This window comes from Daucus carota, chromosome 7 (genome assembly GCF_001625215.2).
Source record: "Daucus carota subsp. sativus chromosome 7, DH1 v3.0, whole genome shotgun sequence".
In the NCBI taxonomy this organism is placed as follows: Eukaryota; Viridiplantae; Streptophyta; class Magnoliopsida; order Apiales; family Apiaceae; genus Daucus; species Daucus carota.
The window spans coordinates 27,437,814-27,508,069 of NC_030387.2; the positions used below are offsets into that span (position 1 = coordinate 27,437,814).

General features: G+C 36.1%; 6 protein-coding genes across 6 annotated transcripts; 1 reads left to right on the plus strand and 5 right to left on the minus strand.

The window, feature by feature from the left end:
* Nucleotides 1-1,943: 1,943 nt before the first annotated feature.
* LOC108193460 (serine/threonine-protein kinase D6PK) lies at nucleotides 1,944-7,398 on the plus strand. Its single transcript, XM_017360121.2, has 3 exons — nucleotides 1,944-2,383; nucleotides 3,874-5,147; nucleotides 6,353-7,398. The coding sequence occupies exons 2-3, from the start codon at nucleotides 3,922-3,924 to the stop codon at nucleotides 7,224-7,226; spliced, it is 2,100 nt and encodes a 699-aa protein (XP_017215610.1). The 5' UTR covers nucleotides 1,944-2,383; nucleotides 3,874-3,921; the 3' UTR covers nucleotides 7,227-7,398.
* A 935-nt stretch (nucleotides 7,399-8,333) lies between these two features.
* On the minus strand, nucleotides 8,334-8,804 carry LOC108195241 (ethylene-responsive transcription factor 2). Its single transcript, XM_017362196.2, has one exon. It carries the CDS (start codon nucleotides 8,802-8,804, stop codon nucleotides 8,334-8,336), a length of 471 nt encoding a protein of 156 aa, XP_017217685.2.
* Nucleotides 8,805-20,080: 11,276 nt separating this feature from the next.
* On the minus strand, nucleotides 20,081-20,680 carry LOC108194145 (ethylene-responsive transcription factor 2). The gene has a single exon (XM_017361052.2). It carries the CDS (start codon nucleotides 20,678-20,680, stop codon nucleotides 20,081-20,083), a length of 600 nt encoding a protein of 199 aa, XP_017216541.1.
* Nucleotides 20,681-27,554: 6,874 nt separating this feature from the next.
* On the minus strand, nucleotides 27,555-34,066 carry LOC108193406 (uncharacterized). Its single transcript, XM_017360039.2, has 6 exons — nucleotides 33,927-34,066; nucleotides 32,990-33,429; nucleotides 30,839-31,149; nucleotides 30,661-30,714; nucleotides 28,520-28,944; nucleotides 27,555-28,012 (listed from the first exon to the last, which is right to left on the minus strand). Exons 2-6 carry the CDS (start codon nucleotides 33,370-33,372, stop codon nucleotides 27,764-27,766), a joined length of 1,422 nt encoding a protein of 473 aa, XP_017215528.1. The 5' UTR covers nucleotides 33,373-33,429; nucleotides 33,927-34,066; the 3' UTR covers nucleotides 27,555-27,763.
* Nucleotides 34,067-37,872: 3,806 nt separating this feature from the next.
* LOC108195484 (protein ARABIDILLO 1-like) lies at nucleotides 37,873-42,364 on the minus strand. The gene is made up of 5 exons (XM_017362449.2): nucleotides 42,261-42,364; nucleotides 40,472-40,647; nucleotides 39,461-39,679; nucleotides 38,402-38,486; nucleotides 37,873-38,286 (listed from the first exon to the last, which is right to left on the minus strand). The coding sequence occupies exons 1-5, from the start codon at nucleotides 42,267-42,269 to the stop codon at nucleotides 38,101-38,103; spliced, it is 675 nt and encodes a 224-aa protein (XP_017217938.1). The 5' UTR covers nucleotides 42,270-42,364; the 3' UTR covers nucleotides 37,873-38,100.
* A 4,796-nt stretch (nucleotides 42,365-47,160) lies between these two features.
* Nucleotides 47,161-52,271, minus strand: LOC108194828 (protein ARABIDILLO 1-like). The gene is made up of 8 exons (XM_017361764.1): nucleotides 51,012-52,271; nucleotides 50,638-50,796; nucleotides 50,471-50,545; nucleotides 50,212-50,343; nucleotides 49,880-50,007; nucleotides 48,728-48,815; nucleotides 47,445-47,548; nucleotides 47,161-47,179 (listed from the first exon to the last, which is right to left on the minus strand). Exons 1-8 carry the CDS (start codon nucleotides 52,269-52,271, stop codon nucleotides 47,161-47,163), a joined length of 1,965 nt encoding a protein of 654 aa, XP_017217253.1.
* Nucleotides 52,272-70,256: the final 17,985 nt, after the last annotated feature.

Here is a 70,256-nt window from a genome sequence, read left to right on the forward strand (position 1 = left end):
ATCAAAATCCCATACAATCCATTAAAATCCATAGACTAAAAACAATGCATTAAAATCCCAATCGAATACACCCCGTAGGTTTATACTTAAAAAATTAATAGGTTTCTAAAATTGCGAGAAAGATCCAGACATAACTGAGTTAGAATTATACAGATGAGATGAGAAATCAACTAAGCTATATATTGAAGAATATTTGAGCAATATTTTTCGACAAGATTAAAAAGACCAACACAGGAATGACCAAGAATCTTCCTTTACAAAAGGAACAAGCAATAAAATTATACCAGTAACGACTAACAAGCAGTATTAGTGTAAACTGAAGAATGATGTTTTTCGAGAGGATTAAAAAAGAGCCAGCACAGGAATGACCAGAGTGTCTTCCTTGCGAAAAAGTGATAAGCAATATTAGTCCTGGCGTTGGAACTAACAAAAGGAACAGAAGTTTTAGCAGTTGAAGATTAGTTGGCCTTCTTTAATGATTCTCTTCTCACTTGATTTTGGACCACCAGAAACTTTACGACTTTCATTGGCCTTCTTTTAGAACAAGCTTGAGAGCCCTAGCTTTTGAATATATACAGGGAACACTTGACCATTTTCCACAAAAGTAAGTTAACAATTTAGATGCAATTTAGGTATCAATGTTATACTTCTGTCGCGTCACTGTTAAGATGACAGATCCAATGCTGTTCGACCAAAAAGAAGTACTCCCTCCGTCTCAATTTATAGGTCCAGTTTGAAATTTTTTTTTATAGATATGGATTTTAATATTTCTGTAAAATATAGTTGTGTATTTTTAAGATTGTTTAATCTGAATAAAAGTTTAGAGCATTAAAATGCGTGTCGAGCAGTTGAAAAAAACTTAAATGAGACGGAGGGAATATACTTCCTTCATTCCAAAATAATAGTCGCTTTGACTTTATGCACGTATTTGTGGTGTAAAAAAAACATACTTCAACACATTATTTTTGAAATTTTCTATTTCTGAATAAAAGTTTAACATTTCTATTTTTATTCAGAAAAAGAAAATTTCAAAAATAACATATAGAGATATGGTTTTTTTACATCTCAAAATACGTGCACAAAATATTATTATTTTGGAATGGAAGGAGTACTAAGGAGCATCGATTCATCCAGACCGGACACCATCGGGTGCAACTTCACCGGGAAGCCCAAAAAGGATAATTCACAAATCGATACAGATAGAAGTAGTCAAGTAGAGGTTCCTCAAAGTACCGCTCCCTCCGTCCCCTTTTACTTGTCCCTTTTGAAAAAATAACGCATCTTAAGAAAATGTTAGTTGTATATCTTGTTTTTATACATATCCCTAATAAATGTAATGAATTAGATAGAGTTGTGTATATATATATGCTAGTCAAACATTGGAAGTTGTTATTTTTTGAAAAAACATACAAAAAGTTGCTTTGAAAAGAGAAGTGGACAAGTAATTTGGGACAATTTTTTTTTTTCAAAGTGGACATGTAAAAGAGGACGGAGGGAGTATAATACTTCTGTGTCTCAAATAATAGTCATTTTCATTTTTATACATAATTTAACTTTTAAAAAATATGTACTCAATCCACAAAAAAATTAATTATAAATAATAATTTTTATTATCCGATCACCCACCAAAAAATACATATTCAAATCAAAAGTGTCAAAAGAAACAATATTTTTGATATCCAAAACACTACATAATATAACCATGAATATTATTATAATTATAGTCCATCACAAATTCAATTCCGTTCAACTGTAATCCCAAAACACACATCTTGTCTCATCCGAAACAACTGATTTTACAGCAGCGCCAAAAATTAACCAAACCGTAAAAAACAATCGCACATGCATAAACCAAACAATCCCCAGTTTCTGTCCGTTGAAATCCTGAATCTTTGTCAACAAAAACTGGTAAGCAGAGATCCAGCGGCATGAGTAATTGTGTAAGAGTGACAGATCCTCTGTCTGGTACCTCAAAAGAAGTGTAGCTCAATAAAGCAACGTTAACGGGTCCCAAGCCCCCTCTCTTTACCCTTTTCTCCACACATTCACACATTACATATAAACATTCTGAATAAAGTGAGCTCAAACTCATAAGCCCAGCTTAAAAGATGAAATTAACGAGAACTAAATCAAACATAAACCATATCTAAGCAAACAGATATTCAAAAAGCAAAAGTGGATACTAGTACTACTTCTTCAATCAATCACATCTTGCTTCACTTTATTTTTTTTAGAAGTAGTAGCTACATATACTCACTGTTATTCTCTCTTTTTATCTTATTCTTTCCCACATTTCAAAATCTTTATTTTGGTATTTTCATTATATATTTTTCTGGCTCTTGTTCAAGCTCTGTCTGTATCTGCATTTGCTTCTTGGCTTCTGGTATGTATTTTGAATTTTTGATGTTCATTCTGGGTTTTTTGTTTTGAGGTTTGATGAAATTGGCTTGTGTGGAATTTGATTAAATTTGCAGTTATGCATGTTTGAATATAATTGTGGGTTTTTTAAGTTGTTTTTCTTGGAAATTTGATGTGCATTGAAATGGGCCAGTGTCAAATTTGAGTTGATTTTTTATTAAGGGTTTGTTGAAACTTGAAATTGTGATTGTGATATGTATTGTGTATTTGGCTTCTTCTGTTTGGGATATATGAGACAAAAATCTTAGTTTTGCTTCTTTTGTTTATTTATGTTGTTTTTTTTGAGTAATATGTTTTTTGGAGTTAATTGTAACTTTGATTCTAAGCTTTAACTATACTAGCCTTTAACCCCGTGCAAAGCACGGGCGGGTATATGATTCGTAATTTATTAATTATAATTTAATTCTTAACACCATTTTATTAGTATTTTAGTATTAATGAATTGGATTTTAGTTAAATTATATTAACCAATTCGTTATATCTTCTAACGGAAATTTAGCTTTCACAATTTATTATCTGTAAATATTTTTCTATATTAATATGTGACAGTTTATTATTCAATTTAAATCAAAATTTTCATATTTCATATATCTTCATATTACGTAATGGCTCGTGTTTGTAATGAAATAGAATATGTAAGTGTTAAATTTCGAGTAGAATATAATTAAAAAGTAGCGTCTTTAATTATTTATATGTATTTTAGACAAAAGATATTCAAAATTGTATATTTATAATTAGTTATACGTTTATCTATAAGTAATTTTTAATATTAATACATGTTATTAACAGTAGTTTCACCTTTTTTAACTAATTATAAATTATATTTAAAAAGATATTAATATACATAAGGAGTGTTTTTAGTATATGAAACTGTTTAATAGATATCTACTTGTAGACTTTTAGTTTTAGAGGAGAGTACCAAACCAAAATTTTGTACGACTACAAATTACACCTATGTTGGCTTTTTATAGTATAGTATAGATATGTTTGCAGGGTAATTTACTTTTTGATTTCCTGATCTGTAATTGGCCATGATGATTTTACTAGTGTTTCTATGACTGACAAATTTGTGGAGATACTGTAATGAACTAGAATTGTTATTCTTTACATTTAGTTCGAGATGGTTCAAGTAAGATGTCGATAAGACTACTTACGGTGTAATGTTAGGAGAAGCGGGGAGGTAACAAAGTGTTCCTTGACTAAATGTGGGTTTGATTCCTGTATCATCCCCGTCGTAGTGTAAATTAGAGGTTATCAATTAGTCAAGGCATTACAACTTTAATTATCTTGAATACTTTGAACGAATGAAGTGTTAATGTGTGTAGGCGGCCTATTTGATTAAGTCAATTGGAGAAATTAATGTAATGTATTTTCGAATTAGTGATTTTGGTTTAAACTGTAGACGTATTGACAAAATTAATACTATAGTAAAATCAGTTTTTCATAATTCTGCAGAGATCTTCGTTGCTAGGTTTCATGTGATGATATATACGATAAGCAAATATGCAAAGAGTTTTTGAATCAAAAGCTATTCCTGGGAAATTGCCTGCAACTGCCAAAATATCTAATGCACAATTGGCTATAGTAAGGGAAGATGTAGGTGAATATGAGCAAGATCCTAAAGATTTAAAATCTCAAAACTCTGCAAGAGCTTGGAAAGGAAAAGAACCTGTGCAGGAAAGTGATGAACTGACTTTTGATGTTTTCACACTTAAAGGAAGCAGGGACTCGTTTAGTGATAGTGGCGCTGATTCTTTCCGTGGAGCTAGTCATCCTCCGGAGCCTGTTGATATGGATCTGATGAGGCCAGTCTATGTGCCCATCGGGCAAACCAAATCTGATGGCAAATGCTTGATTAAAAGTTTGTCCACGAAAGGCCCGTTTATAGAAGATCTCTCAATTCGGGCTTCTGGGATCAAGAAAACTCCACCTTTTCTCGAAGAGGTTAATGAAGCAGGGGTGGTGATTACACCAGTTTCAGCTCCTCGTTCATCACATAATACTGAGAATTCTCCACACCCCTTAGACTCTGAGGAAAAAGAATGTGTTTGGGATGCCTCTTTGCCTCCTAGTGGGAATGCAAGTCCTCACAGTAGCATAGATAGTATAGGTGTTGGTAGTGCTATGAGCCTTGTGTATAGTTGTACCAGCACATATCGAAGTGACGGGATCATGAGTGATGGAATGTTTAGTGTTGATAGGAATTATGAAAGTACTAAAGGAAGCAATCGAGGTGATTTTTCTCTTGAGAGTGGGAAAACCAGCATGAGCCGAGCAAGTGATAGTAGTGGCCTTAGTGATGATAGTAGTTGGAGTAATTTTACTGGGATTGCTAATAAGCCACACAAAGGAAATGATCCAAGGTGGAAGGCTATTCTTGCCATTCGATCACGGGATGGAAATCTGGGAATGAGTCACTTTAAATTGCTGAAGCGACTTGGCTGCGGTGATATCGGTAGTGTGTATCTCTCAGAGTTGAGTGGGACTCGATGTCACTTTGCCATGAAAGTGATGGACAAGGCCTCCCTCGCAAGCAGGAAAAAGTTGACTAGAGCTCAGACTGAGAGGGAGATATTGCAGTTGTTAGATCATCCATTCTTGCCTACTTTGTATACGCACTTTGAGACTGATAGATTTACGTGCCTGGTCATGGAAAATTGTCCGGGTGGTGATTTGCACACCTTGAGGCAAAGGCAGCCTGGTAAACACTTCTCAGAGTATGCAGCACGGTATGTTATTGGTCGTAATGTTGATTGTGCTTAGTTTTTTTGTTGCTCTCATGATAATATTCTTCCACAATTCATAATATTAAATTAAAATATAAATTGTTTTTTTTGCTAACAATTTTATATTACGGTTTCCATAAGTAAAACTCTGTTGTTACAGTCTACTTTGAGTTGACGTAGTGATGCATTTTGTGATAGAATTACGAGCCTTTGCTGCAGTCAAATATATGAGTAAATTGCTGGTTACATAAATAATATCTACACCACAGTTAGTGCAGTCGACAGGGTTCAGAAGTATACACAAATACACAAGAACTCGCACCCAGATATACACATGTTAGTGTGTGCTTCTAAAAGCAAAGACTGTGGTCTAGTGTAATGGAAAGCAGAGTGCATTGTGCCATTTTTCCGAAATTTACTGTATAGGCATTGCAAAATGTCCTAATATAATGATGTCTATACCCATATGTTTTCCAGCATATATATTTTAACTAAGCTGGCCAAGTATTAACAACTTACTTTCGCATCATGCTTTGCCATATCATACTTTACAATGCCATTTTCGTTTGTAATACATTTGCTTTTATAAATTAATGCGGAAAAATATGAAATCATAGAAAGTACAGTGGCGTCTCCCAGTGACCAGTGATATGGAACTTGGTCTTGCAAATCGAGGACTGTATGTTGCTGGGTGTCTTTCATCTTCTAGTTCATGTCATAAATTCATATATATGCTGAGTTGACATCGTTTCCTATTTCCTAATCATGTCATACATCTTTATGAGTACAAAAAGAATCTCCAAGAGATTAGCTATATGATTCCCTAAATTATAATTTTAAGGAATATACAATAAAAAATCACTTCAGCAGAGTTCTGGTCATGGTCATTCCCTAAACATTTAGGATCCATTTTATTTTGCTAATAGATTTTGAATTTAATACTATAATAATAATAGAGAACACAAATAGGGATTATTGTTGGAGTTGTCATTGAATGTAATCCTCAATTTTTAGAAATTGAATAGTGTATAATATATTTAGGAAACCTCACTGAGATACTCTCGGAGATGCTCTGAGATTGGTAATCCATTAGACCTGTCACTTGTATGTTTAGCTATAATTTTGTTTTGTCTAATGCAATTTTGATTTTACTTTTCCCAATGGATTACTAAAAATGTACGCAATCTCTGCTCATTCATGGCATTCAGGTTTTATGCTGCAGAGGTTCTTTTGGCACTTGAGTATCTCCATATGCTAGGAGTTGTTTACAGAGACCTAAAACCGGAAAATGTGCTAGTACGTGACGATGGCCATATTATGTTGTCTGACTTTGATCTTTCCTTAAGATGTGCTGTGTCACCCACACTCATGAGAAACTCAGCATTTGATTCTGATCCTTCAAGACGAGCTGCATTTTGTGTTCAGCCTGCCTGTATGGAGCCTTCAGCAGCATGCATACAGCCAGCCTGCTTCCTTCCCCGATTTTTCCCTCAGAAAAACAAGAAAGGCAATCGAAAACCCCGAGTGGAGCCAGGTTTTCATGTAAACAGACTCCCTGAGCTCGTTGCAGAGCCTACAGCAGCCCGGTCCATGTCTTTTGTCGGCACTCACGAATACTTAGCCCCAGAGATAATCAAGGGAGAAGGCCATGGCAGTGCAGTTGATTGGTGGACATTCGGCATTTTCTTGCATGAACTACTCTACGGAAAGACCCCTTTTAAGGGAACAGGAAACCGTGCAACACTTTTCAACGTGGTTGGTCAGCAGTTAAAGTTTCCAGATTCTCCCCCAACAAGCTATGCCAGCCGGGACCTGATTCAAGCCTTGCTTGTGAAGGAGCCACAAAATCGATTCGGAGTGAAGCGTGGTGCAGCTGAGATCAAACAGCATGCCTTCTTCGAAGGGGTGAACTGGGCTCTGATACGCTGCAGCACGCCACCTGAGGTGCCGATGCCAATGGAACCTGAAGTCCCTGTAAAGTCTGCACCTATTGATCCAGTGGGGTTTGGAAGCAATAGTAAAAGAATGGTAGGGGCTGATATTAAGCCTGGTGGTAAATTTTTGGACTTTGAGTTCTTTTAATCGTTGGTAGAGTATTCTTAGGTTTGGGTCTCATACTGGTTTTAGTCATTAGTGGTCAGTTGATGCCACAAAATATTAACTAAGCCATGAATTTTTTTCCCTTGTTAATTTATACTCCTCTTACTGAACTGTGACAAAGGAAGTCTGGAATCTACTGCCAAGTCTTTACCTATGTGCTTCTAGACTTCAACCAATAGTTTAAGAAGAAATAAAAATGAAAAGATGTTAAGATTTTCAGTTATCGAAATTTGGATTTGCTCTCTTATACCCTGCTCCAGAATTTTTTTTTTTTATTATTATTATTATTTATTTTTGTTGAAAAGAAGAAGAGAAATGAAGAGAGTGCTAGAGAGTAGAGACAACAAAACAGTAAGAGGAAAGAAGACAATGTGAGAGAACAGAACAAATTTAATTAAACGCTTAGTGTGTTTGGAGTTTAATGTAGAAAATGAGATTTTCTTAAAGAAAACATGATAAGTGTAAGAGTATCTATTCAAATCATCCCATTTGTGGAGAGGAGATTTTGAAGAACACAAATTAAGATATACTCACTCCGTCCCTTTCATTTGTTTACAATTTTTTTCACTACTTGACACACATTTTAAGGCTCATATAAAACATAGTTTCGTAACTTATTTCTGAGATTTTTTTTTTCTGTATAAAAATTCAAACATCAAATTTTAATTCAAAAGAAAAAAAACTAAAACAATAATTTATAAAACTATATTTTGTAGGAGTATTAGAATGCGTGTCAAACTCTCGTTCCAAAATAAACAACCTAAGGGACAGAGGGAGTAGTACAAAGTTTAATGTTGGTGAATACTTGCTGAAACAGCTAGCTTGGAATTTACTCCACTACACAAATTGATAGACCTTCAATTGTTCTAAGCAAGGAGAAAATTGATAACTAGGTGTAAAATGTCACAATTCACTAAGGCTGTGTGCTGCTTGAGACACAAGAAACATTGCTTCTTTTCCCCAAACAACATTTGTTGGATGGTCAAATATCAATTTTAGAAAACAAACCACAATTCGAAAGAAAAAGAATTCAACAAATCTCGTGTAACATTAAGAAACTAACACTACCTAGTCACTGATGGTTATTTATCATATGTGTAGTGTCAAACAAATCTCATCCTTTCTCCTCTTCTTCGGAGGAAGATCCTCCACAGAAGAGGCCGAAGCATACGCTTCCGCCACTGACCTATTCCTACTACTCACCCTGGTCGGCTCCGACGAGCCGATCAGGTGTGGAAAATTCAGCAAAGCTCGAGCACCCCGCATCTTAAAAGCCGCTCTATCATAAGCCAATGCAGCATCTTCAGGCATCTCATAAGTCCCCAGCCAAACCCTACTCCCTTTCCTAGCCGGATCTCTTATCTCCGCAGCAAACTTGCCCCACGGCCTCCGCCTCACGCCTCTGTACTTCCTCACCTCTGAGGGACCATCCACGACACGCGCCACCACATTCTTGTTTTGTTCACTCTCATTCCCCATCTTCAGCATAATATCCTCTGAAACCTCATTTGCATTCGGCTTCCCTGGTTTCTGATACTTTGATGCTGCAAAAGAAATCATTGACGGGAAAAATTCCGAAAATGATTTTTCATCGAGGAAAGAATGTTCGGTTTTTAACATGGTTGGTTAAAAATATATTGGTCAGGTTTGATAATTATGATGCTAATGACTTTCACTTGTGTGTGTTATATATGTACTGACTTAGCGCATGCAAGGAAGTTTCGAGTAGTGCAGGTGATTTCTCAGTATCTTTTTGAAACCTAACATTCGGTCTAACTTGCAAATTAGGATTTGGAAATCAATATAATATATTATAAAATAACGAGAGAGGAGCGTACAAGTCAATGTTCAAACACAGACTAATAGACTATAAATCACGTTTTAGCAACTAGCAGCAAACACCTAATTACCATGTAGTCTATTTTACGAGGATAATATTATTGTATTCGTTCTAGAACCCTGGGAATCTTCTCCTACCACTGGTTCTCTAGAAGGTGTTTAGAAGTCAAAGGTAAATCATTCTTACAAATAGGAGAAAACATATATAATTGTGGGAGTTGCACCGGCAGTGCGGACGCCAAATACGACTCTTTGCGATTATTCTCTGAGTTGTACTACCAACTAAATTAGTACTCCCTCCGTCCCCCTCAATTGTTTACATTGGAGGAGGACACGGAGATCAAGACAATGTATAAGAAATGAGTAAAATTAGATAAAAAGTGGGTAAAGTGGTGGGACCTATCAATATTTAATAATAGATTTGAGATAGTGGATAGTAGTGGGTGTAATAGTAGTTTTTATTGTTAAATATGAGATAGTAGGGAAAGAGAGTGGGTGTAATGATGAGAAAAACTTACTATTTATAGTAACGTAAAGAAATAAGAGGGACATCCAAAATAGTAACGGTAAAGGTAAAGAGATGAGAGGAAGTAGTAACAAAGAGGCTTCGAGTTGTTCTAGTTTTAGGTAATTTCTGATAATTAATTTTCTTTAATATTTACTTTTTAATATATTATTATTATTACATTGCGCTAATAATATTTCACTAGCGAAATTCTCTATAATTTTTGTTAGGTCCCGATAGAGTGTAATTTAAGCTAGAAGGGGGGGTTGAATAGCTTAATCACCAATTTAAAAATTGATGTGGTGTAGTAAAATTTATCCCCCTTTTGAATAGCTTTTATCGAGAGTATAGGCAGTTTATGTGTGCGGAAGCAATGTAAGAGTAATACGACACACGAGATTTTATCCTGGTTCGCGGTGGCTAACTCAACACTTGGAGTCCACTCACCCCTACTCCAGTCCCCGAGCTCCTCCCCGGACTCGAGATTTTCTCTACTATAAAGAAACTCCTTTACAGTAGGCGGAGAAGCCTTTACAACTATAAATGTAAACTTACAAGACTCGTCTTGGAGCGTAACTCCCCGTCACCTCCTCAAAGTCGTTGTACTCCGGGTGTAGTCTTTGAACTTCTAAACTTTTGTGGGTCTTGGATCTTAGGTCTTGGGTCTTTCCTCTTCCTCACGGTGCAAAGACGACTAACTCCCCGTTAGCTCGTCTAGAACTTGGGTCTTAGAACGAAGATCACCTCACTTCACTTCACCTCACTGCAAAACTTAGAAAACAATATCTACGACAAATAACCTTGTTTATAAAAAGAGTTTTGGACTAGACACGACTAGGCCGATAGTGTATATATATATATATATATATATATATTGGTGATATATATATTTAAAGTATACTTTCCCAAGGATATAGATAAATATAAGTATACTTTTTAACTTACTCCAATACTAAAGATAAGTATTTAGTTGGAGTAAATAAAGCCTTATAAGCGTGCTTCGCTTTAGACTTTTTCAAGTATTCTCGTAATATTACAAACTACGAATACTTGTTAATTTAAACTCCCCGTTAGATAATGCTTATAAAGATCTTCGGAGTTTAAATTGTCGTCTATGGCTCAAAGGCTTACGACTTGGTTACTCGTCCTTTTTGACAAGTATAATTTATTACTTCGTTTGTACGTCTAATATCGAAGTAATAAAATCAAGAAAGCTTTTTGGTTAGCTCTTTAGCTATTAACTTTTCTTGAGACAACTCTTCTCTTGATGTAGTCTTTTGGACTAGATGAAGCAAGTTTAAAAAGAAGAGAGAGAAAGTCTATAAACACAATAAAAACAAAAGTATAAATTAAAGTGCGTTTGTGTTTATATATATCTATATATATTTGAGTTTGAATATTCCGAATGATATAATCTTTGTTCTTATGTAATATAACTCAAATATAACGAATCTTAGTTCGTGTAAATATACAACGAATCTATAGTTTGTGTATATATTGATATTTCGAATAACACGACTTATTAGTTCGTGTTTAAAATTAATTCGAAATAATAAATCTCTTTTCTAAGAGATTTAAGATGAAGAGCTTTAAGATGAATAGATCAAGAATAATAACGAGCTCTTGTATATATAATGGTCGGTTAAGACTCAAATCGAAGCTAAAATAATAACCACTTACAAAAACGATCGGAAGGTTCGCCGGAAAAAATTCGCCGGAGGTTCGGCCGGATTTTGGCTTAGTGGCGGAACTTGGGCAGCCCTACGGGAGGCCTAAAGTAGTAGTGGTTGAGCTAGTTGGGTTGGGAGAGAGCTTGGTTGGTTGAACTAAGCTTATATAACTAAAACCTTGTATATATAAATACGGTTTTTCTATGGTGTGCCCATGGGCACATGCTAAGCGCGGAAAATTTTGTGCTTGGGAGATTTTGATTGGCTCCTCTCTCTTGATAATGGTGGACCCCCCCTGCAAATACACCAACCACACCAATCAAAATATCCCAAATACAAAAATTTCCGCGCTTAGCATGTGCCCATGGGCACACACTAGACAAACCGATATAAATATATATGTATAAGAAAAGAGGTTTTAGAGAAGAAGTATTTGTAGAGAGTGTTTGTAGAGATGAAAGAGAGAATACTTCTAAAATTCCCAGCAACTAATTAGCTCTTTAGCTTGTGTAGAAAATGAATGGGGATGGGGTGGTATTTATAGGGAAATTTTGGGGTAGTGGGTAGTGGAAGGTGATGTAAGGGATGATGTAAATGGGTAGGTGATGTAAGGGATGACTACATTGTTCTTGTCCACTAGCCTAGCAACTTGACAACCAACATGTGACTCCTTATCTCAGCACTTATTGCTTGGAAGAGGATAAGGCACACACCCCAATGCAACCCAATTAACTATTAATTAACGATTAAGTATCGTTAATTAAAACTAGCTTATTTCTAAACATCTCCAATAAATCCAACAAAAAATATGACAATTTTCTAAATATTGGAAAATGGAAATCTGTGAAGTTTGGTAATTTTTGGTCAAAGTCTCCTAGGTCAAACGCTCAGTCAAAGCTTCTCGGGTCAACCGTTCGGAAACACACCCCGACAAACATTCTCCAAAAATCACGAAACTTTTACCTAACATACATCACATCATAAAAATGACATCCCCAAAGTTTCAAGTCATTCTAGCAAGTGGAAGTATTTTATTTGGAATTAAAACGATAAAAACCGCTTTCCGGGTATGAATAAAATACGTAAATCCTTTTGACGATTTGTAAAACGTTTTTGGCTAGAATTTTGACTTGGATAAATACTAAAAATATATTTCCTTGAGAATAAAATAGTTTGGAGTTTTATGGAAATATTTTGAGCATTTAAATTAATTTCCTTCGATAAATAAGGAAATATGCGTAAACCGAGAAAATTAGTATTTGGTCAAAACGAGTAGACCCTTGACTAATTTTTGATACCAAAATACTTAGAATAATAGGAATCATGATAAATCATGGTTTTGACAATTTTAAAGTACATTCTAAGTATTAAAATATTTTTCTCCGAAAAATGAATAAGACCTTGGAGAAAATATTTAATAAACCAAGAAAAATGAATATTAATATTTGACCATCCAAATATTAATGTTTTGATAGAGTAAATCTTTTTTTTGGATAGAGAACAATTTTTGGAATGAAAGATTTATTTTTGGATAATTAAAGATAATTTATCCCGTAAAATAGGAATTAGTAAATCAGGGAATAAATTACTTTAATTAAGAGTTTTAAAAATAATGTTATATGAGGGTTCTAAAGAATATCAAATCTTGATAATCCTTTTTCGATCTTCATGCGAGTTTAATTTTGCAATATGAAGATAGGGAAATATCGTAGAGTGGCGATATCCCTCAGCATGAATATTGCGTGAATATATTTCTTAAAAATAGGTATTTTGAAACGAAGAAATATAAAATGATTTTTCAAATAACTTGCTAGAAATAACTTTTCCACTTAAAGATAATCATGCAAATTAATGATCCTATTGGGAGGATTACTAGGTGATTTAAATTTTACGTTTATTTATAAATACCAAAATAAATTAATATCAAAGATATCCTTTCAGTTTTGTTTCATATACTTTCATATTCACTCGTCAAAAATTTATTGAAACAATTTCAACATATACTCGAAGGACTTCGAGCCCTATAATCTCATAAATTACATAGACATATATTAGTATGTTTTTCATATTTACTTTTAACCAGTTTTATTATTGAAAGCGAAGACCAAGGCTAGTTTCCACTACACCTATCCTTTGTGTCTCTTTTTCTTTTAAAATAATTTCTATTTTACTATAATTAAAAATATATTTTGTATGCATGTTTATTCATATTTAGGATTAAGTTATTTTATTATTGTAATAATATATTATGCTTATATACTTAGACAATTGTTTGATCTATCCGCTCGATGAAGTAGACAATTGCTATTTTAACAAGTTTTCTTTGTTTGCAGGCCAATCGTGGATAGTAGTCCTTGAAACATAGAAGATGGTATAGTTTTAAGGTGCTCGTGTTTGTTTATCGACATCTTTTAATATTTGTGTGACTAAACGCTAAAAAAAGCCAGGATAAAATTGACCGTCAAATACAATCAGTTATGTTAAAAACGGTTGGTTTTAGATCGAGAACCGACCAACTCCAATGGTCGGTTTAACAGATTGGTCGTGTTTAAGGTATTAAACCAACCACAGTCCACGGAGGTGGTCGGTTTTCTCAGTTGCAAAAATCCATTGATCCGAACCTCACATTGATATCTAGTGCCGCGTGGAAGCAAGTGCTATGTGTGTAAATATAACCAACTACCATCAGTCGATTAAAATGTTTAATCCAAAATGATCAAAAATTTTCTGAGCATAATAAAACCGACTGTCTGTGATCGGTTCAAAAATTTGATCAAAAATGACACAAGATCCACACACTTATGATGTTATGCACCTTTTTAGCTGACATGAAAGACACACATTTACGCATCTTTCTAGTAAATTCTAAAGACACACTACCATGCAAAAAGACCACGAATAAGTATCCATGATCTGCATCATACAACTATACCCAAACATCATTTCATGGAGGGACAAGATTAAGTTATCAATCCTACCAACCATTGGCTTATAAATAGATCATTGTGATATTTAAGAATCTTTTTCTCAACTTTTTACGCATTTCATAATATTATATACATATACTCATTTTTGAAACAATTCGACATCTTCTCTTTTATACTTTCTTACCAAAACATATACTCCTATCTTATTCTCACATCATGCGTGTTGTGCGTCTAAAATCCCTCTTCAATATTGTTTTGTATGTTCCCGATCACCAGTTACATTCCATTCTACCGAGTAAGACATGTCTAGAAAAGGAAAGGAAAGGACCAGTGAGAAGATTAAAAATTATCTGATACAGATATAGATAAATAAATAAGACCCCGGCATTGTATTTACGTATCAATTTGATGCACACCACACATAATCATTAAAACGAAGGACCACTGGAGGAAGCATATATACAAAAGACAGCAGCTAGACTACATTCCACTTTCAATACATAAGAAAAGTTATCAGCCCAATTTCAGTAACTTGCGAATTATTTACGTATTATTATTGTTTAGAAGATTGTCAAATTAATACTTAATTACGAATTAGAGCCATCTTTCTGAAATTGCCAACAACGTGATACAGTTAATTAAACCTATCCTAGAGGAAACCCAGGAGAAGAAAAAGGACAAAGCAATTTGTAATTTAGGAAAATTGTGTGATCAACTGTAAGTCTATAAGACTATAACCCATTTCTTTAGAGCAGGACCACTAAACCTTTTCCACTTGTTGATTTCTAGCCTTCTAAATCTTACCTTGTGGTGGTACCACATTTTCCTTATCTATAACCTTTTTTCCATTTCGAAAGTATTTTTATAAAATTGACTAATCAGGTATATTTTATAAAAACCTCAATTTATAATGTGAAGTTTAATTTAATTTTATATTAAAGTATTATAAATACAAAATATATCAATTAATATCTTGGACACGACTCAAAGTGTTCTCATGCTGACTGAGTTTGTCTCATTTTATTTGTCACAAACAAATATTCCATCATTCTTTTCAATTCTCTAGTTATTTATGATTCTCAATACTTGATTAACTTAAATATAAATATAACTCAACTTATAAATTCAACATATGTATAATATTTATTAGAGGTAAATAATGAAGCAAATTATCTAACCAATTTTTTTAAAGTTCAAAACAAATTGATCAAAATATAATGGAAAAGTGTATCGAGGGATTATTTATTTATTTCCATAAAATAAAGCACCAAGAATATCGTTTCATATATATATATGTGAGAGCATGGGACAATTCTAAAAACTTGACCGCACCTGTAAAAGTAACCACCAACATAGTCAAAATCGTTTTGAAGGTGTTAGTTCAGTTTTGTGATATTCTTGAGTCCACTGGGCTTGACAAGACCTGCTGGCCAAGAGAATATAATGTGGTTGCAACAAATGTAAAAATCATGCGGTTTAATAATTGCAGTTGGGACGATAAGGTGAAATTTAAATCACAATAAACAACTAAAGTGTTATGTTCTTGTTGTTCTGAATATTCATAATTCATGTGCAAACTAAAGCAAGATATAATTGAACTGCATGTATACTCACTCATATTTGTCTGACAAATAAAACTTGCACCAATTTAAATGATTGTATCTACGTGTTATCCTCACTTTGATATTTATATTTTGATACTTAAGTTGTTGAACAGTAATTGTCACAGTTTTACACGGATTTAGAAAATCTCAACAATTGCAGCCTTATTCTTTTATTTGGCTAAAACATTATCAATAACTAATGATTTGAATATTGTTCAACTCTTGACCTCTTAGACTTGTTAAATTTCTTTGATAACAACTATTAGAAATGATAAGTTTTGTCTCTTCAATTTTCAGAATGAGAAAAAAATATTACTCCCTCCGTCCCAACCAATTCTTTACACTTTCCTTTTTGGGGTGTCCCATCCAATTCTTTACATTTCTAAACTTATCAAAAATAGTCAATGGGACCCGGCACTTCTCCACTTTTCTTTTCTTTTTTCACACTACTTTTAACCCACTATCTTCTTTTTATACAATAAAAGTCAATGGGTCCCACCACTTCACCCACTTTTCTTCCTCCTTTCTACTACTTTATACATTTCTTAATCTCCGTGCCCAACCCATTTGATAAGAAATGGGAGGGACGGAGGGAGTAAAAGTTATACTGGTTTTTTAAATTATAGACTATGGACAATTATTGTAACGAAAAATCAAAACAAAATTTTGGTAGGGTATATATATAACATATTTTCTTATAATTTTGATAGTATTAGCACGTTTATGTAATCTCAACCATATATATTAGAGAATAATAAATATCAAAATAAACTTTTGACAACATTGTCATGGCTTAGGGTCGCGCGGATTATGTAATTCATACTTTCACAAATAATTAGGCTAATGGTTACCCCTCTGTCTTATTCAATTTGTATACATTTTATTTCAACTGCTCAGCACGTATTTTAAAAATTTTATAGTGTTTTGGAGCTTGATTCATACATGACTTTTTATTTTTCACTTAAAGTCTGGATAAAGAGTCTGTTGAAGATGGTCTTAACTACAGAATCATTATTGCTTCCTGAAGTTTGTGTAATATTGATATTACGGTTCTAAATCATGTTGCAAATAATAAATATTTCTCGAAGAATATTAAAGATGTGAATCCCTTATTTGAATAATATAAAGATGTGATTCCTTGTTCTATTCAATTCAGATAGGAATAAGGTTGTAGAAATCAAAAAAGAAAGGTGAATCTTAAACATGAAATTTGTTTGAATCAGGTTCTTTATTTTCCTGAATTCAATTCTGATATAATTTCGATTTTGTAACTTCAAGATGAGAAGAAAACGTACTTAATTCACATTGAGGGGTGTTTTATGCATAATCTTCTTAAAAAAAGGTAATTGGAATATTGTAAAAGATAAGATGGAAAATTATCTGCAAATGTAAAAGTATCTGCAAATGTAAACTGTTTTTAAAATTTTATAAAATAAGATTCAAGAGAATGGGTCATTCACTCATTCTTCCGGGAAAGAGAAGAAATTGATTTTCCATGTTAGTAATTCGAAGAAGTGTTCCAATAAAGCATGTAAAATGTAATTGGGCTAAAAGTCGGAAAAAATTATACTTTAAGCAGATAGTGATTTGCGTGACAGTGTGACTCAAATTGAGCTACCTGTCATTTTAATTACGTTGTGTGAATTCTTACATGTTGGTTGGTGTTTCTTGATCATTCAACAATTTCTTCCAAGGCCAGAAAGCAACACACGGTATCACGTTCTTCAGCCGGAACTGAGTCGTTAAGTAACTGTCATAATTACCTGTGAATTGAAATGGCAGAAATCGTTTTTATTAAGTCTTGATAGTGAGTTAGCATTACATATTGAGCAAAATCTAGTTATTTTGACTAAATATGAGTGGATGTTCATCAAAGTCTTCTTCTTAATGTCACTTTCTAATGGAAAAGTGCATCCTCTTAAAACTTAAAATTTTATGGTCTTAAAATATGAAATTTTAAATAAATATCTCAAAATAAAAACTGTTAAGAAAAAAATGAAACAAATAGTAACTAAACAACAATGCTCTCTCTATCTTTTATTATTTAACATGGTTATTTTTACGCCTATTAAGAATATGTTAACTATATACTTGTAGCAATGAGTTTAAAATTTTTTATTTTGTGAATAAAAGCTTGTAGATAAAATTTGATTCAATTTTGTTCCCGGTCAGATTTTTCCATGCTAGGCGTGATCAGTTGAATATTTCTAAACAAAAAATACGAAAGATATGATTTAAAATTAGTTAAAGAATAAAAGAAAAGGTAAAATTATCAACATTAACACATTTTAATATTAGAAAATATCTACAGAAAGATGATAAAAAAATGTATTGTTTCCACTAACTATATAGAATTTGTTGTAAGCACTAGATATACAAAAAATTAAAATTAATCGGTTAATATATTATATATTGTATAATTGTAAACTTTGTAATTTAATTAAATCTTTTTTCGTCAATTGTCATTTTCTGTTCTCTCTGCAATATTCTATTAAAAATGAAAAAAAAATTATAATATATCATATAAATATAAACTTTGTAATATTCGCTGCCACCGTGATCCAAAGCCGCAGGTATAATAAGAATACAAAGTAGGTTTTGAGTAATTAGCAAAAACTAATGGCATATTGTTTGGTGGGCAATGCCATGAGCCAAGTAGTCAAAAAGCAAGTCATGAAACTTGTACGAGATTAGCAAAATCAAACAACGAATAAATGTCAGTTCAAGCAGCAGCATAGCAGCCATAGCGCTCCATTCCAGATGTTTCTGTAGAAATGTAGACACATGTACGATTTCTTTGTTATCTTACGGTCTCTCTCGTCATTTCTGCTTTTGTTGATGTATCAAAATCAAATATGTCTATTTAAAGTTCATCATATTCCCCGGGGGAAATTAAAAATAAGGCAAATAGCACATGCATCAGACAAAAGTTACGTTACATAGACGCAGCAGCAGGTTTTGCTCTGTGGCACTAAATTAGTTGCGATATCATCCCTGTTATCTGTAATAGTTTATTACTCCCTCCGTTTCAAAATAGATGTCCACTTTCAAAAAATCACACAGTTTAAGAAAAGTGGATGTTGACAAATTAGTTGCATTAAATGAGTATAATATGTGATATGAGGTTGATCTAGGAAATATAAATAAGAGATATGTGGAGTAAAATTGACTTTGGAAATATGATTTTGCATTGAAAGTTGAAGTGGACAACTAATTTGAAACAAAAAAAATTCTTCAAAGTGGACATGTAAATTGAAACGGAGGGAGTACTAATTAACGTGAAATAAACTAATGGTCCGCTTGGGAATATTGATTTCATATGAAAATCTGAATGTAACAAATAGTAACTTGTTTGATAATATGGATTTGATTTCATTTGACATTTAAATATTAGTATAAATTTGAGAAATTGAAATGATAACTGTTATTTAAAAATCATTTTTAAAATGAAATACACTCCAAACGCCCTCTAATATATTTTAAGGTGTTAACGAATGTAAACAATGAAGTAATTTTTTCTGGTGTTTTAATGTCAGGAAGAAAGTGGTGAACTTATTCCTTTGTTAGCCTTCTTTCTTATCTGCTAGTGAACAATATTAATCCTTGCTTTTCAAGAGTTCTTAGGGTCTTCATGGCCCAAATTTCATAATGTACTTAAGGGAGTCCAACTGAGTAGATTTTGGCCTAGTGTTAGGTATTATAGTCAAGGTCAGTGAATCATGTTTTAAGAAAACTATCCATATTTTAGTGGTTCATGATCTGAAAAGAGCCGTTTATGTTAGGTAAAGATAAGATTGCGTACATCATGCTCTCCACAGAATCCGCTCTGGGGGGAGAACCGATTATGTCCCTTTTTTGCAAAACATTGGAAATGTATGTGTTTTGAGGCCCAACATGCAGGCCAGCTAGCTTAAAACATTTATGATCCCATTCCAACACTTCTGGAAAATCCAGCTGAAATGCCGACATAATTAAGTAAAGTGATACTTAATCAAACATCATAACAATCATGATTAATAGCTGGTATATATAAAATAGCACAGAAGAAGAAGTAATCAACATCTGGATATTATTCGTTGGTTTGGTAATCACTCACAGATCAACATCCACTAAAGTCTAGTTTTGCGAAAAATGAAACGCACCGTGACATTCGTGAATCATTTTTCGTGAAACTAAACAAGCCGAGTCTCCAGAAAGTAAGCCAAAACCAAGACACTTACCTAAATTAAGAAGTCTATGATTTCATAACCTTTCAAACACTGCTCCGCATATCTAGCTACCTCCTTCCAATTCATGATCTGTAAATTGTAGCAACTTTCGCAGACTTCTTGATACAGCCACTATTGGAAGACGAGGACGACGATGAGCACGACGAAGAAGTGGAAGACCTCTGTCTAGGGGTCACCTTAACAGGCTCGGGAATGTTTTTGCCAATCAAATGCGGGAAATTGAGTTTCGCAGATGAGCCGTGTATCTTAAACGCAGCTCTGTCATAAGCCAGTGCCGCATCCTCTGGCGTTTCGTATGTTCCCAGCCAAACCCTCTTACCTTTCTTAGCCGGTGACCTAATTTCCGCCGCAAACTTCCCCCACGGCCGCCTCCTTATTCCTCTGTACCGGCTACGCCCGTGCGGCGCACGGGTGACCGGCTGGGCCGCCTTGTCCTCCTGTTTCTTCTCCTCGACTTCCATGCGCGGCGTGTACTCCAAACTCAAGGCGGGTTCATCGCTCTCCACGAAGAAAAAGTTGTTGAGGATGGGCTCCGGGGGTTCCCAGCAGGAGGAATTCATGGATGGATAAATGTTGGCGAGATCGGAATCATCGAGGAGCTGGTGCTCGATGGACTGAAGGAGGTAAGAGAGGTCAGTTCCCATGAAGAGGTCTTGGTTCATGTTGGAGAGCTCTTGTTTCCAAATAATACTGGGATATGCCTACTTGGGAAGAGTGGATTGAGCTGTATATGTAGGCAACATTTGGTTGCAAAGTAGTGTTATAGAAAGTAAAAATCAGACTTAATCAGTGAACTCATGAAACAAGAATTAATCGAAGATTAATTAGATTGATCCGGGATAGTCGATTGATTAATTGATTAATCAAAAATTTAACAAGTACGGTGAGCTACAAATAAGAATTAATCAATGATTAATTATGATTAATAATCCTGACTTTATAACAGAGGCTGCAAGAGAGTAGGGGTCCTGGGAGTGGTCCTGTAAGAACTAATTATTGAATGATTTTCTTGTCAATTCTCATGGAAAACGAATCATCATCACCTTTTCAATAATGAGACCTGTACTCACTAAGATTCTTGACTCATATTTTGACGCATTACCGTTTTGTTTCTTCAAAGTATATTTTTCTGAGACACAAATTGGCAAATGGCAACACAAGGCCCTATCGAACGGAAAGCGATTTTCAATAATGAGATCTGTGGAATTGAAATGTGAAAATGAGATCTGTGGAATTGAAATATACTCCCTCCGTCCCAGTCAATAGTATACATTGGGGGACGGGGGCGCAGCACGGACTTTAATGCTTCAATATAGTATAGTTCTGTAAATTATTTTTAAAATTTTCTTTTTTTGTATAAAAGTATAACATTTATATTTTTATACAAAAAAAGAAAATCTTAAAAATAAGTTGTGGAACTATGTTTTATAAGAGCCTTAAAAAGCGTGTCGAGCAGTGAAAAAGAAACGTATACAATTGACTGGGACAGAGGGAGTACCAAAGATTTTTTTGGATGAATGAAAAATTATATTAAAGATAAAATAATTTAAAATGGAATGGTGGTCTTAAATCAGTTATGAGCTTGTTTGCCTCAGTTTAAAATCCGGACTTTAAGTCATTTATGACTTTAGATTGAAAAATTTATGCTTGTGTAATAGGTCAAAAGTCGGTTTAAAGTCAAAAATAAGTCAGAAACCGACTTAAAACCAGAAATAATCAAGAAACCTACTTAAAGTCAGAAGTTAGTTTGAGATATTTTTTAGTGACTTAATTTTTAAAAATAAAATTTGTTATTGTAAAAATTACCTATAAATCATAAGGTACACACAAATCGCTTTTATTTTTATAATTATATTTTTGATAACTCATAGTCATTATTTAGTCAAACTTATCTAAACAGATATTTTAAACTCCCAATTTATCACATAAATCACGTCAAGTCATATGTCATAAGTTGAGTCAAACGTGCTCTACCTCCCACCTCCACAAATTTTCAGTAGATAACATTGAGCGTTTTTGACTGGGAGTGATGGTACCCTATAGTAATCTATTTGTATTATCTGTCATCCAGAGTTCGCATCAGAATGTCTAAACCGTAAAAACTCATATTCATTACTTCAACATGTAAAACAGAATGTTGGTAGAGCGTACCCTTGTCCCTTGATTAGGGCATAAAAAATCAGACTGAGACACTAACCAAACCCTCTTCTCTTTTTTCTTCTCAGCGTCTCTGTTGCGCTGGATATATTCTCCTAGTTTTGAGCGCATCTCGACTAGTTTTCTATGAAATATTTGATTCTCCTTGATCCCCCTTTATAGTGTACTACATGTTGATCATACCTGGACTTTCTCTCACATTCTTCTGTCTGTCACTGTTACTTCACAAGGATAGGACAAGAAAAGCGAACCCTTTATAAGATATATATGAGAGTTGGCTTCTCTTCGGCCTAATTACTACTTTAATTTAAAAGAAAATATTTATAACCTAAGGAGAAGTCCGCAGAGAATGATTTATCACAGAGAACATAGCAATGGACACATAATGATCAATAACCGTTGTTCGTCGATATTTATCACTTTCTTCTTTTTATTCTTATGCTTATATATTATTTCAGGCAGTGTAGTTTTATATTATTAGAATCAAAAAAATGAAATATATGGTGTCCGTTTGTTTGGAGAAGAGTTATAATCATCCATGAGGATTTTACGAAAAAGGTGGATTCCACGTAAATAAAATCATGTGTCAAGATATTATTTAGACATATGTCATACAATATTTTATTTTTCATTAGGACGAAGGTCTTAATATAAACAGCTTCCCTGTTAATTTCAGAATAGTAACATGATCTGCGTACATTAGCCTCGTTCTAAATGGGATATAGTTAATATATGAGAGTTCTGTATCCAATTTTCTGGGTGGAACCGATCACTTTTAAACATAAGTCGTACGAGCCAATGACAGGAAAAATGTGAGTATACAGGCGGCTCTAGAAATAGTACTGTCCAGAGTAGTGTTTCTGGCCTCATTTTATTTAAGTCCCTCGCATGCACGACTGAATATTCATGAGTTTCTACCCGGCCATTCCAATAAATTCTCGCTTCTCACAATGTAAATCCAGTGAATCGCAAGAAATATAATAAACATGAAGAATTTTATTAGCAGAGCATGCAATTGTTTTGAAGTTAATCGATCAAACTAAAGCCAGTTGTGTATGCTTTTTAGTAAACTTAAAGAACAAGTGATCGTTCTCATTTTGTTGACGAGTTGAGCAGCCATGCGATGGCTTTATCCATGAATTCATTTCAACATGCATTATTATGAGTTTATTATTACATACATGCATGTGTCTGCTAATTCTTCCAGAGTATTAAATCATAGATAATTATAGTTGGGTGTTCATGCATATAATATTTGCAACACTCACCTTGTAAATTACTTCCCAGAAAGTAATTCATCATCGAGTCATAGTCTCACACAGTTGTGCCTCGTGCTATATAGAAATATATCATAGCCGTCGTCTTGGTTGGTTATGTTTAGGTCTCACATTCAGTTTCGTTAGTTTGTTCTAGTTATTGCTGTTGGGCCGTTTGGATAAATTTAAAAAAAATATTTCTTATTTAAAGTAAAGAAGTTGACTCGAGTTAAGAAATAAATTAAAATTTATAAATGATGAAACTGTTTGGGAAAGAAATAGAAATCCTTAAACAAAAACCAACATTCTCATTTTTTTTATAAATACTTAATTTTAAAAAAAAAAAACAGTTGAAGAAAGATAGAAGCCGATTTCTAATAAAAAAAAGTCAGAAGTGAGTCTGCCAAACGTGCACCATATATAATGTCACACAAAACCGTTATGAAAACCCTGTAGGTCTCGCGCGCAAAATAACAAGATTGTACTGACATCTGCTCAATTGTTTGGGCAGTCAGTTTATGACTCGTAACTCTCGTAAGTGTCACACAACATTATCCTTCAATGAAAAAGTTGTTTTGTTCTCTTCTCTTTGTCTCTTTTCTATTATTCCAACTATTCCAACCATGTGCTAATAAATATAATAAAAATAATATTTTAATAATTTATAACATTATTTTGATATATAAACCCCAACAACCTATCTTATAATTGTGTATTATATTCAATTAGAGTTAAGTTCCATGTATGTAGTCCACATATTTACTGTAATACCGTAGACCACGTATGTTCTGCAACTATAGAATGACATAAAAACATTGCAAAATGTATGAAACTTGTTATTTTGTGAAATACATTCTATAAATATCACTATTTCATGAAAAATATTGAAAATCATTTATGTTCGACAAGTTAAACACATATGTTCTGTAATATGTAAATATGTTTTGCAAATTTAACATGTTTGGCAGAATAATGTGTTTTTCACTATTTAACTTGTAGAATGTTTAGGATTGTCAAAATTCTTATCAAAATAATGATTTTTATAGAACATGATTTTCAAAATAACACATTTTGCAATGTTTTTATGTCATTCTATAGTTGCAGAATATACGTGGTCTACGGTACTACAGTAAATATGTGGACTACATAGAATTTTATTCTATTAAACTAATAATATACTCCCTCCATCCCAAATTAGATGACCCCGTTGACTTTGGGCACACAGTTTAAGGTTCATTGACCGCATAGCTACATGATTTATTTTTAAAATTTTATTTTTGCAAATAAATATTTAAATATGAAATTTTTATTTACAAAAGAAAAAATAAAAAAATAAATTTCAGAAGTAGACGGTCAATGCACCTAAAGTTACGTGCCCAAAATCAACGGGGTCATCTAATTTGGGATGGAGGTAGTATTTTATTATTCAAGGAAAGTCAAAAGTTGAGAGGAGGAGTATTAAAGATGAAGGCAAACTAATTTTTTATTGATAAAAATAGGACACTTGGATCGGATGTACTACTAGTACATTGTTATGGACAATTGTTATGAAATTCTATTCCTTCTATCATTCCGTTTTTTACATCATGTGCTAGAGATCACACTTTCAATTTGAATTTGAGATGGAATACTACATTCTCTCCTAGCATCTGTTCTAAAAATCGGCGATTAATCACGATTAATCACCGATTAATCCTTGTTCCGTAGCTCGCCGAACTGATTATATATCCGAGTAATCACTAATTAATTCAATTAATCCCCGATCAATTTAATTAATCTCCGATTAATCCTTGTTCCGTAACTTCACCGATTAAGTCCGATTTCCGCTTTTTACAACACTGCAGTCCTAGCCCAATTTCTTCTCAAATCTCATTATAACAATTTCGCACTCACTTAATTTATTTGAAAATTTTCCTCTTGCCTCTATTAATTTCAAGTAATTTTAGTCATTCCATTACATTTCATTTCATTCTTCCTAACCAGATACTAACATTAAATTTAGCTTAAAACATCATTTTTTGACATTGTTGGACTTGCGCTCTGAACTTGTTTGACACGACTTTAACCAGGTCTAAAATTATTTTCGACTTGATCCGGATAATGTATGTTTGTGTAATAAGTCATAAGCTGATTAAAATTATTTTTTTTAAAATAAATAATCTATCAAATTTATATTTATTATTATATTTTTGATTAATTCATAAGTTATCAATAATATAAAATTACCTGAACAAAAAATTAAATCTACCCGTCTATTTTATTAAATTTATCCAAACATACTCTTGATTGGCTGATAATACAAAAACAACTAGCTAGGGGTGAAATTTCATTGTCGTTATTCTTTTCACAAACTCGATCAGATGGCAATCATGGTATTCCCTTCGTCCAGCCAGTTTCGACAAATCTTCGAAAATTAGTAGAAGTAATTCACCATGTAAAATGGAGTTTTGTTCGATAAACAGTAGAAGTAATTTACCATGCAAAATGGACATTTGTTCTCGAGCAAGAGTATACGAATCAAGAAAAAGTAGAGGAATGATCGATCAGTAATTAATCCAATAATAACCTGTACGATAAATTATTATATCGGATAGTGAAAGTTCCGACACAAAAACATGTAAATCTACAGTTTTTGATTCGACAAAAATGTATTTCATATGCTTTGTATGTCAAACTTACTGACTTGTCGACGTGTAGAGGTCTGATTCTTTCATATTATCTAATACACGTTGATCACATAAATAAACAAGTCGACGCATGCATTTCATAAGCTAAGTCCATGGAGGGTCAAAAAGCAGAAATGTCACTCATTATTTAAGATTTTTTCTTGATTGAGATTGATTGTGCCTAATTATTTTAGCAAAAAGATGTGATTAAACTTGATGTAGCACAAAATAACGTGGAGTGACAAAATATTTGTTTTATTAATCATTCTTGTAATAAAATAATTAGTTTCGACCATGTTTTCGTGATATCTATATGACCCTGCTATATTAACTTTCATATAATTGTGTGACGATTAAAAATTGCATAGTAATCATCACCTTTCTCTCTCACTTAACTCGAGTAGCTTTTTTTTCTTGTGATTTCCATTTCTTTTGTTATTTAACTCGACATGAACATAAAAATATGAATAGAAGAACTAGAGTGAAAACTTAACTTCCTCGTAGCTAGACCAGGTACTTCTTTCAAGTTCTCTTCGTATTGATAAGAGGTCTTCTTTTTTTTATGTTGACCCCTGCGTTGAGAAAAGGCCCCATAGGCCAATATGTCATAAAACACAAAAATAATGTTAAAAATAGTAGAGTTAGGAGAAATAATCTCAAATATCATTTATTAAAGTCGGATAATTCAGCTTTCCTATTTTTGAAAATAAATGCTAGATCATCTTGAGTTTGGGTGTGAAAATCACTACAAATCATAACACAACACGATCTGATATTTTAGAAATACAACGCTATAATAAAATAACGTTTTGAATCTCAAAACGCTAGATCATGTAGCATTAAGAAGACCACTAGATCATGTAGCGTTAATAAGGAAAAAAGCATAAACACTGCACAATCTAACATTTTAGATTGCAAAACAATAGATCATGCAATATCCTCCGACAATGATATTTGAAGTCGTTTTCTTCAAATTTGTTATAGGGCCAATACCCTTGATATGAAAGAAAATTTAGAACAGAAAATGCTAAAGAACATGTAAATGGACAAAACTACCACACTGAGCAAATTCATTCCATTTCTTGCAAATTTATTCCCTCTAAACCAAGTTGTTATGTTGCAGTGGAATATGGGGACGACTAGCCAGAATAATTTGCGGTCAAATTTACTCCATATGCCAAACAAAGAATATATGGTTTACATGTCAAAGACTCAAAATATCCGAGTAGTATGTGGGATAACAGCAAGATATACCTTAAGTAAAGCTTCCATGGACATTATCATGTGCTTATAACTTGAGTAGAGCTTCCATGTGTTCATATATAGATGGACATTTCTCGTAAGGAGCATCAATAATATATATATACATATATATATATATATAGAAAGAGAGAGGGGGGGTGGGGGGGGAGGGAGGGATTAGATAAGCATATATAAGCACCCCATACATCACATCATGCAGACTGAAGACATTCAAGCCCATGAACTTTTTTCTGACAGGAAGATCCTCAACAGAGCACAGCAGATTAAAACACAGTTTGTATTATTCTTTAGCATTATAAACACGTAACAATACTGTTAGAAGTTGAGACTTGAGAGACTGGGCACTGAGGGGGAGTACAAAACATATGCATCCAGCGAATCCCGAAAAATGTACAGGGGCTTACTAGGATCTACAATGCCACCTACCAGCCTTTCGCCGACCCCTCTTCCTCTTATTATTTGAAGTCTTTAGCTTCGACATGGAATGTATTTTTGGAGTAGACTGGTCATCTGTGGGCATTAGAATAGTAGGAACAATGTTGGCCTGCTCTTCCTTTGATGTCTCAAGCTTCTCAGTGGGCTGAATCTCAGCTTTCACAATGTCATCCAGCTCTTTTTTAGTGCTATTATTTGTCAAATGTCCATCCCCCTCCTACAACCATATAAATGTAAGATCAGTTAAATAGAAGAAAAATATCATGAACAGAAGTGTACTGAAAATGACTAAATCAAAGACTAATTTGGTATAAACACCAAATATATAATGTTGTGTAATGAAAAAGATGTAATATTACTTTTGTGCATTAATTTTCTGATGCACAAAGTTAAAGACACATATAGTATAGACAATAATATAACTACAAATATAGTTGCAAGTTATTCAACACTTGAATGTATTGAGGTGCCACTGCCGTATCTTCACATTTGATAATGTGATAGGTTGCAGTCACCAAATACCAGTGATTATTATGAATGCAAACGATCTATTTAACTCAATGCACACCTCCATATTTAACCCAGACTCGTACAAAATATTAAATGCAAAGTATTGAAACATGGCAACAAGCCTACAAATACAATCAAGTGCCAGAATTGCTTTTCATGCTATAAAGAGAGAGGAACCAGATTGGGACTGGTATCCTACTAAATTGCAACTTACATTTTTACATGGTTCCTGAATCTGGAGCTGAACTTTGCATTTAGTCTTATCCAATTTGGAATCTGGAAGATGAGCTGCCTCTCCATGAGTGGATATAGCATTTCCAGACATATCCAATTTGGGCATGAGATGAGATGCAATACTAGAAAATTGTACTATTTTTTCCCCCTCACTTGTAGAAACATTACTTTGGGGAAAGCCTGTTGACGCATTAGGTAACTTCAACACATCAGCAGAATAAATCTCAGTGGCGTTTTCACTCAGTACCTCTTTAAATCTGGCCTTAAGCCCACTAAGATGTGATTGTAACACTCCAATATTCCAAAGTATTTGTTCCAAAGAATTATCGTCATTTCTGAATTCAAGAGATACTGGCTCATCACTAGGCCCAAACATAGAGCCTACTTTCCTGTCCATTGGAATACCTTATCAAGTAACAAGAAACGCAATTTAGTAAATTTAATCCGAGAAACCAGCATGGGAAAAATATAAATTCTTTCTGTTCAGTAAATATTTCCATTAATTTTTACAAGTTCTCCCAACATAATTCTGTGATAAGTAACTAGCAGAAAATTACTATCCGTAGGGTTGTTTTTGTTAGTTGCGACAACTCAGCATACATTTTAGTAAAAATAAGTGGACTAAAAATCAAGTATACTTCAAAGTAACTTCTAGATTTGTGAATATTAGCGTTCTATCAGGACAGTCAAACCAAGTTAATTCTGAATTCTATTGGGCACGATTTATAGAAATCCTAATTTTAAATAAATATATAAAGACATAAATTACCTACCGTCAACTTCTAAAATTTTAAATATAATTGACCAATTAGCATCATTGAGTAATTCCTTTACCCCTTAAATATATTATTTTTTGCAAGCTTTGTAAAATATCAACAGAATATTTAAACACTAAAACATTATTCAACACTAAGGTTGCGCTCACTTGAATGGAATGGAATGAGGAGATGAGGGAATGAAAAAATTATAAAGAAGTTTTACGAAGAAAGAAGAATGTATGAGCCAATAGTGACAAAATATGGGTGAGTCTAAATATTTAATGATGAAGATTGTAGGGAAAAATATGGAGTGAAATGGAGCGTTCCTCTCAAAACATGAGGGTTAGATTTCTAGTTCATAGTGTTTGAAAAGAAATGAAAATTATAGACCCATTCTACCATCTAACCTATAGTATTTATTATAAATTTATTCAACCACGTCTATAATGATTACATACTATTATATTTATTAATGTACATTTAAACTAGCCATCTCTCTAATTATCAATTTTCAACTTCTATTAATATCTCATATTTATTTATATATTTTTTCGTATATATTTATTTTAAAACCTAATACCTAATTACAATACAAATTTTACGTTGGACTACATACTACAATTAATTCATAATATTATACTTACAAATCCAAGGGAAAAAATTAGACAAGAATGAAACTTTCGCTAATATAAATATCGTACAATCAACATATACAAATATATTAAAATCTCAATATATTGACAATATTTTAAACACATTTAGAGCATGACCGTGCTTTCCATGCTTTCAAGAAGCTAGTTATCCATAACATATTAAACTCGGTTTTGTAAGATGTGGTTCATGAAAGTCACTAAGTTGCAAAATTTTGTTTTCCAAGTTCTAAACTTCGATAGAAAAGATAAAATTGTGTAACTTGAGAGTTGAAACAAACTCAAAAATAATACAGTATTGTTCCTGCACTTTTTTGTTAGGGAAGCTCCATTGTTAAAGTTTTCTAACATGCATGCCTTATTGCACTCTACTCCATTTGCCGTAATCTCCGCTTTTAAGTTTTAACATAGAATATCCTTTTCGAATCAGAAAATCAACCAAGTACTACTCAATGAAACATCATATAAGTAACAGACATATACATTCATGAGCATACGACGTAGCTGACAGAGTATATATAGTTAGCATAACGTTTAGTTATAAATTATGTTACAATTTATGATTTCAAACCAATAACTAAAAGAAATGAGAAGTAAAATGATGAATTTGATAATTATCTGTTCTGTTCTGTTTTTGCCAATTGATATTTGTTTTAAAATGTTAAGCTACATAAATAACAAAAGCAATTACTGCAAAAGTTAAGCATGCTCACCTAAATTTGCACAATCACTTTTAGGAGCCACATCAGTGCTAGTCTTGTTACTCCCTGCGTCATAAGATTGGTCAGATTTAAAATATGGGCAAGGAACATATAAATATTAACATATTCCTCTTTTCTCCTTTTTGGCAGATGTATGATAAACAAACTTTGATAACACAGAAAGATGTACCAGAATAAGAGAACAGGATGTGTTGTGCCATGTATGCTGCTTTATCAGTTGAGTCTTCCACCCTTTTTCTTTTTCTTCGCTTCATAATTTTTTCTTTTTGCATGCTACCAGGAATTGAAGGCGACTTTACACCAGAATTGCCAACGGCCAAGTCCTCCGAAGTTAACTGCTTCCTTCTGTTTATTTCCTCGGCTTGCAAGTCGTACTTTGAAGCTTGGTAAAGTAATCTCCTGATTTGCAGTTCAGCCCATTTACACCTCCACATATAAGGCTGTATAAATGTTTTCCAATGAGATGTCAACCTTTTCTTCCTGAAAAAGCAGAAAGATGATCAAGTCACTCGTATAAGGAAAGTACATATCAAACTAAAGCATTTATGACCAAACAGGAAAGCTAAGCAATTATATATGGAACTCGGCAAGTAAAATTATATATGTACTTCTAAAAAATATATATATATTCGTGATAGTTAAATTGCAACCTGACGTTCCCTCCCTCTTTTCCACTTTCTCAATGATCATCACATACCTCCACAAAGGATAATTAGTATCATTTTCTTCTACATTGACACTTGCTGAGCTCAAAATAATATAGTTGAAATGAAATATGCTATACAACTAATATAAATAATTTAAATAATTTGCAACTAAGTAAATTAATCAACGCAAATAAGACATAGAACTAACTACTTAAATCACAAATAATAAATCCTAGCAATATGATTAATGATCACTTACAATGACTACTAAGAGAATTGTGGAACCAGAAGGCGGAGAGAGTTTTAGATTATGGGTTCAATACTCATGACAGGTAATCTTTGGGATCACTTACAAGATGTAACCTAGTCAGGGTTCAATTTGCAGAAGTAAGTCATTATGGATCTGCCTTTTAAGGGTCCTCAACAGAAAACGTCGACTCCCTTTAGCCCTAGGCTGCCATAACCTTTAGAACCAATCATAAATTAGCTCAAACCACCTAAAAGAATATCATTCTACTTGCACATATACAGCTCATGTATAGAACTTGACTTAATTCTCAAACCTCACAAAATATAGGTTGTTTGAGAGTTCAGCTCTAGGAATTGCATGGAATGGCATAAAGATAGATGATATTAATATTTAGTACTGAACCAGCTACTTGTAACCCAAGTCTAACCCAAGCTCAAATCAAATAAGAGAAGGCAATCAGACCCCGGTACCATTTTACAGTAATTGTAAGAACTAAAGATATACAAATTAGTTTGCAAGCAGAAGGCCTCCCATGAACGTAAAAAAGTTGCATAGTGGTAGGAAACCAAATACCTAACCATCAGTTTAGTTGACAAATTGCTCCACGATTATGGGTTAATTGATAATATAGCAATTTATCCACCAACAGGAACATATATTCAAGTGTGTGAAAATTAACATATATTACTCGTATTCTGGGACTACAGAATTCAATTAATCACAATCCATGACGAGTTTTCACACAAATAGCTACACGGACAATAACAGATTTTGACAATGTAGGACTGAATAGGTGAAAGGTAGAATATTTACAATTCTGTACAAGACAAAAAGTAAATTGCGATGTTGAATCTCAAGCAATAAATTACTATAACTATTCATTATCAGGCTAGTGATCATATATTATGGTACAGACATAATAATTTTAAAATTTTAATCGGGGAAAAAAATGTCAGTTGTTCGCATCATCAGAAATCAAACCCTTATTTGCATGGGAAATTATGCAGATAGTATAGGTTATACTCATGTTATTCTATAGGCCATAGGGTGAATATAACTTAGAATTCCAAAATCACCTGCAAAATGTTTTAACCCATTAATTGTTTACAATCTTGATGGTAAATTATAGATAAGGCTTTGACAAGAATGAGCTAGGTGCAAAATCAACATCTAGATAATTTTATCACACATAATTCTTCACTTTAAACTACTTTACAGATGCATTTAATTTAAAGTTAACAAGACCCAAATGGAACAGATTACGGGACTTTTTTAAACGAGATGAAAATTAATTACACTGTTACCTAGCCTATTTGAGAATCTATAGCAACCTAAAAATTCATTATACTATTACCACTTACCAGTCAAAAAAATTATATAAGTAAAAATATTTTGAAAAAGATGCAAGACCCGGTCATAGTACCTCATTCGACAGTCTTCGCCAAGTCCATTGTCAAGTAACTTTGACATACCTTCAGAATCACTCAAAGAATCATCACTCTCATCTCCCGAAGCAGTATTACCAAAAGAACTAGAATACTCGGTAGTATCATGCGATGCATCTCCATTTTGTGAATTGTCACTGTGAATTGTACATTCCATGATCTTGACCCCGGATTTCTCAACCTGGTTAACTTGCTCAGCTTGTTCATGTATTGAGGCTTCCAAATCAAAAATGTTGTCCTGGTAATTACTTACACAGGTCATATTCATAGCTACAGGTTCTCTTAAAGCTCCTCCATTCTCCTTGCCATCCAAACTAACCATGCTGTCGATTCTTCCTTTAAGCTCCAAATCAGGACCCATTATCCAACTCAGTCCATTGGTTTCACAAACAAATCCGACGCATATAGTGTTCCCTGCCTATACCAAGACTCAACAAATTCAGCCACTAAACTCCCAAAAAGCAAGGCAATAAGAAAATCATCTAAAGCTTTTTTTTCTATTCTCAAATTTCAAGACCGCAATGTCAACAAACCCAACTACCAAAACACAGAAGAGATATTATTATCAGCCACGCAACGCCAGTTGTAATTCAATTGTCACTTACGACAACTACACAAATAATCTCAATCTCGCGATATCGGTTACTCTTTACAAATTACCACTTATCTTGCACATTGATTCATAAACAGAAAAACCTAACATATTAACAGAAAAGCTTTGAAACATATCTATCGAAATTAACAAAATTACATACATATTTCAAATCAATTACATACATATATACATCAATTCATGGATAAAAATCGACAGAATTAACTTGTACATACAATCTTGATCACACATAAACATACATCAATCCATATATACACACAAATTATGCAAGAAAAGATCGAGAAATGAGAGAAAATACTCACAGATTACTGGAATTCGAGTGATGATTTCAATCGGCAAAGCTAATTTGGGCTTTAACTACTCATATCTAGTTCCAATTTTTATTTGTATTATTTGTTTGTTTTGTTTATAGGCTCATCGGATAACGTGGAGGAGAGATGGTAAACACCAGCAGATGGGCCCATTTACAGAATTACACAAATATATCGAGGAATTTATATTGAAAGCGCTTATTAAATTGAGATTTTAAAACATTATTTTTCATAAAATTGATAGGATTAATGACGGATTTTGATAATGTAACAGAATTTTAGAGTTTTTAATTAAAATTTTAAATTATATTAGTTTCAAAAAAATAATAATTTAAAATTATATTATAAAATATGATGATATTCGGTCATGAGTTTAAATAATACTTTAAAATCTGATGATATACAGTTGAGATTGTTTAAGATCAATAAAATATGATGGCATTCAAATACTGATGGATTTTTTTGGGCTTGATAAATGATGGATTTTGTGAGATTCTTTAGTATATTTTAAATTTTTTGAAATCTCACCAGAAATCATGAGATTTTGAATCATTGTGTTTAAATCCCGAAAATGACTCCGAATCTGACAAAAACCAGAAGTAATGACTAGAATAATAGAGTTGTGAAAAATGACTATGGATATCACTTATTAATGCCGGTAATCTAGTCTTCAATTTGGAATAAAATGCTAAATCGTGTAAACGCTACACGATGTAGCGTTCTATTCTTTTAACCCTTAACTGAATGCAATATAAAATAGCGTTATGTAATTTTAATCCTAACATAACGTTAGACGACGTAACATTTTTGATAAATATCCAAAATGCGACATGATACAACGTTAATAAATACTCCCTCTGTACCAAAAAACATATCCTGTTTTGACTTTTTGCACTGTTTATTGTAAGCAATTGACTACTAATTTATGCATAATTTATAAGATAAAATATAGTCATGAGTGATCTTGTTTGATTCGTATTTATGAGTACTTTAATACAGTGAAATTTTTATATTTAATAGTAATACGAAATTAAAAATATTAAAGATAAGAAATGTGTGTTGGCAAACGCGCACATGATTAACAGGAAAAGTATTAAGAGACGGAGGGAGTAATATTCAAGGTTATTTTTTGGATCGTGATATTCAAGACATTAATGATGGATATAGTGATAATGGAGGCCAACACCCTTATCAAAAATATATATCAATTCTCGGACATTTTATCAAGAACCCGTACATAATCATTACAATTCATAACTAAAAACAATTAATAGATAAAAAATAATGCATTAAAATATCAATTATATATACTCTTAATTGGATTTTCCAGTGCAGCGATGCACACAATACTACTACCTTTTAATTAGTTGATCGATATCTATTCAGGTGTCATTGTTAATAATGTCCTATTTCCTGTATGTAAAAAACGTCCAAATTCTCACCATCGAATTTATATATATTATTATATCCATTATTTTATTGACTGATAAGTTGTTGTAATACGAATTTAACCAAACAAACAGTTTTCAGTTTAGACTTATCATTTCAATTCAGATCAAAGTTATTATATTTATATGATTAAAGTTGCTATATTTGAATTTATTCAAACCGATAATCTCTATCATTTATACTTATAAATATATTTTAATAACTAAGAATTTATTGTAATATAAATTTAATCAAACAGACAACTTTTACTTTTGACTTGTCATTTCAATTCACTTTAAGTTATAGATAACTATCCAAACAATCTCCTAATCAGGTAATAAAAATAAATTATTGCATAAAGGTGAACAGGTGTAATGACTATGTCTAAACAGAGGATGGTGTTATAAAAATAGTATGTGTTATTGTGTTCCACACACAAATAGCTTATTAATATAAATTTATAGTTTTTTTTTTGAATAACAATATTAATTTATAGTTAAAGATAACTTGCTGATATATAAATCTAACCAGGTTTGACTCTAATTTTCTATTATCTAAGTAATGGTCCATTAAACTTAATTAGATATTCATATTATTATTAATCAATGAAAACACGATTACAAAATATAATAATATCTCCTTATTCCGAGCTACTAGAGATGACTTTTTTTTTTTTTTTTGGCATAGAAAGAGATGAATATCATTACTTCAAATCATTCGATAATACATCTGTGAACTCTGGATAATCATTACCAGACGTCTAGACACGATCAGCTATAGAACTACTTTATCTCGCTATGAAATTAGCTACATGGTTCGCAGACCGTTTAACAAACTTCACTGAAACTTTCCTGCCTTTGAAAACCTCCACTAGCGCCTTGCAGTCTTCTATTATTCTGCCGAAGTAAGATAGAAGGATTGAAGGACCTCTGATAGCTTGGACAGGAACTAGGCAATCAGTTTCCACATCTACATCACTATGATCATGCTCCTTCAGCCAGCTTAAAGCCTCTCTTATACCTAGAGCTTCTGCAATTTCTGGCTTAGCATTACCTGGACAACATCTCGACTGAGCTTCCACCAAAGCGCCCTCATGGTTTCTAACGATAAAAGCAAAACTGTAACAGTTGGTTGACGAAAATATTGCGGCGTCCGTATTCACCTTAACCTTGTTATCTTTTGGAGCAACCCAGCGTTCATCACCATCCTCTTGTGTCATCAAACAAAGATAATGGTTGAAAAATTTGTCCTGGGCACATTGCCATTGGTTAAGGACCACGTTAGCAGACATTACAACATCATCCACCTCCAAACATTTTTGCTTCCAAACCATATCATTACGACACTTCCAGATTGACCAGCATAGCATCGCACCTAATTGTCTCTTATTTTTATTCCAGCCATTAAAAGAATTCATTAGCCACTCTGCAAAAGAAAGATAAGAGTCACCTGCCATTTGAAAACCAGCTTTTTCCCAACATGCCTGAGCAAACGAGCATTGTTAGAGAGCGTGCTGAATTGTTTCGACCTCCTCGCTATTGCACATAGGACAGAGAGGACTAATGTTAACTTTTCTTGTACACAGCTGAGGTTTAGTGGGAAGACAACCTGAAGTAGCTCTCCACACTAGATGCTTGACTTTAGGTGGAACTTTTAAATTCCATAATTCCTTCCATACATTACCTGGGACCGGAGATATTGGAATCATTTTACTTTCCTGAATTAAAGCATACGCCGTCTTCACTGAATAAAACCCAAGTTTCTCCTGCTTCCAGAATCTAACATCCTCATCTGCGCGCCTTAACGGGATAGATAGAATAAGATTTACATCCCTTTCGTCAAAAATACTTCTTACCAACTCCTCATCCCACCTATCTTCACCTGCGACCATCAACCAAGACACTGATTTATCCTGGACTGCCTCACTAGTTGTTGTAACATAAGGGTTTGTCGAGTCTGGCAACCATGGATCAGAACTAATGCTGATGGACTCCCCATTCCCCACCCTACAACTCGTACCTGATCTGAGGATTTCCTGAAAATGACTTACTCAACTTGTTCTGTCTAAGAACTATACCATCCAGGTACAATCTTATCTAGCAATTTAAATCCCATAACACTCATCCCTATAGCTAACATTCAGCAACTAAACTTTATATCTTGAGTGATACAAATTGATGAAAGAAATTAAAATTAAATAATAAACAACTATTTTTAGAAAACATACATACTTGTCTACTTATTTTCAGAAATAATTACTAATTTTCACTACAGGCACTTTTAGAATAACATATCACGATTTTATTTACTATTGTCAGGAAGATGAGCCTGTTGAAAATAATTTCCAAGAATAATTAACATATTATATTTAAAATGAAGAAAAAATTGACATATAACGAATATAATGAATTTCTACCTACTGAAAACAACATTATTTAATTACACAATATATATAGACATTGAGAGAACAAAATTTTAATAGAGACCCCGGAGAGAACTCTGACTTAAAAGTGACATGCTAATTCTGAAATTTAATATATTTGGGACTTTGAGAATTACTATAAAAGAAGATAAAAAGAGGAGAGCACATATAAAGAACTAGAGATGTGAAATTTTTTAATTACTAAAAAGTGCTGTAAAAAGACGGAAGGGGTAACACCCTTGTTACGATCCACACTGATAATGACTAATAGAACGGAATACTTTCAACAGCGTTTCAATCACTTCAACTGTGTTCCTAAACGTCATTTTCAGCAGTCTTTGTATCATGGTGCTCGAGGTTCCGCAGTACTATCTTTGCATATATCTTCGACTGAACGGAACCTGTTGCTGAGGCCGCTGCAGCTCGCAGAGCTGCTCTTGCACGAGTATTTTGCAATAAGCTAGCATGGTATGCCGCGTGTAGATTTCCACGAAAAGTGAACTACAAATGAGAAAAATATAGCCATTAAGGTTTATATACTAGAATTAGTAAAGTTACTATTTCCACCATAAACTGAAAACACGTATCTCAGTACAGGGTAGAAAATGACATTAACCTGCAGCAGAGCAAATGCAGCACAAGTTCTAATTTCCATGCAGGAACTTCTGAGCATATAGGTGAATCGCTCAATTTCAGCGCCACTGAGGAATATCAGACAGTGTGAAATTAGAACAATAAGCTTAAGCGGTAAAATTTTCAGGAAGATTACAGATTACAATCTTATAAGGAAGATCGCAGAGTAACAAACGTGATATGTTTACGTGATGTTACCAGTAAAAGAACATTATAGTGACAATGTAACAACGAATGCATGATTTACAAGTTCAACTTAATTAGCGCAAACTACAGTTAGTTTACACTACAAAGTCTAAGCATAGAAACTTTTTCAAAGATTCCAAATGTACTCTTGGTAGCACTTACCAAAAGCGGACCAGAAAATATCATGCAAAATAATTTACTACAACTAGATTTATCGCATTACAGAAGCTAAATTACAGTGGACAAAATAACCAGTTTACCTTATATTCTGTCTTTGGTGCCCATTGCCCAACATACTGTTTTTTAAAAAAAATTGGCCCTTTTAACCCTGTATATAAACTTCCTAATTGAGTGTGTCTTCACTATATCAGTACATGTATATACTTATATCTGTATGCATCAAGAAGATGACGTTTTCCAGTTTTCTTAACAGGACTTGCAGTTTACTGACACAGCGGTCACCTCAAACTGCCCTGATATAATTGAGAAACTAGGGTCCAAAGAAGAAGGAATAGAATTCTTTTAGTTTATGAAGGGATTGAAGCAGCGAAACAAACAGATACGGGGTACAGATCATGAAGTTCTAGTATTCTGGTTTGGCATAGTATCTGCAAAATTGTAATCAGCTCCTGAAATACGTGTCCGTCTAACAGGACTGTACATAAATACATCTGTGCAGATGGTTAGAAGCTATTACTTTGTATGCTTATATTAAATGTGCATCCCATTTTATGCATGTTCTCATGGCACGAAAAGGGCCACTTGTACTGTGTGAAGAAGAATTTCTGTTATATTTGCTGAAACAGCTAGTAATAAGTGACAAGTGAATAAATGGATGTGGAGAGAGAGAAAGTACCTGCATCTCAGATGAGCTGTTCCTACGATATAAGCCGACAACGCGACTTCAGTCAACAATGCAGGAGATGACGATGTAGCCACAGCAGAAAGTAATTGTGGGTCAGAAAATGCAAAGATGAAGTCGTCAATGGACTTCATGGCAGAGGACCTAAATGCATCTATTTTTCTCTTCAAATTGCGTCCTGTAGAACCCCCTGATAGACAAAACTCATCCATTCTGCACAAAACTCAGAAACTAGTTAAAATTGCAAGACAATCATCCGGTGATAAAAAAGCATTCTCGCATATCAATCCTCAACTTTCATCGACAACAGAAAATTATGAACTATATCTTAAAGGTCCTAAACCCGCCATAGTAGAAATCTTATCCATTTGTTCTATTTCCTTTTTGTACATATAGAGCTACAAAAACCTCAATGCCACTGAGAATAAGAAAATAGTTCTGCCCAAAAGCACTTACATATAACGTCACAGGGGAAAATTTATTCCAACCATATATACTGATCTAAAGAATATAGAACAAATATTGTCATCGCTCATAATAAAGGAGCTGCATTTTGAGTATCAAGATATCAATCTATTAACATAATTATCGAATTCACAATTACCCACCAAACTGATTCATTTCAGATGCAACACTGAACATACGGTGAAACATAGCATCAGAGAAATATATGCATGACTAGATTAGAGAATGAAAAAGTTTTTTTTAGGTCATTCCAAATTTAATTAAATGTAAAGGGTATTGCATCTGATACCAATATCTACTTGGTAATGTATCGGCTAAAGCAAGCAGGCTCAAAGGTAATACCTTTCTGCATAATTAGTTTTGAGAAAGGGATATGTTGTATCTGAACATGGCAGATATCTCCACCAAACATGTACAAAGTACTAATATAAAGTCAGATATAGATATATTACTGATAACAATAGAATAGAATAGTGTTATAAGAAAATTAAGGAACTTTTAGCACAGGAGAGTAACAGCATCATTATAGATGGGATATACCTTGTATCGAAGATATATGTAAGTGTCAACGCAGACACAAATCGCACCATTTTTGATAGAGATGAAGTACAATGGTGAGCTATATACGGTAGCCCCTCCTCATCCACTATTTGCATAGCATTAATATGATGGAAAGAGAGAGTCCAAAGAGCTTCAGCGGCACTCTCATGGACACCCTGAAGACAAAGTAATACATATTTTATTTACTATTAGGTCATGTTGAATTTTAAGTACAAACAAAGATTCCAGGTTGAATGATTGATAAAACCAATTAGACCAAACAGATATATCAGGTTCTAGTAATGACAAAAAGTTTCGTTCTTTTGGTGCTTATAATTACTTATCACAAAGCACTTCCTTGGTACCAATGTAAGCCATTTAAGATGCAAACAAGAACCGGAAGTAAACATTCTATACAAATCAATGTCAATGTCCCTCAATTATATTTAGACAAAAATATAAGGATAGAGGATACTGCCTTTTAAAAGCTAAAAGTCCACTTCTTCTATCTACTTATCAGATATTACTTTCCTGTTTGTTCGATTCTCTATCAATTCAGTCCCACAAAACATCTAATAAATATCTCCTTTGAGTTAAGTTGGTTCACAATGTTCTATTAACACCTCATATTCAGCCATAGATGTGCGTTAACTTAATAACTCATATTTATTAGGGGTTAATTATCAAACTGATCACTAAAGTGGACAAATAGTATCAAACTCATCACTTATTTCCACGGGGTCTCAAGTGGCTCACTAAAGTCGCTTAATGTATCAAACTCATCACTGCCGTTAAAGAACCTAACAGAACTTTAGACGGAATAACACATATTGACGGTAGGGTTTGACATGTGGCATGCCACATAAGTTTACATGAAAATAAAGTATGCAATCTTTTTATTAAATTACTTTTAAGATATAATTATCTAAATAAATGCATGGAACTAAATTTTAATATATAATTAACTAAACAATTAAGATTAACTTTTATGTTTTTTTATTAGATTATAATTATTTTTAAATAATATTGAAATGTTTTCTCTTTTAATAATTATAATTATTATTGTTGGCAAAAAAATATTTCTACATTTTCTTTTTTATTTTCTTTCATTTGTTTTTCTTCAGTCTTTTTTATTAACGTGCCACGTCAACCGCCAATGTGTCATTCCGTCTAAAGTTCTGTTAGGTTTTTTAACGGCAGTGATGAGTTTGATACCATTAAGCGATTTTAGTAAGCCACTTGAGACCTCGTGGAGATCAGTGATGAGTTTGATATCATTTGTCCACTTCAGTGATGAGTTTGATAATTAACCCTATTTATTAGTTACTCTGCAATACACAAAGTGTTTTGTTTTGCTGATATTCATAATTTGTTTGCTGTAAATCATAGATTTCGGTGGTCATCTTCAGCCGAAAACAATTTTTTTTAAATTTACATGATATTATTGAAGAACAAATTGTATAATTTTTGCATTGCACAATAATTTTATTATTTTTCATTTTAATAAACTTTTAAAAACAAATTATGCAAAAATATATGAAATAACATAACACAGTATTGTATTGCAGAAGAATTATATTTATTATTAAGAGTGAGTTAGGAGATGCTCTAAAGTTTTAAGTATAGGTTGGTGATAAGTGGAGACTGATTATGAATATATATAATTCGATATATGGAAATTCTGCAAATACATAGGAGAAAGACTTATCACTGCTCACTTAATTTGCAATCACATATGAGAACGACCTATCACTGCTCACTTAATTTAACATCAAGTTCAGAAACTTACTTTCGCCATTGACAGACCCAATGCAAGGAGTGAAGCAATGCCTCCACGAGTTCCAATACGAATGCTAAATAGATAGCCACATTTTAGAATATAGATTAAAATCAGTTGCGACAGACAAACAAATATATAAACACACATTCATACAGTCACACATATAGAGAGGGGATCGAGAACTAATAAATATGTAACTATGGCAAAATATCAATAAGAAAAAATACTGAACGAGCCAAGTATATTACAGGATATAAGTAATTATCTGTGAAGTGTACTATGCTTGTGTTCGGAATTCGGATCGATGCAAACCAAAACTCATATATATGTAAAGTTTCACTAGTAGACTGTTTGTAACTTCGCATTACACTGTTTCTACCAATGGATATCTTTGCTAGACGTCTAGACTGATGTAGGATAAGGGATCAAGGATCCCAGAGAGAGGGTATTTGGCAACAATTTAAAGGCTTTAGAACGCCAATTAGTCAGCATGTTGTTTGTTTCTTAGTTTAGGATATTGCTAATAGAAATTGATTTTGATCAAGAGAGTGGTTTATTATATATAGGACTGTATTATTGTAATTTATCAAAGTTTAATAAATGAGAAATGGGGAAGGATGTCTGTTAGAATCATATTTCAGTTAGGAAAGTACTTTATAGGTTAATGATCTACCCGAAATTTGATTATTGGTTATTGGATCGGGCCTTTGTTAATTGGGCCTACTTACTAACCTTCTCTAACTTGTATGTAGGGGAAGGGCGCCTAGTTATCTTCTAAAAGGGCTTACCCATGAATGACTCATCCTCCCATGACAATAACGGATCACCTTCCCAGTATAGGAAGATGGCTAACTCTTTAGAATAAGTACAATTTAGAGGTCGGTCATATAATACACGGAAGTAAATGATGCGGCCTCCCTTCAGGAGCACATTGGACAACTATGGATCTGGGGCACGGTAAACAACTATGGAGAGGCAGCCAACCTCACTGATGAGACTCATTTTCGAGCGTTGGCCATATTTTAACAGTTGCATTAAGACTGGACTTGGAGGTTATCCGATGATTGTCTAGGACCCTCAATCCTGTATTCTGTTGTTTATCCTCATCGAGGGCTCAAGATGATCATGTCATATTGAAGGCTATCAAAGGCTATCCGCCAATGATTTGATACCTCTTTCTAGTGGGTTTCAAGGTGATCATACACCTGCATCCTTTTGGGAGGACGTGCCTTGTTTACTGGTATGTAGGTTATGCTCGGCATGGAGGATGGTCTCGGCTATACCACATCTTTCAAGTATACTCAGTTGTAGTAGTGTTGGCTCCGATAGATAGGATTAATGCGTGTATGCATGGAGTTTCTTACTTGTGTGATTTGAGTTGGGTACTGAACTTTATGACTGGGCTATCTCACTCCTACACATCAAATCTTTGCGAGCCTTTTGGCCACCGCCTTGGAATCAGCCCCCCTCCCCCTCCCCCTCCCGCATAAGAAACCTGCCTCTAATAAATTTAGGTTACTTGTTCTCCTGGCTTGATTCCTGTAAATACAGGTTACATAAGCACATTAAGAAAATCGAGGTTAGGAAGGTGAAACCCATGGAGGCAACCTAAAATTCCTTTAGTCTCAACCACCACCACACTCATTCAACTTTTCCAATGACAAACCATCTGGATTCTGACCATAAACATCAATTTTGTTGATAACTAGATTACACTGTTTATAATTTATTACATATAATGATCATCTTGTAACAAGACAGTTTTTTAATATTAAAAATACAAGTAGTGTGTTCAGTTTTTTCTATTGTGAGTTATTTTTAGTTTTCATCTCCAAAACCCTAATTCAGCCCATCCCCCATCAAAAGTGGCATCAATTGCCACTATTCCTCCACCATATCACATCTCCCACCAATAACCCCAACCCCAAAGTACACTCTAAATCAACAACAATCAGCCCCAATCAACCCCTTGCACCTGCTACAATCGAATCGAATGTTGTTTTACCTGGAATACACTCACATCTTATATAGTATCTTTGTAATTTTGTATGTCATTTCCTTCGACCCATTAATTGATATCCCAAGATACAACCCATCTCTAAAGATCAAGATCAAGCCAACCAAAATATTAAAATTTACAACCTATCACTTTGGCACAATTATGCTACAAAACCAAAGCTTTGCTAAGAGTTTCAAATCAGCCCCTGCACTTGCACTTTCCAGAATTGACAAACTGGCAACCAGGTTCTTTTTAGTTACACGTCAGACCCTTAACTTTCTAAAAATTTCCAAATCAATCATAACAGTTTGCTCAAATTACACAACTAGTCCTGTAGTTTCAGAAATTTTACAACATACCCCAAAATTTTTATTTTAAAAAATTCAGCCCCAAGAAATAATAGATGGTAAACGCTGCCGAGGTGAATGCAATACTTGAAGAACACATTCAAGGATAAGAGGAAAAGAATGTGAGTTCAACTATCAATTGATGGGTTTGAATTCAAAGTGCATACAGGTACTATGATACTATCATTACGCAACAGATAGTCTACTCTTGCAACATAGTATGAATCAATTGCTTGCCCATAAAGATCTAGAAAAAGAGGCGCCTAAGTGGAGATGTGTTTATTGAATGGATACATAATTTGGAGAGTTTCTTCAGGTCACATAAGATGACTGATGCAAGAAAAACATATTTTTCTAAGGCTAAACTTCAAGGGGTAGCTCACATGTGGCAGAATAAAGAAAAGGAGAGCAATAGCCGTGTGTTAGTGGGGGAGAAATGTTTTTAAAAGATCATATGAAAGCTTTAATGCGAAGACATTTTCTGTCTGTTAACTACAATCAATAAAATCATGTCAGGTTCGGCAAGATAATCGTTTTGTGGCTACTTATACTTTTAAGTTCTATCACTTGTCCACTCGCTCCAATTTTAATCTTGAGGAAAGTAGTTTGGTCAGAATATCGAACCGGTTTAAAACATCTTATTGATAAAAGAATGCTATTGTTAAAAGAATGGTTGGCAACCTTTATTATTCACTTGTTGATAATATGCAAGGCTCAAGAGATTGCAGAAAGTAGAGTTGTCAGGTAACTTTGGGGAAATTGTTGTTTTCATGGCTCATTAGCCAGTGTTATTGAGAGCAGTTGAGGTTCACCTCCAAGACAAAATAAAAAACAACAAAAATTAATCCGATAAAGATCGGAAGTTTTGACAGGTCATAAATGCTTGAGTGTGTTTCCCCAAAACAACAAACCCAAACTAGGAAAAAGGGTAATTATTGAGGAAAAGGAAGAAGAGTGCCCTCCTCATGGTTATCATGAAACGACTGATGAAGAATAGAAGTGGTGTGATGAGTTATAGAATTATCTTGGAACTTTATGATCATCACACAATGACAACACTCAAATTATTGTATTACATTATCGTCAACATATAATTTAAACCAGAATTATAAGTTTTGAATAACTATGCTTTATGATTATTTTTATTGAACCTGGTAGTTGTACAAACGTAAAATTGGGTTTAAAGGTGGAGCCTCATCTAGAACATCATGACATAGCATGAATAGATGACGCTATGATAATATAAATAGATGAGGCGAAGTTGCCAATTAGCAGGGAAGGTCAATTATAAAGTTATGTGCGATGTCTTGCCAATCAATTAGTAGAAAAATCTAGAATACTATGTATGTATTAGTATTTTAGAGTAAAATAGGGAAGGATATCTTTTAAAATCATATCGTAGCTAGGAAAGTACTTTTAAGGTTTATTATATATAATGATTAACTATATTGTAATGAGGCACATTTTTATTATCGAAAATATAGATTTTGTGTTCACTTTTCTCTGTTGTAAGAGTTACCCCTGGATTTTGTCCACAAAACCCTAACTCAGCCACATGCCCATCAATTTGTATCAACTGTATCTCTACAATTATTTATATGCAAGTAAAGTTTTTTTAATTAAATGTTAGATGTTGGTATATCATATTTACTTCCAAAAAAAGATTTCCGCAACATTAGTTTCATACTTCTGCAAATAAAGGGTTTAATATATGTTATAAATGTATATTTTTTACACAATTAAACGAAAATGAAATTGATTCTTTGTATTGCTGGTAACAATGTAACAACTCTATGTTTCTATTAATATATTCCTCTTGCGTAGCAAAAAATAAAATAAATTTGACAATGAATCTGAAACCTTGTAATGAATAACTAAGATATTATAATTCTGTTAAATACATAACAATATAGTAAAAGTTATAAAACATAACAAGTAACAATAGTTCAATTTATCTAACAATTATGGTAGTGTATTATGTTTAAAATACAAAAATTTGTATACAATGTTGGTTTATTGTTTTGTTTCGTGTTGAAATTTTATAGTTAACAGTTTGGGACTTGGTAATATATTAAGTAAAATATATCAAAATTAAGTATATGCCATAAAATATTATTAATAATGATGATTTTAATTTATCAAACAATTTAGTAAATAGAATTTCAATATTTTCCTATACATTTCATGTTTTATATTATTTTTCCATATAGGTTTGACATAGGTTTGACATCTGTGAGTTACAATATTTATATAAGTTAATTATGAATAGTTTGTCACGTCACTAGATTATGATTCTACGTGGTAGGGTTTGTCTAAGCAGGTCACAACTATTCAAGAAGGATTTATCCCTCACTACTGTAACCCACACCTCAGGCATAATTATGTAAGGGACTTGAAGACACGGAAAATCTTACTATTTATATTTTATATAGCGATTGCATAAGAAGTCAATCATGACACCTCATTAACAAGAACAAACATTCCATAGGTAAGACTTTTTCTAGATAAGAGGAAGACTGTTCTATTTAATTGAATTTGCAGGTGTATTACAAGACAGATTAAATCAGAAGTATCTCCCATACCTGTAATAGCATCCCAATGCAAAAGCCAATATTAATGTACAAAATCAAGTAATTCTAAGCAAAAATGTATGAATGAATCTTGTTTATGTAGGCTGACGGATTATAATGTATATTAAGCATATATGTTAAGCTTTGGAGGGCATGATGCTTTAAATGGAAAGAAAGGGAATCTCAAATGCATTCAGATTGTTGGCAAACAAAATTATACAGGAAAGTAATTACATTACAAAATTTGTAACATATACATATATGATTTTGCATGTACCTATCTGATTCTGACACACAAAATTCCCTGAGTGCACGAACAACCTTCTCCTGAAGATCATTAGAGGCTTGAGCATCATATGTGCATGTATCCGCAAGAGAAACCTGAATTTTCAGAGATACATTCGATAAGGAACAAAAGAACCGCCAGTTAAAGGAACAAAATCTAAACTTTTCTATTCAAAAAGAACCAAGTGCAGCATACCTCAGTGTGACACTGTTAAAGATTCTAGTAGCAATCTCATAGTGTACGTATGTACATACACATGTTTATAAATTTGCAGAAGCAATCAACTTAAGTAGACTCACTAAGATTTCGTCCAACAACATGCAAAAAGATTTACTTCTAGCAGAACCACAAGTACTCAACATTGTCGCTACCATATGCAGGTGAGGCACTCCTTCCATGCACTCTTATCAAATATCAGAATTTTAATTATTTACTATTTGATCCCAAATTTTTTGCGCAGCCATCCTGACTTCTGTTGTCATTTTCAGCTAGTAAAGGTCTTTAGTGCTTTCAATTTGTTCAAATTAACGGGCATTCACTTGGCAAAAAATAGTATATATGCTGAAAATGTGGGTTCCAGTTAAAATATATATACATCTCATGGGTAGCACATACTTCCTGATTCTCTAAACAATGTGGGTGTTACAGAGGTATTATCATTTGATATTAACTATAACAGTGGCATGAGTCTGAGCATTTAACTAGCCTTTGCAGAGAAATGGTGAGTATATAATAGAAGTCAATTCTTCACATATTAGTAGATGAATAGCCAAATTGTTGACATTGTTCTCCATCATGTGCAGATTCCTTTGTCTACTCATGTCATTTTGCAGTACTTTGGTCTCTATCCCGGATTTGCTGATTTCGTCGTTCGCACTATTTTAATTAAGTTTCATTCATATAGTTGCAGTTGGTTCAGTGCCTCATTTGTCTCTGAACTTCAGATTTCGCTGTAGCCTTCATAAATGATTTTTTCAAGAGACTCGGGCTATGCAGTTTTTTTAAGGAAAATCCACAGATACTTATTTTGTTTACTCATGCATGCTCATTTATATTACCTAAAGATAATGCTCTTGTTTAACTTTAATCTCATACCATGGCCCGCATGGCACCTTTCATCTCGGTCTGCATATATTATTATTGTTTGAAATCAAGTCATAACGATCTTTTAAATAGATGAGCATAAAATATTCATGAAATGATCAATCTAAGGTTAAAACATTGAATACATTAATCCTCATCCTACATTAATCCTCAAGGATGACAAATCATACCAGCGCATCAACACCACCACCTGCTGCAATTGCTTCTCGGTTTCTGGCATAAAAGCATAAATTGGATACTGCAATAACAGCTACTTCTCTGTTAAGGAAAATCTCAAATTAGATTAATCAGAAAAAAGAACCGGGGTGTATTTAAATCTTGCTAATGAGATCCACTCAGGAAGGAAAATTGAGTGCAATAAGAATCAAATGGCTTCTTGACATTTCTACATCATTTTCCATCTAGTTTTCTTTTCATGAAAATCTGATTTCCAGAAGACTCTACAGTATGTTGCTTATCAACCATTGCATTTAATTGGCTTTCACTTCTTTATTATAGTATTTTTTTACTAATCCCCTGGAAAACTAGTATGTAACTAAAGCATGGCAATTTATACTACCTTTCTTCACAGAATTAATTAGCAATATTTGCTAAAAGCTTGTATTAACAATAACAGTTGAAAGCCTGAGAATAAGTTCTTCAGCATAATATGAAAACAGTACACGTCTTTCTTCCATGTTCAGAAACACATTCGTAGATGCGTCACTAAATTAAAAAGACGCAACAGGCAGGATGCTGTTTTACATAGTAGCAAATACAAGCAAGAGTTACAATAACACTACATAATGTTATTTTATGAACTCGGAAAGATAATAGAGTACAGTTCTCTTAATTCCCAATGTGAAATATGGAAAGAGGTCAGACCACAATGTAGCATAAAAGTAAAATATCAATTAAATGCAAAATTGATGAATGTAATAGGCTATGTATAAGCTGAATTAGTAAGAAGCAAACCCGCAAACATGCATGAGAATATTCTATATACTGAAATAGGAGAAGCACATGCATAAATTATAACAACTACATTCTTTTTTCAGATCTATGTCAGTTTATACTACCTTTCTTCCTCTTTCTAGTCTATAGAAGTGTTAGCTGCACTATGGTCCGGTGGCTATTTGAAATCTATACTATTAGCATGCTTGTTTTGGCTTCAAAAACATGGTTGGAAGTGTACAACACGTAACAATAGCATGCTTTGTCTTTCTCAATCAAAAAAATATGCATTACTCCTAAGAGATAACTGAGGGAAGAGAAAACTAAAATAACCACAGAGTAATCGATAAAAAAACATGTGTTTAGAAATCAACTTATGTATCTTCCACCTGACTCCATTAGAAGGTGAATATAGAAATTTCACAAGCACTTCAACAGCTCCAAACTCTTCTCCAATAGCAGCATTACAAGCATTTGTATCTCCATGGGAAGCCAAATTAGCCAACGCCTGAGCAACCTAACAAAAAATAAACACAGGATACGAAGAACTTAAGAGGTAACAAGGGTAAGAATATATGAGTGCTTGCATATATCAAAGATATCTGTTTGTTGTGCATATCAAGATTAGTGTCATAGGATTGCCTTAACACAATCATATTCATATACTAGGTGAATGGTTTTTGAAGAAACATCATATGAATAACTCCCATCTTAATAATACCTGCTTTTGCACGCCTTTGCAGGTGCACATTTGAGCAAGCCCAACCAAAGCAGTAAGACCGCCTACTTCAACAACCAGCATACTATACTTATTATCAGCAACCAAATTTGCCAGTGCCCCAGCTGCACATTTCTGAAAACAAGATGTTGATATGAACAGATGTAGACATCATAATTAATGGAGTTCTATTTTGAGTCAATAAAGGATAAGTGTTCTTATTTAAATGTAGTCCCTTATGCATGACACAGGAAGTACATACTAGAATTCCATCACCATCAGTGGTCCATTTTTTGATTACATTAACTAACACCTGTACCACACCGACATATGCATCCTGAAACAAGTATTAATTCATTCCATTAATAAAGTTCAGTGCACGTGATATGATGATGATGATGATGATGATAAAAACAACACTTATGCAACCTTGTGTATTTCCCCTGTAGAAAGGTTCCGTAGAACTGCAACAGCCTCCTTGACAAGCCATCTGTTCTTGGATCTTGCCAAATTTGCTAGAATTTCTATTCCGCCAACTTCTTCCACAATTAGCTTAACCTCGCGACAATACGACAGATTTTTTATTGCCTAAACAACACAAAATACAACAAATTAAACAATATTATGACAAGAAACATAAGGGTTAGCCAAATACATCTATAGAATGTCAATTTAATTGTTTTACTAACACAACAAGTCAACAACCTACTTAAATCTGTTACTTTTTACTGAAAATATACAAAATCTATCAGATGAATCATTCCAGAACTTTAAAATAACACAAACATTAACTATAAAATTACCACTGCTGCTTTAATCTGAAGCCCTTCCCTCCAAGATTTCGCAAGGTTCAGAAGGAGTAATATGCCGCCTTCCTGAGCAACGGCTCTAGCATATCCATAATCAGCAGTTGCAAAAGATGAAAGGGCTGCAACAGCCATTTCTTGAATGTCTGCTTGGGTGCTTTGTGTTAAACAAAGCAACAGTGCAACACCCTGGCTGCTCCAATAACGATGCATACCTTCCTGATTGCTTTTAGCAAACCATAGAAGCGATTGTGAAAGAATCCATTCCAGCCACGTCATAACCTCATTTAAGTTTTGATTCTTCATGGTTATTTTCCTCCAGCTGGAGAATATATTTTTGTCTTCCATTGTTGTATCGACAAAAAGAGAAGATAAACCTTCAAATATGTTCGTGGACAAGGTAAGTAACAGTTTATCTTTGATACTCTTGTGCTTATCAGTTCTAGGATCATGATCAAGAACTGGACAACCAAGAGCACACAAGATCGTTAAGTTCTCCAAGCTCGAAAGCAATCTAGTTAAAGCATCATAGCATATACTAGTTCGTGAAACATCTAGACATTTTAAATTCGGCAACCCAATCAAGTACTTCGAAGCCGATAGCCAATCTATATTAGATGAACCAGCAACTGAGAGGAAGCGGAGTGACAACACATTCCCCAGAGTCTTCATGTCCACATTAAGACAGTGGATAAAACCAATTTCAGTCAAGTGTGGGCAATTTCTAGCCAGCGCATTAACAGCAACACCACCAATATCTTCTATTCCAGAGAGTCGAAGTTTTTGCAGTTTGGTGCAGCAGCCAGCAACTTCTGTTATTGCATCACTGGTGACCCTTCCAAAGATATCCCATCCTAGCTGAAGACTCTCAAGTTTTGTGTAATTTGACGCAATCAATTTTAATGTATCATCACTGATATTACTGCAATTCTCGCCACTGATTTCCTTCAACTCCCTAGCTTTGAGCTCTATCAATGCATGGGCAGATATTCCCCCATGAAATTGTACTTTCCTCAAGTCAGCACATCGAGAGGCAAACAACTTTGCTACTTTCACATCAAACTCGGGCATTCGAAGATCCAACGACTGCCACAGATATTGAGATCTTCCCAAAAGCCGCAATCTCGAACAAGTTGTTGCCAAATAGGCCCGATCTCGATAATTCAGGTGAGAAAAGAACTGAATGACAATATCATCTGGAAGATCAAGCATTTCTTTGGCAGTCCTTGACACTTTCTTGCAAACTCCTTGACTCATTTTTATCCTGTCAAAATCAAGTAACGGAGGTATAAGAACCTCTAACAAAACTTCAACACTTGTAAACAGGGGGGTGTGTTCGATTGAGATTTTAATGGATTGTTTTTAATCTATGGATTGTATGTGATTTTGATTTTGTGCGGATTCTTGATAAAATGTCGCAGAGTTAATATAGATTCTTTAGGATTTAAGCACAATGCTTCAAAATCTCATGGATTTTGGTGGGATTTCAAAAAACTTAAAGTACGCTGAGAAATCCCACAAAATCCATCATTTTATGAAATCCAAAAAAATCATCAGCATTTGAATACCATCAGATTTTAATGGATTTTAAACAATCCCAATTGAATACCACCAGATTTTGTAACATAACTTACAATCCGAATTGAATACCCCAAGATTTTAATGGATTTTAAACCATCCCAATTGAATACCCCCAGATTTCATGAATGAAAAAAAAAATCCCTTATATTCCCAATTGAATACACCCTCTACTTTATACAGTGAGTGTCAACAAAGTACAAACACAATATACAACAATTCTTAACCCCGAATATACAAAATTATGCAATAATAACTAAACATGCATATGATATTTCTTAACAAAAATGAGTTATTTAAACTAGAAAGAGATCTATCAAACAAGAAGTGATGCTAGTTATGCTCAATCCCCATATGTGTACAATAACTAATCAACGAAAAATTGATTTACAAATACAAACACGTACATATAGTCAAATGACTGCCACGGAAACAAAAATCAAAATAAATAATGCGCAAAAGAAATATAGGTACCTTATTAGATGTATTGAGTTCTGAATGAGTTCTTCAAAATTCTTTAAAGCACAACTCAAATGGAGTTCTGGGAAGATATGTAAAACATATGGGCGTTGTATTGATACTAACAGCTGTATTACAATATAAAAAAAAGTGGGGGCCTACCTAAAATATAGTATCCACGAAAATCTAGTCAATATGTGATAACTATTTCAAAAGATATGTATAGAATGTATGTGGGGCCTACATAAGTTTTACCATGGTTTAGAATACCATGGTTTGTCACTCTACATTGTAGCTTCTTTGTTTTGTTAGGTTGTATCTTCTTCTATGCCTAGGAATTGGGTAAAATAACTTCCTAGCTATACCACTAAAGCATGTTCAGTACAAAATACTCCCTCCGTCCCTATTTATCTGTCCACTTTGGAAGTAAAAATTTGTCCCTATTTATCTGTCCATTTATACTTTCAAAACTAATTTAATGATAGTTTTTCAAATATATCTCCATAATTTCAATTTTCAAGGCTTGACTTATTTAAAACTTGGTTGAATTCATGTTTTCAAGACATAAAGTAGGGATATGCCACCATTTTCAAGATATTAATTAGAGGTATTTAATGAAAAAGTTTATACAATCAATTATTTCTTGGTATGTGTTTTTTTTTTCCAAAATGGACAGATAAAAAGGGACGGAGGGAGTACCTTTTTGTTGAAATAAACTACTGTGAATATTATTTCCTTATATATTAGAGCTGTTACTTAATAGTTAAAAAAGCAAGTACAAATTAATGAGCAATCAATCCACATACCATTATTGCTTTAATCTCCACCTTATAAATCTGCACATGTAATGACTTGCCTGAATAAAAAGAAGATGGTTAATACAAACTACACTATTTTTCCTGGGAAACATAGATGAATTCCTAGAAAACAATAAAAGATGGTTTAAACAAATTAAGGGCCAGGAAATCACAACAACAGATTACAAATTATTGTGTTCTCAAACTTTTGATATACATGTATGAAAGTTGTCCTTAATAATTCCAAATTCTGCACACAGAGTTATTCTTGTACAATGTATTTCTGATTTTTGCTAAACCAATACAGAACTGAGGTTATGATACACCATGTATTTGACTTGTCAGATGCCACAAGCATACCCATTTCACATCCACGAAGAATAATTTATATATGCATATATGTAGTGTTTAGTTTTTTTAGTTCTAATAATTCAATTTCAAATTTACATGTAAAGACATAAGTTGATTGAGGTACATCATTGGAAGAAAAAAACAATGAAGAGATGATACGATACTCACAACAAATTGCTAGATGACATTATCAAATTTCGTTATCAAATTCTTTCTTGCCTATATAACATGCCATCCACACTCTTCACAAACATTGTCCTGCAAAGTTTTATGCTAGCAGCTAAAAAACTTCTTTTGCTATAAAAATCAAGATAAGCACTCCCATTTTCAAAATGTAATAAAAAACTTTTACTACTGAACATGTTGCCTTGAATTGAGATCAGATTGGTACTGCACCATCTCCTAGCATTTCAGGCATATCATAATTCATATCGGAATACATAAGACATAATTATATAGTAACAAAATCACAACACAAAACTTAATTTGTACTATTATTTCTGTATATACAAATTTTGATTGTCCTTAATTCGTCCAAAGTAGATACCTCCAATTTTTAGCTTCTTTTTGAAAATACTCAGGTATGTATACCAAGGACAATATAATCAAACAGGTTTGGGAATATCTCTACTTTCATATATATAGGGTCCTACTCTAATACAAACTACTAAAATACAAACCAACACGATTAAGTAGAATGATAAGGGTTTTGGGACCGGGGATGGACCCCGAGATGGGCCTAGACGGGATCTAAGTGAGGCCTAGTAGGGTCGGGGCGGGGACTAGTGGGACCATGGCGGGGCCAAGTTTTGGCTCTTGAAGTTGTCTGGAGCCTGTCCAGGGACTGTGATGACATATAGGGGGTGGGTGATGTCATTTAGGTATAGTTTCTCTTGGTTTGTGTTTTTGTTTTTATTTTAGTGGTTTGTATTTGAGCAATTGCCCATATATATATATAGAGAGAGGGTTACTCCAGTGAGAACTTCTTAAAATGAGAACTAGTGGGTATCCAATATAAATGATGTATATAAAACTAGTCTCTCCCTAGTTAGTCAAAAAAAAATTCAAAAAAAAAAGTCCACTGCCACGTCATCAGTGATTTTTTTTTTTTGACTAGCTAGGTGGAGACCTTAATTATATGCATTTTTTGTGAAGGTGCCCCTGGCGGGGCCCTTCAAATGAATGAGATATTGATAAATTAAAAAAGTTCTCACGGTTCTCATTTTAAAAAAATTCTCATTTGAGCAAGTGCCTATATATATATATATATATATATATATATATATATATATATATATATATATATATAGACACACACGTACGTTCATAGTTTCAATATCCGATTTCCAACAGTAAGCTAGCACAGGAATAATAATATACTTCCGCCATCATAGTATCTCAATTATAACTCCGGCAGATGATGAGCAGATCTAAGTCATCATTCTGGCAGAACTGTGATTCTTTGTTAGTGAAATCTAGTATCTATATCTACATATATTATATATTGTTAGGTGTCAATTCGAAAAATATTTAAATAGTAATCAATTATATTATAAAGAAGAAAAATGAAATGATGCATATAAGAAAAAAAGAAAACTAAATGAGAAATCGTAAAAGCAATAGTAATTAAAATTTCTGTTGATCAGTGATCAATCCTACAAAGAGACTTCTGTTGGGACCCAGACATCGTTAAAGGATTTACAGCTACCTTAAATGTAAAGTGACAATATAAGTATACAAAATGATTCTACAAAGAGTCACCATTCGCCCTATATTTTGCCCAAACCTACTACAATTGTAAGTCAGACATTATACTGATTTCTAGTTTTCCTTTAAGTTTTAAGTATTGATGCTTATATGCAGGTCAAAGAATCTCAACTTCAAAGAAAAGGTAATCTACTTCACAAATCTTCTGCTCATCAAGACAATCAAAATTTCGGTGTATTCTTCCTGAAAAATATTGTGAAGAGTTTTGAGATACGTCCACTGACACAATTCCCACATCACAAGTCAAAACACTCATAATGTCAACTTTAAATCAACCAGTAGGGCTGCTCCCCACACACATTTGAAATAGCACCGTACAATTTTATATACCATCACGCCATTGGAAAATTCTAACAAGCACAATCAGCATATCTTGAACTGAGAAATGCATTGTCATCTAATGTCTAGAATAAATTTCAATTAAACAATTTATATAAAAAAAGAGGGAAACAAAATTCTAAAGGAGAAGAAAACGTCATAAAAGTGAAAACATGCTAACTCTTATATCAAATCTATATTTAATACCTTGAGAATTATAAAAGAAGATAACAGAAGGGGAGAACTGAGAAGAGATGAAAAACAAGATATGCTAATTTTTTTAATTACTGAAATGTGTTGTCAGAAGACGGAAACGGAAAGAACACACTTATAATGATTCACAACAAATAAAGAAAATTGACTATTGAAACTAAAAAGTGATATACTTTCAACTATGTTTCAATTATATATATAAGCAATGTAGGTGGTTATTCCAAGTCCCCGCAGATTACTAGACTTAATTTGCAAAGTTAACCATACGACCTTGTAAATTTCCAAAAGCTCATTTTACAATAAGTTGATCTTAAATCACCACATACAAGTCTACCTTCAATTTGAAGACTGAATGCACTATGGAAGTCACGACAATCTTCATCATAAACTCTTTCCCTGGTGGTTGCTGCAACTCACATAGCCGCTCGGATATTTTGCAAAAGGCTAGCATTGTGCAGCGATGTTGATTTCCCGCGCAATTAAACTAAAACGACAAAATACATACACTAGGGTTAGTAAAGTTACTACTTCCACTATAAACTGAAAAAAAAATCTCAAATATGACATTAACCTGCAGTAGAGCAATACAAAATGCGAAGATAATTGATTAATAATTGAAATTATTGATAAGAGTGCAAATTACAAGAAGATTATAGAAAGAATCGGACAAATTATGCGCCACAACTTACTAAAATTAGACAACAAAAAGATACGATCAATTTACCTGATACACGCTTTCGCGCAATGCGCGTCTTTGCCATATAGATATTAAGATATACATATGCACATTTGAAAGGCATATGTTAAGCCTATTTGTATTTAAGAGTACCAACTCAACTCTGATAAGAAAGAAAGTAAATTAGCAAGCACTGTTGAAGGAATCCGTACGAAGAACGTCAAGTGATTTGTTGAAATTATATATCTGAAGAATTTCAGGATGCTGCTGCACACCACTGGAAGAAGTTCATTAATATGTTCAAGCCTCAGTGTACAAATAATCTTTTGTAGCACGTCCAGAAGTCCAGAAGGTATAAAGTTTTAATACTTTATTTATTCAGAAGATTCCATACTATTGTTACTGTTGTGAGAGGAATTGATACAACACCCCCAGAACCGTATAGCACAATTATAGGGATATCTATTACAACTACGAAAATCACGGCTAGCTCTTAGGGGCTACCGTTAACATAAACTAACAGAATTAGTGAGAAACAAGTGTGTTTAAGGGCTGAGCTTGCAAAGAACCAAACAACGAGGCCGGAATTATGGAATTCCGTCCTGCAATTGCCCGGAAATATCTGTCACAAAGGTTACACGTGCCTCTCTTTAGAGTGTAGAACTCGTGAATAATGATCCTCGTCCCTTTGCAAGGTGCCTACATACCCTATATTTATAGGGATCAAGCCCATGTAGTTCTCGATTTAGGACTCTGAAGAGATAAGCTCTTATCCCCTCTAGTTTAGGATAAAACAGCCTTCTTTCAGTAGTTATCCAGCGGTATCCCACTCTAAGTAGGTCACTTGAAGCCTTCATCTTTGGTATATATCCGAATATATGTGAATTATCTCCCCTTGATTGTAATTATCTCCATAATAACTGTATTTATCCCTTAATTCGTAGATAAATAACAGCTGATATACTTCCAATTCATCTCCAATTCGTCCTCCTAGAAACAAGGAAGAAGAGTCCTGCTTGGAGTCTGCCTGCCATTCTGCCCAAGCGGCGGAAGCCCTGCCAGCGGCATCCCCTAGCTGCAGCCCCATAACTGCAAGCCAAGATGCACTCAGCGGTAACCCCTAGCAGCGATAACCCCTAAAGCGCCTTCAGGTGCAACCCCATTCTGATGGCAGCCTTCGTTATGCTTCCAGTGTAAGTCCATGTACCTTCTTGTGCGCATTCAATGATTCACCCAGCTATGGCGAAGCCCATTATCCTTAATCAAATGATTCCAATAAGCCCAAGTGAAGCCCAAATAATATGATGGGCTATAAAATAAGCCCAGGGAGATTTTATGGCACAACAACTACCCCCCGGTTCCTTGAAGTATTGAATACGAGAGGAACCTAAGAACGGTAACCCTCAATCATCCAGCTGCAAGCCCTTAAATTATGTCAGAGATTAATCGTAAATTATTCCTAAGCTTACGTGGGCGTAGCCCGGTGCAAGAAACAAGAAATAATTCCGACGTAATTCCCACGCATAATTATAAATCCAATTATATTAATTCAGTACAACCACCACAAGCCTTGAATATTTATTCCCAAGATAATGAAAATTATTTTCCACAAATATATCCGAGCTTCCATAATTTTTATTCCACCCTTCCAGTTTCCCGCGTGTGCCATGTCAGTTTGTGATAAGGCCAATCCCAAAGATTTCGGGGTTTAATTTGAATTCAAATTGGTTTGAATTGCAACAGAAAATCCCTAATTAGGTGGTGCAGCTGTAGAGTCCTAGCCTGCCTCTACCTCTTCAGCCACCCACCTAGGCCTCGGGAAGCCCTGCGTCATCAAAGCCTTCTCCACGCCAAGCCAGTCACGGCACGCCACCTGGCGCAGCTGTCCCCCACTTCCCACAGCTATATATACACCTACACACAGCCTTGCCTTACTTTTTTATATCTCTCCAACTCTTCACTCTCCCACCTCTCACACTCGAAGCATCCCAGGCGCAGAGCTACTTCGTTTTTCCGGCGTTCTCTTCGGCTTTTCTTCTACTTCCGACCAAAGGTATGCTTCTTGACCTCCGGCCTTCCTTTTCATTACATTCATCCATGTTTGTGGCTAAATGCTTGTATGATCCATGCCTGTTTGTCTCTTCTCTGCTTTTCAATTGCTCACCTCGGTATGCGTGCACACACCCACATTTGTTCATCTGAGGTTACTTCAGTAGATTAAACCGCCAATACGCTCTGCATGCCAGTATAGTTAAATATGTGCACTCGTTCTCTGAATGCACACACACCACATGCTTTGATTTGGCCCTGATTATGTTATGTGTATCCCGTGACCTGACTGCCACTCTCGGCGTTGCTGTGACGCCTTGTCGATTCGCAGCCCCAATTACGATTTTAGGCCATAAACCCTAGGTTCCCAATCAGCCTTCAGAGGAAACCCCTCTTTTGCGATCGAACTCCATTTGTGTGTCTTTATCTGCCTTGGATGTTTTATTGTGTGATTTGCTGCGTTGTACTTGCTTAGATTGTAGCCTAGGGTAATTATTGGATGTTGACTGTTGCGGTTGGGGTTAGGGCTAGGATTAGGCTTCCCGCTCCGGGTCCCTTGTTGGGCTTCCCGAAGAAGATGAGCCGTCCTCCGTGGCTTGTGCTGCCTCCTGTGAGGGATGTAATCCTCTCACACTTCAGGGATCCAACTGAAGCCTCTTCATTCCTCCTTCACACTCGTAGGGCTCCACCCTTGCAGCCCAGTCTTCCGCAAACCCCTTCTCCTTCTCCCTTTCTGTTTCTCTTTCTTCCAACCTCCCCTCATCTTGCTGTGTCCTTTCGTTAACCCATCCTTTCCTATTGTAGATGTCTCAAGGATCCATGTCCTCACACTCTTCTCAGTCTGCCACCAGCAAGGCTCCCGTTGTTGCGGTTGACACGGGATCCTCCTTTAGCCAGGACCTTCAACCTGCCCGGCCCAGTTTAGGGGTTAGCTCCAGAACCCGCTCCAGGCGCAATTTGGTGGTGAAGGAGCTCAACTGGACAACCTCTGAGTCTAGTAAGGCTGATGGGACCTCGGGCCTCCCGCTGGACCCTGCTGCTGAAGCCCTCGAGGGGAGCCCCGAGGAGGCTGAACGGGAGGCTGAGGCTTCCGTGGAGGTGATCGAGCCTCCAGCTGTAGTCCTGGCTTGCGAGCATATGGACTCCATTATGACTCCTGTTCGGCTGCAGTCCCTATTGGAGTCCTGCAACCCTGGCTGCACCTTGGGGATCCCGAAGCCAGGAGAGAGGTGTCACCGCTTTGACACCCTCAAGCCAGGCACCGGCTACCCCAAAGCCGTGCTTTCCGCCCAGTTCTTCAGGCTGGGTTTGTCTCTCCCCCTCCATCCTTTCATCCTGGAGGTCTTGGACTTCTATGAGGTCTCCCCCATGCAGCTTACCCCCAACTCCTACCGCATGGCGGTCTGCCTCTACATCCTCTATGACATCCACCATGGGGTGAGGATGTCTGCTTTGGAGTTGGGCTGGTTCTTCCAGCTGAAACTTACTGGCAGGACCCCAGGGTTCTTCTACCTCACTGCCTGGAACACCCATCACAAGAAGGGCATCAAGGGTAACCGCCAGTCGATGTCGGACTGGCAGAAGCTCTTCCTTTACTGCTATGACTGCCCAGTCTACAGGAAGGACTTCAATCTCTCCCCCAGTAAGCCAGCTTTTCCTTAACCCATTGTCTAGTTCAGCCCTTTAAGGTTCCCGTTTAGTTTCCTTATGCTTGTATTTGTTGTAGACATGCCAGTGCAGACTCCTCTGGCGGGAGAGTCCCTTGAGAGGGCCAAGCATGTGTTGGGGCTATCCACCGGGCTAGGTGATGGCTCCAGCCTGCTTACTCCAGAAAATCTGGAGAGGCTCGGTTTTTCCACTACGGTGGTAGATGCATCCCCCGTTGACGAGGGGGGTGCAGATGTGGAGGCAACGGGAAGCCCAGGTTTCCTCTTAGCTTGCACCTTACATGATATTTGCTTTATAAATTCCCTTCCTGCATGCTTTATGATTTTTATGCCATCTGCTATGCTTGCATCTCCCCATATTTCCGTATGTGTTTGCATATTATCTAATTGTTTCTCCTTGTTTCTTTCTGCAGATATGGCTTCCAACATTCCCAAATTCATCAAGCGCTCCACCAAGTATGAGGATTTGTTCGGGGAGGCCTCCGATTCTCAGGCCCCTCTCCCTGTAAAGCCACTCTCTCAGCTCCCTTCCCCCTCTCTGGAGCAAAAGAGGACCTCCTCCGGGGGTCGCAAGCGGGACCCCTCCAAGACTGCTGAGGGGGGGTCTTCAGCTGAAGGCCGTACAAGCAAGAAGCCCAGGTTAGCCCTGGCCCGCAGCTCTCCCGCTTCCTCCTCTTCTCAAAAGACTCAGCTCTTTCAGCGGATGCTCTCCGACCAGATCCCCGAGGCTACTGTCCGGGAGTGGGACAGGCTTTCAATAGCCGAGGCCACCCGCGATAAGGTGGTGGCCAACGCTAAGAGCCTGTTCCTCGATCTGAAGATGGGGGAGCACGTTGCTGACACAGCCCGGGTCAACGAGAAGATGAGGGCGGATTTGAAGCAGGCTAAGGCAGACCTGGCTTCCGCTGTCAAAGACAGAGATCTTGTGCGGGTGGCCAACCAGGAGCTGAAGGAGGCTGAAGCCAAAGTCCGCGAGGAGAGGAGGAAGGAGGACGCTGTGAGGCGTTCCTTGGAGGAGGAGACAGATGGCCTGGGGAAGATGGTGAAGAGGCTGGAGGGCCAGGTGAAGGAGCTGCAGGAGGCTGCCGTTGCTGCAAAGGCGATGAGGAAGGAGCGAGAGGCCGCCGTTTTCGAGGCCGGAGTTGCCGCAGGGGTCAAGGATTGCGTGAAATCGGCCTACCGCTTCTTCCCTGACAACGATTGGGCCAAGTTGGGGCCCGACGCTGCGGTAGCCCTTGAGGAGGCAAAAGTTGAAGACGCCACCAGCTCTGGGAAAGCCGAAGCCAGCGCCAAGGAAGTTCTTGGGGGTACTTCTGAGGGAGAAACTGCGGCTAAGGACCGACAGGAGGCTGAGAAGGCATCCCTTCCGGAACTTGATGTGGTGGCCCAGGTGGAGGCCTTAGTTGTGGCTCCCTCCCAGAATGCAATCTCCTCGGATGCCCTGGCAATCGATGAAGACCCCAAGGCCTCCTCCTCTCCAGCTGCTTCCTAATCCTTCCTTCCCCGTGTTTAATTAAACTTTTATTTATGAATTGTGAATTTGTGCGTGGCGCTTGTCGTCACGAATTAAATATTCTTTTGGATGAGGGTTCGGGCACCTCCGAATGCTCCGCAAGACATTTTTTTTTAATATTGTAAAGGGCCTCCCCCTGTTGGTGTGGGGAGGAATTTCCCTTGCAATATTTTGCTCTCCTTTTTTGCTTATATAATCGCTCTTATTCCTTCCCCGTTTTGCCTTGTATGCCTTTCTTGTATTTCCTGGGATATTACTGTGTTGGTTGCCTAACTTTTCCATGCAGGTAGAAAGGGTGAATATAGGGGATAACCCTTGTACCGAAAGTGTACACATTGTCCACCTTCTGGGGGATGCGACCGTTAGGGCCTTGTTCTCCAAGGTCGTTTCCTTCTTTGCGAATGTATGTTGATGTATGTGTTAACTCACCAATAGCGTACATAAAAGCACTTGATTTTTTTTTGTAATACCCCGTTCAAGGATAGTTGAATCCAATCTCACATGTGTGAGAATCCAGGAACACCCTTGGGCTTAAGCTTCGAAATGACCCCTAGGTGTAAGCCTTTTAAGTAGTTTCCGAGTATAGGTTTTGAGATAACCTTATAACGTAGGCCTTGTAACAATTCCTCCAAATAAGTTCTGAAGTAATTCCACCGAGTTGGCCTTGTAATAACGTCACCAAGTGAGCCTGATGAGCCCGGATGGGCTTTAAACCTTGAAGGGCTACCGCAAGCCCAACGTCACGAAAGCCTGAACAGCTTTTGCCTTGAAAGCCTTGATAGGCTTGAAACCTTGAAAGCTTGAAAAGCTTTAGCCTTGAAAGCCTTGATAGGCTTGAAACCTTGAAAGCTTGAAAAGCTTTAGCCTTGAAAGCCTCGATAGGCTTGAAACCTTGAAAGCTTGAAAAGCTTTAGCCTTGAAAGCCTTGATAGGCTTGAAACCTTGAAAGCTTGAAAAGCTTTAGCCTTGAAAGCCTTGATAGGCTTGAAACCTTGAAAGCTTGAAAAGCTTTAGCCTTGAAAGCCTTGATAGGCTTGAAACCTTGAAAGCTTGAAAAGCTTTAGCCTTGAAAGCCTTGATAGGCTTGAAACCTTGAAAGCTTGAAAAAGCTTTAGCCTTGAAAGCCTTGATAGGCTTGAAACCTTGAAAGCTTGAAAAGCTTTAGCCTTGAAAGCCTTGATAGGCTTGAAACCTTGAAAGCTTGAAAAGCTTTAGCCTTGAAAGCCTTGATAGGCTTGAAACCTTGAAAGCTTGAAAAAGCTTTAGCCTTGAAAGCCTTGATAGGCTTGAAACCTTGAAAGCTTGAAAAGCTTTAGCCTTGAAAGCCTTGATAGGCTTGAAACCTTGAAAGCTTGAAAAGCTTTAGCCTTGAAAGCCTTGATAGGCTTGAAACCTTGAAAGCTTGAAAAGCTTTAGCCTTGAAAGCCTTGATAGGCTTGAAACCTTGAAAGCTTGAAAAAGCTTTAGCCTTGAAAGCCTTGATAGGCTTGAAACCTTGAAAGCTTGAAAAGCTTTAGCCTTGAAAGCCTTGATAGGCTTGGAACCTTGAAAGCTTGAAAAGCTTTACTTCCCACCGGTGTAGCCAGGTTATCAAGTTGTATTTACGAGTTTTAGTGTATTTAGCGTTTTCGATGTCCGAATTTATTTGAATTTTAAGCTTCACGAATAATGTTAATGATATGCCTACTACCCCCCGAGTTCTTTAGCATAATTTTAATTATGGTGGAGAACTAGATGCAATTGAAGCCCTAAATAATTTTTAAAGCATACACGAAGTATTCAATTAACAATCATGGTAAGCAAGCAAGCATATACAACATTTTTGTAACGGAAAGCTGCGAAATTTTATTGAATCACATGGTAAAAATTGACATATCATAATATTGGGGGGTGCAACGACACTACCCCCCGAGCGTCCTGGCAAATAAAGCAAATAGTAGCCTGATAATTTTCCTAAAAGCATGGCGATTACAACTAATAAATCGCTTTTATTTCCTGACCCTTAAGCCGAAGCCTACAGAAATACTACCCGGGTGAAGCTACTGGTAATACCTCTTTAAGTGCTGGGCGTTCCACGCCCGTGGTATGAGTCTTCCATCCATGTCTGTGAGGTGATAGGTACCTTCCCAAAGCACTGTTTTGATGATATATGGGCCTTCCCATTTTGCACCGAAGGCTCCATGAGCGGGAACCCTCATGTTAGGCATCATTTTTCTGAGAACTAGGTCTCCCGTTTTGAGGGGTCGAGCCCTTACTTTTTTATCAAAATATTTACGGGTCCTCTGTTGGTATGCAGCGAGTTTCAACTGAGCCGTATCCCGTACTTCTTCAATCAGATCTAAGTAAAGCCTGTGGTTGACCTCATTATTCTCAGGATCATAGTTATCCCTTCGAAAAGATCCTGCCCCAACTTCTACTGGGACCATGGCTTCACACCCGTATGTTAGGGTGAACGGGGTTTCGCCGGTGGTAGACCTTGGAGTGGTATTGTAAGACCACAACACCATGGGAAGTTCCTCCGGCCAGCATCCCTTTTTCTCTTCTAGTTTGGCTTTCAGGGTGTGCTTAATAATTTTGTTTACGGCCTCCGTTTGACCGTTGCTTTGAGGGTGGCACACCGCGGAGAAACCTTTCTTTATGCCAAGGTTTTCACAGAAATTCATCATTTCATTGCTGTCAAACTGTTTCCCATTGTCTGATATGAGCTTGTAGGGAACCCCGTATCGACAGACGATCGCGCGACAAACGAAGTCTACCAACTTCTTTGCAGTGATGGAAGCTAGGGGTTCAGCTTCAGCCCATTTAGTAAAGTAATCTACAGCCACGACTGCATATTTCACCCCTCCTTTCCCTTTTGGTAATTCACCAATCAGATCTATACCCCAAACAGCAAACGGCCAGGGGCTTGTCAGGGTCTTCAGGGGTACCGCGGGGCTCTTGTTTGTATTAGAGAACCTTTGGCAACTGTCACAGGCCCTGGCGAAGGCATGAGCATCCTTGTGGAGAGTAGGCCAGTAGTAGCCTTGACGGAGGATTTTGTGAGCGAGGGAGGCACCCCCCGAGTGATTCCCACAGATCCCCTCATGCACCTCGCGCATAATGTATTCGCATCTTATCCCAGCAACACACCTGAGGAGGGGCCGATTGAATCCCCTTTTGTAAAGAATCCCATCATAAATTACATATTGGGCTGCCTTGTATCTCAATTTCCTGGCCTCATCTTTATCTGTAGGCAGGGTTCCGTTGGCTATGTATTCATGGATTGGGGTTGTCCAGAGGTTAGTCTCATCAGCTTCAACATCCATGACTTCAATTTTGGGGATGCTAGGCTGATACTGGATTTCGAGGGGGATCACCCCGAGCATGTGTGCATCCCTCTGAGAACCTAATTTGGCTAAGGCATCGGCATCTGCGTTCTTAGACCTGGGTATCTGCTCTAGCTTGATTTCCCTGAATTTCCCGATTAGTTCCTGGGCATACCGCATATAGAGATCGGTGCGGGGACCCCTAGCTTGGAAGCCTCCTCGGATGTGCCAGACTACCAGCATAGAATCACTGTAAACATTCATGTTTTCCACTCTCATTTCCAAGGCCAGCTTCAGGCCAGCTATTAGGGCTTCATACTCCGCGTCGTTGTTAGTGGCATGGAAGTCGAAATGAATGGAGCTTTGCAGCTTATGGCCTTCCGGACTGACTAAGACAATGCCAGCCCCGGCCCCATTTCCGTTTACGGCCCCATCGACGTATAGGTTCCACCAAGGGGAACAATTCTCAGGTATGGCTACTGAAGACTGGGGTTCAGGTATGCATTCCATCCCTTCGACTTCAAAAGTGGGTGGAAATTCCAAGATGAAGTCAGCTAGCGCTTGCCCCTTTATTGCGGTTCTAGGCTTGTACTCTATGTCAAACTGGCCTAGCTCGACTGCCCATTTCATGATTCTTCCCGAGGCTTCCGGCTTGTGCAAGACCTGTCTGAGAGGGAAGGATGTTCGTACTTCAATCTTGTGAGCCTGAAAGTAAGGCCTTAGTTTGCGGGAAGCCAAAATTAGTGCATAGGCTAACTTCTCCATATTTGAGTAGCGGGTTTCAGCATCAAGTAATCTCTTGCTCACATAGTATACTGGCTGTTGGGCTTGCTCTTCCTCCTTGATGAGGACAGCGCTAATTGAGAACTTGGAAACCCCTAGGTAAAGGATCAAGGCTTCACCCTCCGTTGGCTTGGCCAACAATGGCGGGCTTCCGAGTTGCTCCTTCAGCTTCAGGAAAGCAGCCTCGCATTCTGTCGTCCATTCAAATTTCTGCCCCTTTTTTATGGCTGCAAAGAATTCTCTACATTTGTCTGAGGATTTTGAGATGAACCGGTTTAGGGCGGCGACTCGGCCTGTAAGGCATTGCACCTCCTTTACGTTCCTAGGCGACCTCATTTCAATTAAGGCCTTGATCTTCGCAGGGTTAGCTTCGATTCCCCTGTGATTGACAATGAAGCCCAAGAACTTGCCGGATTCAACCCCAAATACACATTTTTGGGGATTCAACTTCATCCTGTAATCCCTCAGTATGTCGAACATCTCTGACAAGTGTGTAACATGATCGTAAGCTTCCTTTGATTTTACCAACATGTCATCTACATACACTTCCATAGTTCTCCCAATCTGATCTTTAAACATCTTATTGACCAGCCTCTGATATGTAGCCCCAGCATTTAGTAACCCAAACGGCATGCCTATATAGCAGTAAAGCCCCCTGTCGGTGATGAAGGAGGTGTGTTCCTGATCTGGCTCGAACATGGGGATCTGATTGTAGCCCGAGTAGGCGTCCATGAAGCTTAACAGTGCATGCCCCGCAGTGGAATCCACCAACTGGTCAATTCGAGGGAGCGGGAAGCTGTCCTTAGGGCAAGCCTTGTTCAGATCGGTAAAGTCTATGCAAGTCCTCCATTTTCCGTTAGGTTTTTTCACCAACACTGGGTTCGCTAGCCATGTGGGGTAAAAAGCTTCCTTCACTAGGCCTGCTTTCAATAGTCGGTCTACCTCTTCTTGAAGAGCGGTAGCCCTCTCCCCGCTAATTGGTCTTCTCTTCTGTCTAACTCCCTTCTTGTCTGGGTCAATATTGAGGTGGTGGCACATGACTTCTGGGTGAATCCCGATCATATCCGAATGGTTCCAAGCGAAGACGTCCAGATTATTCTTTAAGAACGCGGTCAGGGTTTCCCTTAGGTCCGGCCCCAATTGCTCCCCAATTTTTAGTTCTTTAGTGGGGTCGGACTCATCCACCAAGATGGACAGGGTATCCCCAGCTGCTCCGGTCTTCACCTGGGTTTCCGGCATCCTTGGGTCGAGGTCGATCTCAACGGTAGCCTCTTTGTTGCCACCCTCTTGGGGTTGCGTACCCAGGATTTCATGAACGGGAAGCCGTGTTCGGTTTCCAAGTTGATAGGTTACCATAGCACTATTGAAGTCACAAGGTGCCTCGCACTCATTTTCTTGCATTTTATTTTGGGGCTGCTTTTGATGTCCCCCTTCAAAGTCGCTGTCAGTAGTATCTTCCACAATTCCTTCAACCAGGGTTTCAGCTGTATCAATATTCTTTGTTGGGAGTGCATCCGTGGGTGCAAGCCCTTCATGCACGGCATGCGAGGTTTCTAGATAAGGATCTTCCCCCGGGTGTTGCACGATAATCACCATGTTGCAGGTTGCTTTCACAAACTTTATTAAAACCCTTCCCTGAGCCTTGGTTTCGGGTTCCTCTTCAATATCCACCTGCTTATGACAGCTCTCTGGGATGTCTTCGTCCATTTGTTGGGCTTCTTTGCAGGCTTTTACTGCGGACCTCAGAGCCCTGCTATAACATTCCCGGGAGTCAGCTTGACATCCTCGTACACATCCTACCCCATTGGGGGTTGGGAACTTCATGGATAGGTGGTATATTGAGGTTACAATCCGCATGTCCCTTAAGATTGGCCTGCCCAGGATCCCGTTATAGGAGATGTCTTCGTTCACTACCATGAACTCTGCAACCTGAGTGACAGCCCGGGGTTCCACTCCAAGGGTGATCGGGAGTCTTACCCTTCCAACGATCTGGACAGCATTCCCTGTGAAACCATACAACTCATTATAGCAAGCCATCATATCTTTATCCGCCATTTTCATTCTTTGGTACGCACTGTAGGCCAAGATATTGACAGAGCTTCCGTTATCGACGAGAAGCCTGTGTACATTGACATTTCCGATCACGGCTGTTACCACCAGGGCATCGCTATGAGGATGGTGTACCGCGCGTGCATCCCCCTCAGTGAAGGTAATGTCCATAGTCTCCCCTTTAAACATTTTGGGAGGCCTTTCAGACAGATGGCACACATTGGTTAAGGGCGGCCCTCGGGCTTCCCGTACATATCTCTTCATAGCACTGCGTCCCTGGCCTCCCACGAAGGGTCCTCCGATGATCATTCGTACACTGCCAGCCCGGGTGTTACGGTTGGCTTCTTGGTTATTTGTCCTTTCAGCTCTCTTTTCCTTATATTTCTTAGCCTCTTGGGCTACAAACTCCGTCAGGTATCCTGTTCTGATAAGATCCTCTATGTGGTCTTTAAGATGAACACATTCCGCCGTGTCATGTCCGTTCAAATCGTGGAAAGCACAATATTTTCCCTGATCTTTCTTTCCAGGGGGTCCACTTCGAAAGGGCTTCCGGAAGAGTCTCGCCTTGTCTCCGACCTCAAAAATGTGATCTATAGAAGCCGTTAGTGGCGTGTATTCGTGGTACCTCGCTTCTCTTGCCTTTCTCATTGTCAACCTTGACTTGTCGAAGCCCTGCAAGCTGGTTGTGTTCACGGTAATGGGCGAGGTCTTGCCATCTCGGCTCGAGGATTTTTCACCAGCAGGCCTTACGTAGGGATTCCTCTTGTAGGTGTTCCTCCTATCGGGGCTGTAAGATCTATCCCTCTTGTTTTTCCAGCTGCTCCGGCTTTCAGATTTTGACTCCTTTTTCAACTTAGCTAAGGATTCCTCGATCACCTTATGGGGTTCAGCTCTAGCAAAGAAGTCCGCTAGGGTTTCAGGCTCTCGCCCTTGCAACTCCTTCCAAAAATCTGTTCCGGGCCTTACCCCCGCTATCAAGAAGTTCTTCAGGGTTTCCTTTGAAGTGGGTCTAACCCGGGGTACTTCTGCGTTGAAGCGCTTGAAATACTCTCTCAATGTCTCATGCTCCTTTTGCTTAATATTGGCCAGAGTGTTTGCAGGCGGGGCGCAAGTGACAGAAGCCCTGAATTGTCCCACAAACTGTTCGCACATTTTTCTCCAAGAGCTGATGGAATCAGCGGGAAGCCTCTTGAACCAGTGATGAGCGTCATCTCTGAGGGTTGCAGCCAACAAGCGACATTTTGTGAGGTCTGGAATCTGGTAGACCTCCATCTCAGTGTCGAACCGGCTAAGATACTCCACGGGGTCCGTGGTTCCGTTAAATCGCAGGTCGCCAACCCCCCGGTAGATACGAGGTAGGGGTGACTCCCTAACCTTCTTAGTAAAGGGTGACTTTACGGTAAGCTCGGCTTTCGACTTCTTATCGGCTTTTACCTTCTTTAGGGCTTCCAGCAGTTCTTCCATCTTGCATTTATCATCCCCACCATCAAGCGCAACCTCATAGTCACCATCCAGGGGCTGATCTTTCTTTTTGCTTACTTCATTATCATTGTGCGACCCTGAGCTTTCCTCATCGTCATGAATGGAGATAACCTTTGATGGCCTTTGGTTTTTGTCCTTTGACCGAGCTTCAGACACGGGCTTCTCCGGTCGTTGACTGGGAGGAGCCCTATGTTGCGAGCCTTCAGGTCCATCCCCGTTAGGGGCCTTGTTGCCA

What these genes read in the sequence shown, in the direction of transcription:
- LOC108195484 (XM_017362449.2), bottom strand. An exon ending in ACATATATCTTCGATACAAG is followed by an intron (nt 39,680 to 40,471) that starts GTATATCCCATC and finishes AGTTTTGTGCAG; the next exon opens with AATGGATGAGTTTTGTCTAT. An exon ending in ACAGCTCATCTGAGATGCAG is followed by an intron (nt 38,487 to 39,460) that starts GTACTTTCTCTC and finishes GATATTCCTCAG; the next exon opens with TGGCGCTGAAATTGAGCGAT.
- LOC108195241 (XM_017362196.2), bottom strand. Translation starts at nt 8,804, where the DNA reads ATGATTTCTTTTGCAGCATCAAAGTATCAGAAACCAGGGAAGCCGAAT.
- LOC108193460 (XM_017360121.2), top strand. Translation starts at nt 3,922, where the DNA reads ATGCAAAGAGTTTTTGAATCAAAAGCTATTCCTGGGAAATTGCCTGCA. An exon ending in TTCTCAGAGTATGCAGCACG is followed by an intron (nt 5,148 to 6,352) that starts GTATGTTATTGG and finishes CATGGCATTCAG; the next exon opens with GTTTTATGCTGCAGAGGTTC.
- LOC108194145 (XM_017361052.2), bottom strand. Translation starts at nt 20,680, where the DNA reads ATGAACCAAGACCTCTTCATGGGAACTGACCTCTCTTACCTCCTTCAG.
- LOC108194828 (XM_017361764.1), bottom strand. Translation starts at nt 52,271, where the DNA reads ATGAGTCAAGGAGTTTGCAAGAAAGTGTCAAGGACTGCCAAAGAAATG. An exon ending in TTCAGATTAAAGCAGCAGTG is followed by an intron (nt 50,797 to 51,011) that starts GTAATTTTATAG and finishes TGTGTTGTTTAG; the next exon opens with GCAATAAAAAATCTGTCGTA. An exon ending in CTGATGGTGATGGAATTCTA is followed by an intron (nt 50,344 to 50,470) that starts GTATGTACTTCC and finishes TCTTGTTTTCAG; the next exon opens with AAATGTGCAGCTGGGGCACT.
- LOC108193406 (XM_017360039.2), bottom strand. Translation starts at nt 33,372, where the DNA reads ATGGGTCCTGATTTGGAGCTTAAAGGAAGAATCGACAGCATGGTTAGT. An exon ending in GGCGAAGACTGTCGAATGAG is followed by an intron (nt 31,150 to 32,989) that starts GTACTATGACCG and finishes CTGCTTTTTCAG; the next exon opens with GAAGAAAAGGTTGACATCTC. An exon ending in CATCCTGTTCTCTTATTCTG is followed by an intron (nt 30,715 to 30,838) that starts GTACATCTTTCT and finishes CTTATGACGCAG; the next exon opens with GGAGTAACAAGACTAGCACT.